Source organism: Pseudochaenichthys georgianus, chromosome 21, assembly GCF_902827115.2.
Source record: "Pseudochaenichthys georgianus chromosome 21, fPseGeo1.2, whole genome shotgun sequence".
NCBI lineage: Eukaryota > Metazoa > Chordata > Actinopteri > Perciformes > Channichthyidae > Pseudochaenichthys > Pseudochaenichthys georgianus.
The window spans coordinates 14,613,964-14,682,682 of NC_047523.1; the positions used below are offsets into that span (position 1 = coordinate 14,613,964).

The window sequence follows — 68,719 nt, forward strand, 5'->3', positions numbered from 1 at the left end:
TCACGTTTGTAGTTTTGTCTGTGTTGGTGTTTTTCTTGTCTTTGGGTTTCCTGTCTTATTGTGTTAAGTGTTTACCCCCATTTCCTGCCTGTCTGCTTTCTGTCTGTTTCCCTCCCTGATTACCCGATTGGGTTCACCTGTTGTCCTTGTGTTTCTCCTCCCCTGCCCGGCTGTTTCTCGTTGTCATGATTACCCCTTCTTGTATTTATAGAGTGTTCTGTTCGGTATTTGTCATTTATCCTTTATCCTTGGAATAAAGGGTTTCTCAAAAGTTATCTGCATTTGGGTCCTGCTTCCTTCACTCATCCGTGACAATACGGGAGTTTACCCAACAAAGCTTTATAGATAAACGTGTACCAATGACTGAGCCTCCGTACAGAGAGTGATGGTAAACCTGCCTTGGTATACAGTGTACAGTGATGTGTAAGCGCTTTACAATTTGTGACAAATCTCAGAGCACTGTGATACGCAGCATCCAATCTGCTCAAGTAATTGGCAGGTGCATTCATATACAACAAATCACCATAGTCCAGCACAGGTAAAAAGGTCACAGTGACTAGCCTTTTCCTGGCCTCAAGCGAGAAACAGGACTTGTTTCTGAAAAAGAAACCTAGCCTAACCCTCAGTTTTTTAAGCAGGTTATTGACATGAAGTTTAAAAGAGAGACAATCATCAAGCCAGATACCAAGGTATTTGTAACAGGCAACAACTTCAAGTTTTGTTCCTTGCGTAGTTACAATATCTAAAACAGGCTCTGGTGTCTTTTTAGCTTTTGAAAAGAGCATTACCTTGGTTTTATCCACATTTAAAAGAAGCTTTAATTCAGAGAGCTGAGTCTGAATAGTGTTAAAAACAGCTTGTAATTTAACAACAGCCTCTTTAATGGAGGGACCTGCACAGTACATCACAGTATCATCCGCATAAAAATGTAAAGTGGCTTCATCCACATTATCACCTACACTGTTAATATATATGGAGAATAAAAGTGGTCCTAAAACAGAACCTTGTGGTACACCATTAGAAATGTTTAACCATTCAGAAGACAGTCCATCAAAATGAACACATTGGGACCTTTCAGAGAGGTAGTTCACAAACCACCCCACTGCATTGCTGGATATGCCAATACTGAGTAGCCTCTGCTTTAAAATGCGATGATCAACGGTGTCAAATGCTTTGGAAAGGTCAATAAACAGAGCTGCACAACTCTGCTTATTATCTAAAATAGTAGTAATGTCGCAGCAGCTCGGGTCCTCACACACACAAAGCCCTGGCAGCACATCACTCCCACCCTCATCCACCTCCACTGGTTGCCGGTCAAGTTCCGCATAACTTACAAAGTCCTCCTCCTGACCTACAAGTCCCTCCATGCCCTTGCCCCCCAGTACCTATCGGACATCCTTCACCCGCATGCCCCACCCCGGAACCTGCGGTCTTCAGACTCTGGCCTGCTCACCACCCCCCGCACCAAACTGAGAACCTTCGAGGACAGAGCCTTCAGTGTGGCAGCCCCCACCCTCTGGAACGCTCTCCCTGCGGAGATTCGCAACATCCCCACACTGGACGCCTTCAAAGGGGCCCTCAAGTCCCATCTGTTCATCAAGGCTTTCGGCCCTTAAATCTATCTGTTGTTTTGTCTGTCTGACCTTTGTTTTGTTTGTGCTTGCCCTATTCCTGTAAAGCGACCTTGGGTCCCTTGAAAGGCGCTATAGAAATCCCAGTTATTATTATATTATTATTATTATTTACCACTTTCATTGTCGCAGTGATGGTGCTGTGTTTCTTTCTGATTCCTGACTGATGTTTAGACAGGATATTATTTATACATAAAAACTCCTTTACTTGTTCACTCACTAAGCGTTCGAGCACCTTAGCCAGAACTGACAATTTAGAGATTGGCCTATAGTTATTTAAAATAGTTGCCTCCCCTCCTTTCAGTAAAGACATAAGCAGACTTCCATACTTTTGGAATTGTGTTCGTGCTGAGGGAGAGGTTAAAAAGAGAAGTAAGAGGTGGAGCAATAAAATCTGCAGCTATCTTTAAAAAGAAAGGTTCTACATTGTCCGGGCCAGCCGGTTTCCTAGGATCTAACTTGGATAATGCTTCATGAACAATACCAATAGTTAAAGGAGTAAAACTGAAAGGGTTTTCCAGACCACATTGTTCAGAGTCAAGGATTGGAGCGTTCACAGGAGCCACACAGCCAAACAGAGAGCCACAAGACACAAAATGCTCATTAAAGCAATTTAGCATAGTAGCCCTGTCTGATATAGTGCCAGATGCTGTGGTGATGCACGGAGGTAGCTCATTTGGGATATCACCAGTGGAAATCGATTTTATGGCTTTCCAAAATTTCCTAGGATTATTCAGGTTTTCTGTGGTAACCGACAAATAGTACTTTGATTTAGCACTTTTTATTTGAGATGTGAAGCTATTTCTTAGCTGCCTAAGACGTAGCCATTCTACCTCTGAGCCTGATTTCCTAGCCTGAGCCCAAGCATTATTTCTCTCATGAAGGAGACTGAACAGCTCAGCAGAAAACCAGGGATTGTTTCGTCCCTTCACTCTAAATTTACGCAGAGGTGCATGTCTATCTATAATTTTCATAAAACTAAGATAAAAATAAGACCATGCAGTTTCTACATCAGCACACAAATTGATTTTACCCCAATCAAAATCAAACAGATCATGTAAAAAACCCTGCTCCACAAAGTGTTTTTTGTCTCTCTTTGTGATGACACGTGGTTTAACCTTTTGGACCTTAGTGTCCCTAATTGTGGCCACAACACAGTGGTCACTCACATCATTAGCAAATACTCCCACAGATGAGTATTTATGTGGAACATTTGTTAAAATTAGATCAATTAAGGAGGATTTATTTGGGGACTTAATATTAGGGCGAGTAGGACTGTCTATAATCTGGGTAAAATTCAATGAGGTACACAGGTTTTTAAAATCCTCTGACACAGAAGTTAACCAGTCCCAATTAAAATCACCAAGCAGCACTATTTCCTTGTAGGAAAGTTGTGATAACAGTTTTGCCAATGACGATAAAGAGTCCTTGACAGCCGAAGGGGCCCTGTAGCAGCCCACTATCATGACCTGCTGACCCTTTGTTACCTCAATATTCACGGCTAAAAATTCTAGCTGTTTACTAACAGATTTGGAAACCATATTGGTTACACAAAACTTATTTTTCACATAAATGGCAACGCCACCACCTTTTTTAGGCCGGTCAGTACAATATACACTGTAACCACTGTAGGCCAAAATGGATTTATCTAGCCACGTTTCTGACAATGACATCAGCATCAGTCGAACTCGCCCAAATACGGACAAAATCTAATTTAGGTAACAGACTACGCACATTTAAATGAATTAAACCTAGCCCAGATCTAGATATAAAATCAGCAGGAGTAGCTATTTGACTAATACTGCTCGGTGGACCTGGATTTGGCTGTACATTTCCTGATAGTAACAACAATACAAATACCAAGCACCTTTTCCTCTTAATCAACACACATACATTGTCAGCTGTTCTAGAGTCACCAGCAAACTTCGCGAAAGTGAGATTAGAGTTTAAAAAAAAATTCTGAAGGACCATCGTGGCAGGCATGTGAGAAAGACAAACATTTTCCGAAATGAATGTCCGCGACAGTGCAACCACCAATTGTTTGTGCAACACCTCCGAAACTGTACAGGGGATGTCCACTGCGGGCGGCAGAACATACCCGAATCCAGTAGATTTTTCAGGACGACTAGCGATCTTCTCCTTGTCCAGCACAGCCAAGAAAAGGCACAGCAGAAACACGACACCCGCCATTCTCCCAGTCCAGCACAACAGTATCCACGCTGTTCCCGGAGCAAGGTGGAACCAGGCCTCAGTTACAGCAGCACAGCAGAGTAGAGAAGGTAATCCCACCGTGTTACACCGGCTATTTAATCCACTTTACATCTCCGCCGGTAGCACAGGCGCGGAGAGGAGCGGCGATACGCGGTGTGAGGAGCGGCAAGAGGAGCGGCGATACGCTGTGTGAGGAGCAGCGAGAAGGGCGGCGAGAGGAGAGCCGGGACCACACTTCCGACTCTTTATCTCTGCAAGAGTTGCTCCCTCTCGTGCTAAATCCACTCGGCGGGCAAAAGTAGGATCCCAGAAGTGATTCGCCCAGTGTGGAGTGGCTCCTGAAACCCTTCCCGGCGTGCCTTTAGTGCAGGGGTGGGGAACCTTTTTCCTCTCAAGGGCCATTTCAATTTGTACAATATCCTCAGAGGGCCGTACAAGTTATTGACCTCTGCTTAAAAAAACTAAAATCACAGCCCATTCATTTCATTCTGTGCAAAGAAAAAGCAACCTCTTAATCCAGATATCTCACCATGACTCGCGTATGCATGCACGTGCAGGGTGTGGCGTGCTCCCCTGGGAAGATTTTTTTTAAATGTTGAAGTTAAAAGCATCAATCTGGTGCACTTTGAGAGCAACATTAGGAGATTTTTAGGAGGCCCGGAGGCCGGAGGTTCCCCACCCCTGCTTTAGTGGAACTCGGGTCCGCTGTGGTGGATGAGGTTGAACGTGGCTCTCATCCGGAACTCAGCAAAGGTGGATCACGTCTCAGCGCTGACGGCGTGTAACCTGTTCCTCAGGTGAGTTTTTGAGTTAACTTGAATACATCCATTTTGGACAAATGTATGCATATACCATATACCAGGGCCGTATTCACCATATACATTGGGGGGGACATATCCCAATATTCAGATACACTCAAAATGTCCCCCCCAATAAATAGTAAAAAAAAATTTTTTACATTTTTTTATTTAAATAAAATTGCTATTCTATGATTTCTTTATTTTGGTTATTTGTATACTTGAAAATCTATATTTTCTGATATTGTGAACTTCACCAAAATGATATTTCTTTTCATATGTAAATTGGTTCCTTATTTTGTACCCGTGGGTGTATTTCGCTGTTGCACGTCTGAGTCCACCTTCAGTTAGCTTGATGTTCCAAGCAGGTCAGTCATGTTTTAATTTGCCCTCCATCAGTTCTGGTATCTTTTCTAGTTAGCCCTAAAGTAATCTATATTATTTTATTTCGTAATGGTAATGTTAAAGGTGGGGTAGGTAATTTTCAGAAACCTGCTCGAGATACACTTTTTGTTATATTCCATGGAATGCTCTTAACATCCCGATAGCAATGAATATCTTAAGTGCTTTGACAAAAAATCCATAAAAAAATGTCATCTGTAGAAGCCGTAATACTGTAAAAAGTACAACCAATCCGTTTAGCTGGCCCGGCTAAACGGATTGGTTGTACTTTTTACAGTATTGGCCTACCTGCCTGTCAGTCTTCCATCGGGGCACAAACTTATCTCGTGCCCTCATTGGTCATGTGCGCGTTCGTGTGTGTTGGAGGAGGGGCTCTATAAGGAAGTGGCAGATTTTCTCCGGTTGTGTATTTTCAAATTCTAGCGATCTCGAGCCGGTTTCTCAAACTTACCTACCCCACCTTTAATGAACCCTCCGGTTTAACTTTTTTGTGTAAGTAACTTGTAGTTCTGATGTTAAAACCAAACTTTTCAGGAATAGTAGCTAACTAGCTGTGGGCTAGCTGGTTTCAGTTGTTTGCCAGGGTTTGGCAGGCTAGTGTCAGTATATAATATAGATATCAATATAGATGTTTTTAAAGTAAATTCAGATTGAACATAGTAAACAAATGTAAATGATAGTGTCCGTGCAAAAAATAAACCATTACGTATTGTGAAAACCACCCTTGAATGATGGGATAGTAGACTAAAAGCTTTAGGAATCCAAACTATAACATATAATAAGTATCCTGTATCAAGATTTATACAAAACAAGTATTTCCAAGGCACACCTTTATATGATCATTATAGTTATACAAAATAAGAGAATAACAGAATAACAGGTATGAAATCATTCCAACTCATACTACAGTTTAAAAAGGGAGTGATTTGTAAAATATGCATAAAGAAAAAAAAATAAATCTGTTCAGTTCTGTTTCACATGGGTGTTGTTGAGATGTATCCATAGATTTAGTCCCTAATGTTGCTCTCAAAGTGCACCAGATTGATGCTTTTAACTAAATCTTCCCCGGGGAGCATGCCCCCGGACCCCCCTAGAGGAGGTTAGGTCCCCCACCCGCCCACACCCCCCGTCAAATTGTCCCACCCACATTGAGGATGCTTCCTACACCCATGCCTGAGACACAGTTTTGTGACTATTGTTGTGTTTTGCCCCCACGGGCAGGGGCATGGGGTTGAACAGGTTTTAAAGTATCCAATATGTTAGTGATTTTTTATGTATTTTCCTTTAGAATGGCAGGAAATTAGTATTCAAATTTGTATTGAATTGTTGGTCCCCCCCAATGTTGACTCCATGAATACGGCCCTGCCATATACCATATATATACCATATACGCTGCTGTGTGGACGGGCCGTGATTCTCCGGCACGCGGCATCTGGTTTCAAACTTCAGAAATGTCTTGCAGAGAGGAGGGGGCGGGGCTCAGGGGCCGTTGAGAGCAAAGAGCATGCAAAGAGGGGCTGAGCGGGTAAAAAATGTAATGAAAGATAATTTGTATTTTTTTGGAAAAATAATTTTGTTTACATTTTTTTTTACGAGATCTATTTGTGGTGGACGATATTTAATTGTGGCGGCCCGCCACAAATAAATCGATATATGGGAAACACTGCATCAATTCAATGTTGTCATCAAATGCATGCATGATGAATGCTATAATTAAGGACTATAAGGGCCGAATGAACAGGAGCTGTGCAGAAAGGTAAATATCTTTATGATGGCTGGTCCAACTTGGTGTTAAGATTGAAAGATAATCAGATTTGACAAAAACTAGATTCTTAGACAAGGAGGTAACTACGCTGTACGAAAAGACCTCCAGCCATATCATGACCCAGCTAAAGAAAGAATGAAGTTATAACATGTGTCTGGACCTGAGAACCCTGCATGGTTTAGAAATACGCTGGTCTATTAAATGGTTCAATACTGCCCCCTGCTGCAGAAAGCCTCAACATCATCCTTTTTTTAAATGCTTTTTATTTATTCTAGTCTTGAATATGAATATAGAACATGTTTAGTCTACAGGCTCTTTTAGGCCTGGGAGCAGCATATACAACCACAATACAAGCCAGAATGCATACATTTATAGCCAGTGCAAGTACATATACACATATTAATGAATGAGAATCATACTGTATATGGATAGTGCAATTATTTTTGCTGTTTTAGCATCTAGCTTAATTAGCCACATTAATAGAATTTGGGTGAATGCCTCAGTAAGTAAAATATAAAATGAGTTCAAGTTTATCTACTATTGTATGATTGATTACAACAACACCCCTGTGGTGAGAAACACAACCATGAAGGAGCTCAACATCACCATAGCGACCCCAGAAAAAGCAGCACTAGGGATAGCGCCACTGTTAAAGGTCTTGTCGTGGACATATGTGATGATGGACAGCGCTCCTGCGTACGCCTCCTCGCAGGCCGGCTTGATCTGATCCTCTGGCAGCAAGTGGCTGAACTCACCTGGAGGGTCATTAAGAAACATGCAGAGTAGTACCAAGTAGAATACAGTGCATTATGTGTGGCTGATGATTATGTAAAACACACGTTGGTCAAGCCAAGCTCACCTTTGTCTCGCAGCTCAAAGGTGTAAGAGAAGGGGATGCCGACGAGACGAGCCCAGTCGCGGCTTGAGCCTGAGTTTGGATCTAAAGGTTAAAGTTAAAATTGTGATCAATTTATTCATGAGTTAATCCATCAGGAAGACTACTACACATTTTTCAGAATTGTCTACTCTTTTACACCACATCCTATAGTTTTACGCTTTCCTATCAAGTTAGAATACTCCCTTTTAGTTTGAATCATCCAGTCAATAAAGGTAGTTGTTTCCTTTCTTTTTCAACAAACTGAAATCCACACTTTCAATAATGTGTATTCATCTGTGTTGTTTCCCAATGTGGATGCTTTCCTTGGTACACTGCCTTGTGGTGCACAGTGAACATTTGCTCAGTGTGTGAATTTAGACCTGAGTGTTGACTCAAATAGCACATGGCTGCGTTGCTATCACAGGAAGTGACAGTCACCATTGTTAGCTAGCTAGTTAGCGTTATTGTTAGCAAATAACTACAGGATACTAAATTAATCCGATATATAACTAACAGTGGCTTATTTTTGAAAATAGAATAGTGCTACGTGTACTAAATATAGAAAACACGTACATGTCAACCCAGTCTCATGGCATTTCGTGTTCACCAACACGATTTTTAATCTATTGATTCGTGTTCACCATCACGATTTGCCCCTTTTTTTCGTGTTGCACAGGACGATTTTAAAAGCAATGTATTTCTACTGGTAACGTGTTTCGTGCCTGCAGGCTGCAGCACGTCTTTTTCTCCGGTCGGGTCTTGGAAGACCGGAAGCTGTGTGGTTCATAAAAACATGTTCTTACTCAATATCAAGCCACAATTATTGCTTTTATTTTAAATCGTATAATTTCGGACTTTTGTTGCTGTCTGTGAGGAAAATAAATGGGGCTCAGAGCCTCAGGATACTGAAATCTGTATTTTTAAATATTTTTTTCTTTCTAATTTGTTATTCTTTTCAAAATAACACACTGTTATTTACTCACCAATAACACACAATTATCCTTGCTTTTATTTATTGGTTTAATTCCATAATCTCGGGCTTTTTTGGTGTCCGTCAGGAACTGAATTTCAAAATAAAAATAACCGGAAACAGACGTAGGCCTATAAGGGACATTTCGAGCATCATTGTGATTGTCAACATTTCTGAGTTTAGGATGGCCGAAGACACTACACTACCCATAATCCCCAGCTATCGTTTAGGACTACAGTTCCCGTAAGGTTACGCAGAGCGTCAAACAGCTGTGTGAAATGGAACGAAACCACGCCAGACTATCCAAAACTGGAATCGAACACCCCTCCAGAACTACACATGCTGGCTATTGTGTTTCGCAAAATGTTCTATGGGACGTCTCTACTGAACGTTTTCGTTTTTCCCACAATTAGAAGTTGCCATTATTAAACACATTGGTGTTATCAAATGTAAAACATATAATTAATAAATGGGTGAAAATCACTTGTGTCCATAATGGGCAGCATTAATATATACCCACATGACAGCTCATTGTTACTTTGTAATTCTACTCCACTACAATTCAGAGGTTAACCTGGTATTTTTACTCCACTGCATTTATTTGAGTTACTTTGCAGATTCTGATTAATTATGTGAAATATAAACAACCCTTAAATCAGACTTTAGTTACACCTGAGTAAAATTCAGGTAAGGTGATTGTCAAGTGCCAACAATCAGGAGAGATATTTGATAGTTGGTGCTTGAGAAGAAGACTAAACATGTATCTGCAATTGACATGAATGGAAACAAGTAATAAAGTATATTCATTACTCGTTATTCTCTACTAATAGTTCATTAAAGACTGTATATTATGGCTATTTTGCACATCCCTTTCAAGATTTTCACAGGTTTATTGACATATCATACACAACTACGGTGTAGTTATGCAATGAATGAAAAACTTGGGTCACAGGTTCCTCAACAGTGCATTACAAGACATCTATCAATATGTGTGTACCTCCACCATAGCACATTTCTTATTCTATCTACAAACATAAGAGTATAATTAATGTGTATAATATCAGTTAAAATAAGTGCTTCAACATAGTTAACATTGCAGGAAAGCAATATATTAGACGTTAATTACTTTGTCAGGCTTAATATTTAATGTTTAAATAAAGGTTAATCCGTTTTTCTGTTTTGCACCTCCTCCTATTAATATCTGTGTACATCCTGCACTAAACTGTTTTATTGTAGAGATCACTTATAGTATCTTCTTGATTTTTTATATTCTATATTTCTATATTTATACTTTCCCCCTATGAAAGTATGTACTCTTAATATTTTTTTAATCAAATATAACACATAAAAACAATAATTCAATAACGTGCTTTAACCACTAGGAGGTGCACACAAGGTGCACACAGACATAATAACTTTGTATTATTAGTGTGTATGTACAACATCTGAAGATGTATAGTTTTATGCATGCTTTCACATCATTTTACAGCATATTGCTATACTATTTCAGACTCAGTATTTACATTCTTACATTCAAAGAAAATCAGTAATATCTTTGAAAACTACAGTCCTTTTCTATCAGCTGTGCACCGTTATGGTGTAAATATAACCTATCTATGAATTAGATCAAATGTAAAAGTCAGCCGAATTAGTGTTGATACTGCAAGGAGACGTATTGTGTGAAGAGAAATTGAAGATGTTGTTTAATTGTTGATATATTTATGATCCACGTCAAGTATTCAGTTTCGGCGCCATTTCTTCCAGTTTTTCCAAAGGTCTTCTCATCAGGGCTCTCTAAATAAAGAACTACGGCAGATCTGTAATATGTAATGCAGCCGAACCGTTTATTACAATGCCGTTATGTGATGAATTTCATAGAGAAAAGCAAGAGCACTCGGAATTAATTATTATTTTATACTTTTAAAATGTTTTCCGGATTTCATATAATATAAACACCAAATCCCAGCATGCATTGCGGCTAACACATCTAATCAGCGAGCTTAAAACCATAGCTGAGGATCTTGGGTAATCGCTCGAAATGCCTACGTCTGTTTCCGGTTATATTTATTTTGAAATTCAGTTCCTGACGGACGCCAAAAAAGCCAGAGATTATGGAATTAAACCAATAAATAAAAGCAAGGATAATTGTGTGTTATTGGTGAGTAAATAACAGTGTGTTATTTTGAAAAGAATAACAAATTAGAAGGAAAAAAAGATTTAAAAAATACAGATTTCAGTATCCTGAGGCTCTGAGCCCCATTTATTTTCCTCACAGACGACAACAAAAGTCAGAAATTATACGATTTAAAATAAAAGCAATAACTGTGGCTTGATATTGAGTAAGAACATGTTTTTATGAACCACACAGCTTCCGGTCTTCCACGACCCGACCGGAGAAAAATACGTGCTGCAGCCTGCAGGCACGAAACACATTACCAGTAGAAATACATTGCTTTTAAAATCGTGCTGTGCAACATGAAAAAAAGGGGCAAATCGTGTTGGTGAACACGAATCAATAGATTAAAAATCGTGTTGGTGAACACGAAATGCCGTGAGACTGGGTTGTACATGTATAACTTTTATTTGTATAATGCTGTGTTCACGGGAGCTGGATGCACCACTAACATTATGTAGTAAAAATTGCTAACTAATGGCTAAACAATTCTAACTATTCAATGCAAAGAATACATGATTCAATCCCACAGCATCTTAAGAAATTATGCATTATATCCCATTGATTCATATTGACAGCTAGGGTGATGTGAATTTTATCTCACATGTTCCTCTTTCTTTTTATATTTTGGCAAAGGATAAGTCAGAAAAACTTGTCAGAGCAAGCGCAGATCATGTGTTAAAAACAGCTATTCATGACAGGAGAGAAAGGGGATGGCATAAGAAGTCTTACAGAGGATTTGTGGAGATGTTCCTACAGTGTAGCCCATTCCATGTAGCTTCTTCATTTCTGCTGCTGCTGCCTTCCCCACTGACACCTGTACAACCCACAAAATATTATTTTTAGTAAACCAAGTACCCATAGTCTCTTTCCAATCAAATCTTAAAGGGTAAAATAGGTAAAAAGTGATCATAACAATCTAACACAAATCTATGGGAATTTTTGATCAGTGCAGTATGTCGCACGAAGACAAATTAAAGCGTTTTGTTCCATAAACCATTCACTTTTCTGGTTTTGAACGTTGTGTATATTTCATATAAAGGTTTACTGTTTAAATCTCTGTAATACAAAGTACACACTTACCAGTTCATCATAGTTGGGTGCAGAGATCTGAGGGTGGCCATATGGTAAGAGTATAAGTTGCCCCGCGGAGTGGATGGTGAGAAAACACAGAGTCTGTTTAACCATCTTACCTAGATACAGACAAAATGAACAAGTGATTAGAATCAAGATGGCATTAAGACATTGATTTATTAATGGTCCAAGTAAATGTTGAAAAGAGTGTAGCACAGCCTCAGTAATGATAGTCAAGTAATGCTTATTTTAAAATTTGAATGTATTAATGTTGTCGAGATTTCATGATAAGCTCAGGGACAATGACATTTCAATGATAGATGATTACCAACAAAGTCCATCACAGCTGTAGCCTCTGGCTCTGACCCGGCTTCTTTCCCACAGTATGTGTTTGCACAACTGTCAAATGACACACCAACCGCTGAGGAAAGATACAACATCAAGTACATCAACATTAACTTGTGATAATATATGGCAGACTATACAAAGCGCTGTCAGCTTTATGATTCAAACATACTTTATTATGTCAAAACAAAATTATAAAATGTGAGCTCCTAGGGAAACGCTTGTGAAAACCAACAATTAAATTGCATGAGCCATGTCACAACAATATTTCATTTAACTCTGTGGCCTTCTAATATCACATACAAATGTAGCTGTTCATGTCAGTAGTAATACATTTATCTGGGGGTGTTAATTTTTGGACACATTTTTGACTACAGTATAGATGTTTTGTTTCCACCACATCCTTTCTTTTTAGGTTTATGACATTTCGTATATGATTCAAATAAGTTATGCAAGTAATATTTGTTTCATTCCTGGAAGCTTTGAGTCACTATCAGCTTGAGGCAAATGAGGCATACTGTTGTAATTCTTGAAAGCATGCGACTCACTTCCCCAGTTGGCGTTAAAATTTCTGTTGAGGTCAACACCAAGGCAGCTATTGCCCGAAGGAGGGGCGGAACGAGACTTCCTCCAAATTCGAGTCTACAAAGAAACAACACACAGACGCAGTTGAAGACAGTTTTAAGTGGTTGTGATGAATGATGAAAAAAATAACAATCCTTGACTGTATTAAAATGGTGAACTCACGGTGGTATTGACCCAGGTGTACATGTATCCGTCCACATTGATCACAGGAGTAACGTAGACGTCCAGGTTCTGCAGCATCTGCTCCAGCTTCTTATTGGTTTTATACGAGTTCACAATCTGAACAAACGCTCACATGTCAGAATAAACCACCGTGAATATGTTCGTCTTTTAAATGATGTCTGAGTGTACAAACCTCTTTGACAAACCACTGGCAGAAGGCGGGGGCGATCCACTCCCGAGCGTGGATACCACAGTCCATCCATATTACCTTCTTCTCTTTGCCCTCTGGGTTTTGTAGTCCAAACTGGAGATGGACAACATGAGTCAATTTAAAAGTAAGAAGTGTGCTATATTTAGTAAGACAATTAGTTTAATATTTTTGGTTCAATACACATATTTACCACCTTATCACTTAGAAGGTTTTCTCAATCATAAAGAGTGAGATTGTGATGAATTGCAGCATTTTGCTTAAGATGCAAACATCGACTACCGTTGATATTCAGTTCAGACAAGTGGCGAGAGGCAAGTGAGGAAAAACATTTGGTGATCAAGCCTGATTTAACATGTTTTTCCTGTGTTTATAGTTAAGACATAGGTAAAAAATAGATGTTTTTCCAAAATAATCTTTTTTAAGTTTCTTTCCCACAAGAGGATGAGCTGCAACACTACCCTATGTTTGAAATAGGAGTAAAGGCATTCAGTTGTGAATGTCAGCCTCTTGTGTTCAATATAGGTATTACTACAACAGATCCCAGGTGAAAGTAAAAGTTTTGGTAGTCTTTTTTTTCCGTCTCATAAGTGAAAACTACTTAATCAAACTTAGAAAATGGCTCAGAAGAACTTTTTTCTTACACTTGCCTCTCAGGGCTTTCGTAAATTCAACATAGCATTATGTGAAAAATGAAGCAGATAATGTACAGTATGTTACAGTGAATGTGTTGTACCTTCAGCAGTGTGATATTTTTTCCTTCAAAAGTGCGACCGTAGACAGCAGAGGAGACCAGCTCTGGGTTCTCTCGCTCCACATCTTCCATCCACTTGTATATCTGTGTTACAATTTCATCCGTGTTATAATTCATTCTTGTAATGTACATATATTACACAAGCTCCCTTTGTTCAAATCCATCCGTAATCTACAATCTTTATAGTGTCTAATGGAAGAAACACAGCTGTGAGACAACAAAAGGAGGGAAGATGTATTACTAATAAAATATCATCTGGTTATAAAGGGCTATAAATGGATAGATAGACTCTGACCTCATCCATGGGGTGATATTTGGTGTAGTCATACATCCGTGTTGATTCCAAGCCCTCAACTAAACTGTGGATTAAAAACATGAATAGGGTTATATATACATCTTTATCTGCCTTGTGGCACAAACAAACAATGGTAAACAGGTGAACGGTGTGTATTACAAAACAAAACACTTCATCTAGCAGTTCATCACATTATTTCCCTGACAAAACTATTTTTTTAAAGCCGTTCTCAAGTCATAAAATCAGGAGAAATAACAATTTAGATCAGACTTAGAAAACAGTCAACAAAATATTTGATTCCCCTCACTTGTCTCTCTGGGACTTCCGTAGAAGTAGAACTTTTTGCGCCACATGTTTTAGGAATTCGTTGTGTCGCACTTTTGTACCATAAATATTTCACGAACTACACTGCTATACTGAAAAACCTTTTCTCACACTAACATGCTAAGTTTGAACACTTACAAAAACAGATTCCCTAAAACCAACACATAACAACACAACTCACCTGTTGGAAGTCTGTACAATGGTTAACACCAGCACGAAGAAACCAAGTGTGCTTTTCTCCATTTTCTTATTTGTTCTTACTCTTACTATCTGCTCATTAAGCTGTCATACTATCTGCTCCTGCAGCACTAACTAATGCTGCAGTTCCAGTAGCAGAGTTTCTTTACAGCCAGATGACCTTAGACCAGGTATATTGGTGAGAAAACATTTACATTTTATTACAGCAGAAGTAAATACATGTCACCTATGAGAAAAAAAATCATAAATAAGTGATCTATTAACCTGTATGAAGTGCCACTAAAATTATATAACAGCTGATAGACATTACTGCTCTCTTTTTGTTTGTTAATCCTAACTAAATACTCATTGTGCTTTTCTAGAAACACAAAACATGACCATATTAAATAACATATTAAAAAGCAGTCAGTACATTATACAGTACAGGTCGTGCAGTGAACCTGTGTTTTGTAGCGATAGAGCTAGAAAGCTATGCCTCTCCTGCTGCATTCTGCACCATCAGGAGTTGCTGAATAAATGCGCCATTCATCCCTGAACTGAACTGTGTGTGTGTGTGTGTGTGTGTGTGTGTGTGTGTGTGTGTGTGTGTGTGTGTGTGTGTGTGTGTGTGTGTGTGTGTGTGTGTGTGTGTGTGAGTGTCTGTTGTTTTGGTTGTCCCTTGTTTGGATTCACGTGGTTAATGTAATTGACAGCAGGCTCTCACTCAGGTCAGGATAGGCACAGTGAAAGGAGGATGGACACAGGAGAGTTAAGATCGCGCCTGGATTTGTAGTCGTCGACATTTGTAAATGTTTCAGGTTGGACATTGTTCAATTTGGTGAGAATTCAAGCGAAGGAGGTGTTTGTTGTGGGATTTTATCTATTGGAAAGGGCCAATGGGTGCCAAGTATACCATCTGTTGCTGTCAGTACTATCTGAAACACAACAGGGAGGAGAAGAATGCTATTTTGCGGTAAGACAAACACCTGATACACTTGATGACAACCCAAAACCCTCTAACCCTAACCCCTCTTTAAACCAGCTCTTTCCTCTAATTCTCCTTCTTTCTCACCAGTATGCGCACCACTACAGCTCCAAAACAACCAGTGCTGTTATCCAGTGACAGTGACACAGAAGAAGAGAGCCTTTTCGGGCCACGGCCTTCGAGAAGGAAGCCTGGGAAAAAGCAGCCGAGCCAGAGGAGCAGTGTGAACCCGTTAGCCGACACAAACAAACCCTGTGAGCCTCAAATCAGGAGAGGATCAGACCGAGAGCTGCAGGCTTTTATTAGCATGAGAGACCAGGCAGACACAGCTACAGAGGTGAGAGACAGCGTGTCGTTGCATATTAAATGTGCAATGTCAAAGGGAAATAACACACATAAACACATAGAAAAAAACAGCAGAATAACTGTCTCAATCTGTATCTAAATAAAGAGAAGAATCAGATATTTATGGGTTTTTTAAAACAGTGACAAATCCCAGAAAATATTAATTCGCCTTGGTATGCAACAAAGAACCATGGAGCAGGAGACACAATGTATTCACCACCACATGATTAATTGCTAAAAGATCTTGAGATAAAGTCTGGGGTTTATTATAAAAAATGTAAATATAATTATGAATAGGTAAAAGCTTAAAATATGAAAAAACACTTCACTATCAAAGATATAAAATATATGTACGTATCTGTTCAGTATCAAATTACATTCTTTGAAATAAAAATTACTGTTTTTGGGTGATATGGTTTTTAAATAAATGCTAAAAAGTTTTAATATTATATCTTTATTGAGCTTTTAAAATAACAGTTTAATAAATATATATATATATATATTTATAAAACGGACAAGTCAAATCAAGCAATTTTGATCCCTCCTCCCTTGGCCTCCCTGCCACTTAATTCAGGAGTTTACTTGAAAGACAGAAAGAGCGACCTCTCGCTTTCCAGTCTGTTAACCCAGAATGCAAAGCGATACAAAATCAGTCAAGTGCCGGGAAAACAAAAATTAAATTAAAGAGACAAACAAGAGACAAACAACAAAATGAGTGCGGGACCGAGCAAGAAGCTAAAAACATACCACTTCCACCCAGAATGGGAGGAAGAATATTTTGTTGTGATGTCACATTCAAAGGTTATTTGCCTTATTTGTAAAGCAAGCGTCGCTTTGCCAAATAAAGGTAACGTGAGGAGAGGCATTATCGAGTGTTCACAAGGCATATGACAGCGACTTCCCTCCGAGTAGCGAGTTGAGAAAGCGAAAGGTCATGTATTATTGCTACACAAACATTATCTCGCAGTCTTAGTGTCGCCAACTCGTTTCTAATATGCAAAAAGACAAACAAATGCGTATATGGTCGGTGTATTTTCGATCTTTTCGATCCAGACTAGATCTCTCTCCCCCGTCTGTGTGCGAGGGGGCGGGCAGTTTACACACACGCAGCTGCTCCATGCAGCAACACACGGCGGGGATGGCGGAGAGAAGCGCTCCAAGGTGTGGTTAAATGTTACCCGTCTTGAGGTGGACAATGCTCGTTGTCAAGAGTGTTTAGCATGTGAGGGCGGTAACACGAGCAATTTGTCTAAACATTTAGCAAAAGTGCACCACATTCAGACGGAGGAATGCACCGGGTTCGACTGTCTTTCTAGTAGCTCTGTAGCCCCATCCACGAGTAACGTTTCCACGTCAGGTGTTATGTATGCTAGCAGCAACACACGGAGTTAACACAATTATACAAACATGGGTTAATGATTAGAGGTAACTGAGTTACTCTTTATTTTGTTAAAGTTTCAGCTATTCTGTTTACAGTTCTGTCATCAGATTATTTAATATGATTTGTTAAAACATTGTTGTTTCTTTTGATGTGAAATTTAATAATATATGTATTTTTGAATCAAGTATTCATCTTTGTCTTCATTGCTAGTTTCCACATGCCTAAAACAACCTCAAGCTAAATCTAAAAGTTGATGGCTAAATAAGAGCGTTTGAGAAATTGTGCAAGGCATACAGTAACAGTCCGAATAGTCGATTAATCGTTTGATTAATCGATAGATTAATCGATTATCAAATTAGTCGTTTGTTGCAGCCCTATTGTAGTTATCCCATGTATAAATAAAACGTGTTATTCAGCAACCCTTGCAATTTGGGATTTTATTTTTGGTTGGTAGACCTCGGTGAGCTCGTCATTTCAAAAGTAGCTCACCAGCCAAAAAAGTGTGGGCACCCCTGCTCTAGGAGGAGATCATTCCCCACTCTCATCTTCTTTTTCCTTTTGGAGAAGTTGATTGAGGTCAACATGTAGAGCTTATCTTCCTCCACTTTGTACCCGATTCCCAGGGCTTTGTTGTCCTCTTCTCTCATCTGATTTGGGATGATGAGAGTTCTACCTTCAGCTGTTGCTTTTGCTCCTCCCAGGAGTGCTGTTGCAGTTTCTTGCCTCCCACGTTGACCAGACCGGACCCATGGCTTAAGGAAGAAGCCACCAGCTCTCAGGATTTCCTTCACTCCTTCTGTAATCCTCTCCAGTTGTTCTTGACTGTTATGGGAGATTTATTCCCCGTACAGTTTGTCCAGCTTGATAATGAGCCTTTCAAATTAATTCTTACAGACAAGGGAAACGAGAGCCGATCCCGTCACAATTACGGTGACGTTTGCGTTCTCTCCCCTGAATTGAACAAATAGCAGACCGCTGGCACTTTAGCTTATGGCCTCAGTCTGCTATTGAACCTCAGTTTTAAACGGCGACTCGATCTGAAATATCGAATTTCCAGGCTTTGTCGTGTAGGAATTTCACCTACCAACCCACGAACTGCACCGTTTCCACGCCACTCAGGAATAAACTACCTGAGATCCACGCCAAACCGCCTCATATCTCGTCACGCAGGACTCTCTGTCTACCTTGCGATCAACGTTCACGTGTTTTATATAACTTTCCTAACATAGTAAAAATATGCATTGTATATTCCATTTAAACTTCAAAAACACTGTGAAACGCCTACAGACAATCCTACAGTTTTGTTACCTTATATGTAGTGGCAGGGCTCTGCTTATTTGTCTGAGGTGTCTAAAAGCGTTTGTTCCCGACCCAGTCTGGTCGTCAGAATCCTTCCACAGCTCTGTTTATTTGGCACGTCAGGGTCACCATTTGATGGAGATATGAATGGACAACTAGTCCGCTTTTTCAAATCTCCGCGCGTCCCTAAACAAGCTGGTTATATTACGGGAAGGAGTCCAGAGCATACAATTAACCGTTAAACAATAATCCACTTTAATGGTAATATACAATGCAATACAATCAATACATTACCATACAAAACCATATCATATGTATAATGTCAGGAGTAGGCCCACTCCTGGCCCCTGCCCACAGACCGCCACGACCTTCCAGTCCGAGCGGCGCGAGAAGAGAGAGAGAGCAAAAGGCTGAATAGGCTTTCATCCCAACAGAAACAGGAAGGGGTGGAGTTTAACTGGTCATCTTTTCCGGTCATCTCAAACAAACACCTCTGACATTTCACTGTCTCCTATGTCTGCAGCCTCCACACATGCACACATCCCCCCACATTCCAGAGACCACAGTGGGGTCTTGCTCCACCTCCCCCACAGAGTAATAAAACCCTTAACAGTCCTTTGTCTACCGCCATTTTAGTCCTCACATTTATGAAAGGATGAAACAGATAAATCAATATAAAACACAAACACAGGTATTGTTTGAACAGTATTCACTTAACTGCTACTATTTGATAATTACCAGAGGAACTCAAAGGACCTCTTTTAATATCTGGAAATTGCAACAAGACTTTCTGCCATTTTCAAATGTAACACACTTCTTAAATATCAGATGCTGCAGGTCTGCAAGGGCTTTTTCCACATGCTGTATCAGCTCAATCACCTTTCTTGGCTGGTTTCCTTTCACATTAGGGATTCTCTCCAGTTCTTCTAAGATTTCTATGGCAATAGTTGACTTATTTCCATACCATTATCCTGAACATGTCTTCAGCAGTGTTGTAGGTTGAGAGTCTTAGTTCCTTTGAAATCTTGTCATCCACACTGTCTAGAAGATGAATTTTCTTAGCTTCAGAAGATCCAGATGGCTCCCCCTGTCTTTGCAGGCTTTCCCAGTCTTTCCTCCATCGGTGGTATTCTCTTCTGCAGCCATAGAAGATGGGAAGACTTGTGGGCTTAATCCTCACTACTGGTATTGCTGGTGATGGCAGTCCTCCCCTTCTACCTGGCGCTTCTGCTTCCAGTTCCTTCGCTCCAATCCTGCGTGAGTTGACAAATTCAACTTGCCTCATCTCAAGTCTATTCCTTATTGCTTTGAGGTCCTTGACTCTGCCAGCGCCATCATGGGTATCCAGCACTCCCAAGCTGCCATCACTCTGGTGGCCTCCTTCATCCGCCTCTCTAGAATGGTCAGGAGCACCCCATAGCCTTCCAGGTTGGTTCCTTCCACAGGCACATTTCCAGCTTGTTCACTGGCTTCTTCTGCTTCCTCAATTGCAGTGATGAGCTCATATCGGCCATATCTGGACCACAGGTTATCTTAAATAAGGCCTCTCACCTCTTCCATTCTGGCTTCAGCCTCCTCTGCAGTCCTTTCAACGTCGGCCTCTTCCAGCTTTGCAAGAGCTTCTTCTTCCTTTCCTTCGGCCTTTTGAGCATCTGCCTGCAACCCAGCCATGCAGTCATCATTTGCTTCAAGAACCTTTTTAATCCCTCTTTCTGCTTGGTGAATTCCTCCCTTAGCTCTGCCTCGACCATTCTACCTGCTTCTCTGTTGAGATAGTTGGCCTGCTTGGTGAAGTTGCTTTTTGCACTTGTTCTTGCTTTCTTGAGCTCTATAACCATCTTCCCCAGGATTTCTTCTGCCATTTTGAGCTAATGGAAATCCACAGCTTCCCTTCTCTGCGTCAACAGCTTTCTCTGGACGTCTGAAGCGTTTTATCCTCTGGCCCAGGCTGCTCCGCTTGGTTTTCAACTGTCTTGACTGACAACTGACTTGAGAGGCTGGAGGGCAACAGAGGATGCTTGGACAACTCGAATGTTGTTCTTTTTGTCTTTATTTATTTAAGACAGCTCCAAGAATTCATCAGGTTGAAAACCTTCAAAACACAACTTACAAACAAATGTTAGCTCACATGCAAACAAAAATTACAAACATTTTGCAGGCCTCACTGCATTCTCAATAATAATAATAATAACACAAACCATGTTTTAATTAAAAGGATAACTTGTTATTTTTAAAACCACATCATTAACTTAAATGAATTAATAAGAGTGTTTATCTCTCATCGAAGACAAGCACCAGAGAAAACCTCATCTGAACACCTGCGCTGTCTAAATTACACAGCAAACAAACGGAGCACAGGCAGACCGTGCTGCGTAAAAAGCAGTCGATTGCGCAACAGCACTCGCGCAAAGTGAGGCAACAGATCAAGTACATAAACCACAATAAACACCGAAGAAACATACCAACGGCGTCTCCGGAGCCTCACACACACTGTCGTCTGGTTCTCCCTCCGTGGCTTTGAGAACAAGAGACCGGCCATCACAAACTACGCCCCTTATGTTGCCGTGTTACCGGAAGCGGCATTCATATTTTTTCAATACAGCTCACTTATGAAAGGTAACCTTGGTCTAAAATAAAACGAATACCCTCTCTTGGTATTGAACAATATAATAATAATAATAATAATAATAATAATAATAATACTCTAAACGAAAACACATAATTATTTCTCAGATATTATTACATATTGACTTTCGTCTCGACAATGGTGTAGCTGTATTAAAGTCAGAGTGGAAACAGTCGTGAGTAAATCTGATTTTGTCAGAAATCGGGAGAAATGTGGGAGAAATGTGACCCCGGGAGGAAACCGGGAGAGGGCTATGAAATCGGGAGTCTCCCGCGAAGATCGGGAGGGTTGGAAAGTATGCTGCTCTCCCGTCTCCGGTCCCAAGGTCCGTCATCGTAAAGGGTCCCCGGGGGAACAGCGGATCCTTTTTATCGTTCCGGATGGGGTTAGAGGAGCAGGTTGGAGGCAGGGGTGATTTGTTATCATGTACATTTGGCTTGTTAGTTTATAACGGTTTTTCTTTTCATACAGTAATTAAATATAATGTAAGTAAAGGAGGTTTGTCATTCTCCACTAAATGTTTATTGTGAATAACTACGGTCCTTATCTGAGCTGACCATCTCTGCACATGCCACCCCTTTTGGATGGTATGGTCCAATTGGTGGGGCTATAAAGGGTGGCATGTTGGGCTCATTGGGAGAGGGAATAGTGTGGGAGACAGTCATTGGGGGATATTGATGTGGTCAACCATGTGCGAAAGATGAATAAATCCCCACACCGGGTTGTATCAAGACGTTCTGCCTCTGTCTCCTTACTTGGTCGGGCCGCTCACTTGTCAGCCACACAAGTGGTGTCAGAAGTGGGATTTACCAAGTAAGGAGTTGGAAATGCCGAGAGGAGAAAAAAAACGACCAAATGGAGGAGCCCGATGACGGGGTGGCTAGGCATGGAGCTGACCAGGGGGCCACGGCTGGTGAACCAAGGGACAGGTTTGAGGAACTGTCTGAGATGATGAAAGCACTCAAGCAGTCTCAGAAGCAGTAGGAGACGAACTGGCAAAGGCTTCAAGCCCAGTTATCTGAGATGAGAGCGGGGCCGCCAACAGAGCAAGACAGTGATGAGGAGCGGCCCAGAAGAAGAGGGGACTTCGGTGATGATCTGGAGCAGACGTCTTCCTCCGGGCGAATGTCGCCAAGACGTCAGAGAGAACAACCGCTTCACCGCGAGCGAAAGTTGTGGCCACTGGGGCCAGATGACGACATTGAACAGTTCCTCACCACCTTCGAACGCATGGCACAGGTCTGTCGTTGGGACCAAGAAGAGTGGGCTGTCTGATTGGTTCCCCTGCTGACTGGTAAAGCACACAGTGCGTATGTGCTAATGGACATTAGAGACTCTGAGGACTACGAGCAAGTCAAAGCAGCAATCCTCGCCAAATACGAGATCACCGCTGACACCTTTAGACGGAGGTTTCGTGCCCTCGACATCCAACAGGACGAGACCCCACGTGAGCTGTACGTCCGACTGAAGGACCTCTTCTGCAAGTGGGTTATATTTGAGACGTCCAGCATCAAAGACATTTGTAAGATACTCATCCAACAGTTCCTCTGCATGGTAAACCCAGAGATGGAAGTTTGGATCCGGGAACATGATCCTAAGTCTGCGGAGGAAGCGTCCCGCCGCGCTGAAGTATTTCATTCAGCAAGGAAAGAAAGCAAAGGTTTTGCGAACTGCCAGAACCGATACCCGTCGGGCAAAAGTAATGCTTATGGGGGTGAAAAGGGTAGTGCTTACACCTATGGTAGCAATAGCAGTGGCAAGCAAACCACGCCAAGTCGAATTGTTTGTTTGTAGCCTTTATTTAACCAGATGAAGCCCCTTGAGATCAAAAGATCTCTTTTTCAAGGGTGACCTGCAGGACATTAGTTACACATGTAACATAAAAACAACAGAACAACAATAAGGATGACATACAACATAATGTACAGGGTACAGTTTACACAACTCTATTTACAGTGACAGGTACCATGAGTATCAAAATGAATGAATAACCTATGCTAAGAGGCATGTTCAGCAAGAAGTAAGGTGCTACCATTGTAATGAGTTTGGCCACACACGACCCACATGCCCAGTGGCTAGGCAGAGTAAGCCCTCTCTTCTTTGCACTGTTCCCAGACCCACCAGGCAACCAGTAGTTAGGCAGGAAAAAGCACGTATAGTTCCGGTACTCATCAATGGTCAGCGTGAGGAAGCACTTGTGGATAGTGGCAGTTTCCAGACAGTTGTGAGGTCAAGTCTTGTTGGCAAGGATCAGTGGGCCCCTGATAAAGCTACCATCAGTTGCATCCACAGAGATGAAAAGCCTTACCCCACAGCCGAGGTCTTTTTGACTGTCGGGGGGCAGACTTTCCTTCTTCCTGTGGCACTAGCACCCAAGCTTCCTTATTCAGTCATTTTAGCCATCACCAAGTGCCCTATCAGTTCCTCCACCAGTCATTCCCTTAGATCCCCAGAGTGTAGAAGTGCCCGGGAAGCCCGATCCCTTCGATGGGGAGGCCTTGGAGCGGTATTGCTGCAGGAAGTGGATGGGGAGCTGAAACCGGTGGTTTTCCTCAGTCGGAAGCTGTTGGACAGGGAGACAAGGTACTCGACCATTGAAAAGGAGTGCCTGGCGATGAAGTGGGCCATCGAATCCCTGAGGTACTACCTTCTCGGACGGCAGTTCATACTGGAGACAGACCATCGTGCACTTCAATGGCTTCACAAGATGAAGGACGCAAACATGCATATTGCGGGGTGGTACCTTGCCTTGCAGCCGTATAACTTTACGGTCAGATACCGGCCGGGGAAGTCAAACCTGGTAGCTGACTGGTTGTCCCGAAGCCAAAACGGTTAGGACACTGTGCTTCCTGGGGAGAGGGGGAAGGAAATGTGACGAAGGTAACTTCGTCACTATGGACTGACGGCTTCGGGCCGGGTAATCTTGCACATGTGGGTTTGCACAGGACAAATGTCACGCAGCACTTTAGTGAACAGTTTGCACTTTATTAGCGGGATATGCACAGTACAGTTAAACATTGCATATTTGCACATTTTATACTATTTATTGATGTAGTGTGTATTAAATGATTCAACCGTATTAAATTGTGATGTCGTCTGGCAGACGCTGGTCGGGCTCTCTGCTCCACCTGGAAAGAAAGGGGAGTTATAGCGAGAGCGCCGAAAGTGTTGGTTTGTGTAGATTGACAGCCGTTGAGATTATGTGCAAAGGATATGTTTAGCGTGTAAAGGTCATGATATAAGGTGCATTAATGGTACAAGTTACTCCTATAACAGTCAACATCATAACACTCATCATCATAACACTCACTTTTCATACAGTAATTAAATATAATGTAAGTAAAGGAGGTTTGTCATTCTCCACTAAAGTTTATTGTGAATAACTACGGTCCTTATCTGAGCTGACCATCTCTGCACATGCCACCCCTTTTGGATGGTACGGTCCAATTGGTGGGGCTATAAAGGGTGGCATGTTGGGCTCATTGGGAGAGGGAATAGTGTGGGAGACAGTCATTGGGGGATATTGATGTGGTCAACCATGTGCGAAAGATGAATAAATCCCCACACCGGGTTGTATCAAGACGTTCTGCCTCTGTCTCCTTACTTGGTCGGGCCGCTCACTTGTCAGCCTCACAGTTCTTAGCCGTGATATACTGAGCGTATACCACGGGTAGAATTGTAGTTACTTTTCACAAGAAGTCAGTATCCCTCCGCGTCTGAGAAAAACTGTATACAGTTGGGCTGAAAAGCAAACTGCCTGGGGGCCAAACCACGCCCCTTAGCTGTGATATACTGAGCATATACCACGGCCTGTTGTGAGCTATTGCTTACATATATATATATATATATATATGTTCACATACTGTACACAAACTCGAATGTACATAACAGTGGAATGCTGTAAATATTAGCAGAAATTGTAAAATGTTTGTATCAGTTCAATTGTTTGTGTCTAATATCATATTGGCAACACAAATGACATAGAACTGTAAAGACCTTGTAGCTATATCTAAAATATGTATATAATATATAAGGCCTTTAAAACTGTAGTCCTTAAAATAAGTTTTAAAATAATCAGACAAATACTACCAAACACTTCTGTGATCATTTTTTGACTGGGATTTAGTAGATCCGTACATCTATTTTTCCATCCACTGATCATTGGATTATAAGTGTTTATCTGGATAAAGATGTACTGTTCTTTCTTGGCTAAATGCTTCTAAAAACTCCACACATGTACTATTACCAGGAGGTACTACAGTAATGTGTTAATTCGGTCAACATCTTCTTATCTGTTTTACTGTTCCAGCTCTCTAATGTAATTAAACAATAAGGGGAGAAGAGACAAGGCTTTCAAAGAAACCTTTTAGACTCACTTCTATGAACTCAAGCTAGATTCCTAAATAACTTAATGTTCAGAATATCAAGGAAGAAATTAACTTGATGTTCCCAGTACCAGGAGGGGAAAGAAAGTGTACTGCACACTGTCACACAGTTCCCAAAATAGAGACATAATACTTTATTCACTCATTCAATCAGTGACCCAAGACTTCTTACATAGGCACTAAATGTAGGTTGTTTACAGGGATGGGAATGTTACTTAAAGGGGCCCTATTATGCTCATATTCAGGTTCATATTTGTATTCTGTGCCTCTACTGTGACATGTTATCATGCTTTAATGCTCAAAAAGGTCTTCATTTGTTCATACTGCCTGTGCTGCAGCACCTCTTTCCACCCTCTGTCTGAAACAAGAGCACAGTCTGTTGTGATTGGTTAACTGGCTAAATCTTTTGGTCATTGTTCAACCGCTAAGAGATGTCCCGCCCCTTAGCCTATCGCATAAAATGTGTTGGATGGCTAGCCAGTACAATCCTGTTACATGTATTTGGATACTCCCCCAGCCTGGTTGTTTATTACAGAGTGAATGGGTTAAACACACAGTGACTTTGTATGTGTGTGTGTGCAATAAGTTCTCCACAGGATAAGGGTTAGGACAGGGTTATGGTTAAGTCAGGGTTAAGGTTAGGTCTACAGTAAACCTTCGTGACTGCAGTCTCTGAGCAGGCAGTTTGAATTTGATGAACATGTGACCGTCAGACTTCATGTAGAGAATGGGCCGGCTGCGGGACACATTGGGCACATTGTGTGTGTTTAATAAATGAAATTCCTTAATGGAGATGTGGGCCAACAGCTTGGCAGTCAATTCAAAGAGAATATTCACTGAACCATTACAATTATGTCTGCAGATTGTTTTTAAAATGAGGACAAACAAACTGAGAATCGGGCCAGTTGCATTAAAGGGAATTCAGCAATAGGGGAAAATAAAGCCCTGTCAATAAAGTGGAACATGCTGCTCTGTAAACTCCTTGCTTTGTGTGATATAAAATAATTATGCAAGTTATTCCTTCTTACATTTACATTTATACATATACAATAATTTCTCATCTTCAATCACCTCTCTTCATTCTCATAGTTTTCCAAAAAAGTGTTTCTGTACATCCTTTTAACTCTTTAACTAGAGGTAGAGCACATTTTGTGTCTTGATGTCTTGCTGAAAAAAATAAAAAATAAAGTTGAACTCCATCTGATTCAGCCAGCTCTACCCTTTGGTTGACATGTTATGCACAAAACAACCTCTAGATGTCACTGTGGTTCAAACAGAAAGCCCTTCAGCTAGCTTCAAAAGAGAAAGTTGGCAATGCTAAAAATCACTGCTGAAGAAATCACTCTTTTTGGTCAACTTTTGTAAGGTAACCATATCCTTTTTGACATATTTTAGTGTCAGGTGACTGACTGAACATAATTAGATAACTTGATGCACAAAAAAAGTTTTAACAAGGGTGTAATTATTTTTTTGAAAATATGCTCAACCAATCGGTCGAATTGGCCTTTTATGGTAAGCTAGCAATATGACTTTTTCAGAGTTTCAGAGATGTTTTCCAATAAAATATGGTAAATAAACGGCTAGATTCATGGTAATATTACTAAATCTAGTACTGCCTTATGAGTCTCAGAGTTGAAAGAGTGATAATCATTTATATCGCACCTTTCATGCATGGCATTCAGCCCAAAGTTGCACACAGATGAGCAAGTTAGGCCAACACAGGATATAGACATTTGCTGTTAGGCCAGTGGTTTCCTGTTAGGCCAATTCAGTATATACAGTAAGATGAGCAAGTATTTTTTTTATCATGAAAAACACTTTACATTACTTTTTTCCATTTTTATTTTACAATTATAATTTATTATCTTTTATGAATATATCTGGTTGTATATATTGCTCATGTTCCATAAAAGAAACAAATGTATTTGAGTTTGTGTTTTATTTGAGTTTGATGTATACAAATACTGTACTGTATATGATGATTGTTGAAAATGTACTTTTACCATAGAAGGCCAGCTCGACCAGTTGGTAGAGGGTAGAGGCTCATAAAAACAAAACTGTGTGGTCAGTCAAAAAAAATAATTGTTTGTGCTTATTTGTGGCCCATTTGATAAGAAAATGCCAAAAAATAATTTGTCCATAGCTTTTTTCTTGGTCCGGCAGTTACTGAATTATGCTTGTGCTTTGTTTTAACTCCTGCTCCAAACCATTCCATAAAATCACCCCACAGATTGTTATACTCATACTTCTCAGAGTTGTTCTGACCTTGAGTTGTTTAAAATGTAGATTTCCTCTCAAATTATACCCACCCTCTCTGTCTATGAACAGTGTTTTTAAGTAGATTATGTCTTGCTCTGTACATGATTTGTGCCGTTTTAAACTTAACCAGATCAATGAACTTCAATATGTGTGACTTCAAAAATAATACATTAGTGTGTTCAAGATATCCAACATTATTGATAACTCTTATAGCCCTTTTTTGTAATGTGCATAACGGCTGTAGGTTGGTTTTGTACGTTTTTCCCCAAATCTCCACACAGTAAATCAGATATGGCAATATTAGTGTGTATTTAGTTTGTTTGTTTCAAGTGTGCAGTTTCTAATGCCATACATTTTCACAGTAGATTTCTTGACATGCCATAGTCAGAAAAGCACAGGTGCTTTTCACATTAATAAATGCTCTGCTCTATTCAAGTGTCCAAAATTGAGTGACAGTTAGATAGCATGCACATTACCAGGACCTTAAAAATAAAACTGCTAAATAGAATTCAGCCCGTCGTTTATTATTAACACCTGTCATTTTCCGACTGTGACATGTAAAAATGTTTCCTGTGAAAAAAGGCCTTGAGTCTTAAATTGACAAAGTTGTATTAATTTGATACTTAAAAGGGCCTTATTATGCTCATTTACAGATTCATATTTGTATGTTGTGCCTCTACTGGACATGTTTCCATGCTTTAATGTTCAAAAAGCTCTTTATATTTCTCATACTGCCTGTGCTGCAGCACCTCTTTTCACCCTCGGTTTGAAACCAGAGCCCAGTCTGCTCCGATTGGTTAACTGGCCGGCTCTGTCTTGATTGGTCAACGCTTAGAGACGTCCCGCCCCCTACCCTATCACGTTCAATGTGTTAGATCGCTAGCCAATATGAGTGCAAGTGTTATATATTGATGTCACACTGTGCAATGGAAGTAAACGAAGGAGTCCAATGGAGGCTTTTAAGCAAGGGGAATGTGTGGGAGAGAAACTTCCTCCGGAAGGAACTTTGGGATTTTAGCCTTCGCATAACATTTACATGCACACAAACCTATATAACAGACTAGAGGAAAGGGTAAACCTCTAACAGAAAAATAGGGCCCCTGTAAAGGTCAAACAAACCAACAGCAGGGTCAGATTGAGGCAGTCTAATCCAGGAGATCTCCTAAGGCAACATAAGTGAAAACACCTGTGTAAGTGTACTGTATGACTTAAGCAGCAGGTAACCATCAGTTATACACACAATGATTCAACATCATCATTGCTCTATCCACCCAATTTCCAGATAAGATAACAAATAATGTATCATATGCTTTTGTGTGTGTGTTTAGGAATGGGAGAAGCTGAATTATGACATACACAGTTTACGCTATACCAGACGAGAAGTAAGATCACGGTGGAAGAAAATCCTGCTATTGCTAGGTGAGAAACTATTTTCTTTGGTTCATTTGTGCTATAGTTAATTCTACTCACCTTATTTTGTTGTCCTCGGTTGTATCTCCTCTTCATCTTCCCTCAGGTTATCAGTGCGAGGTGGACGCCTTGCTGTGTGTGAACAAACAGAACCGCTTCAGTCGAGATCAGGAGCATCTCAACAAAACCACAGAAATGCTGAAACAGCTGCTGGACCACACCTCCCTGTTTCCTCCTGAAACTGAACACCAGAACACATACCTCTGTATCATGGTAAACACACAAACATACACACTCATTCTCTCTTCCTCACCTATTTTTTTATGATTACGCTCCTCCATCTTTTCCTTCAGGACCGCCTGGTGTCGCTAGACAGCGCAGAGGACTTTGTCAGACTGGCCAAAGAGAAATATCCCAAGAAATTATAAGAGAAAGTGTGAGAAAAAAGAAGACACAAAGGCTGGAAGAGAGGGTAAAAAAAAATATTCGAATGTTTAATTCTGTACAATTAAAGAAATTTGACCCGAATCTAACATTCATTTCATTTTAGAGCAAACTGTAATTCTAAAGGGCACATTTAACACTGTTTGACATGTCCTGTTAACTTAATAAATGTTATTCCTCTGTGTTTGTACATTTCAAATTATTTTTTTTGTTCCACTGGTAAATGCTGCTTGGACTATAAAACAATATTCTTTCAGATTATGAAGTCATACATTCGTGTGAAAATTCTCAGAGATTGATATTACGATTTCCAAGAATCACATCACTTCACTTTGAAAGGTTTGATCCACCTCATAGTGTAACACAGGCTGCTTCCCACCGTTTGTTATGCCTGCAGTGGATGAACTGATCAAATTATATACTTCCCAATCACATTTTGCCATAAGGTAATACTCGTGATTTTAGGCCCGAATTGCCATATCTCAGAAGAATACAGACTTAGAAGAGACATTATTCAGAAGAAAACAACTGATCAGGTCAGGATGATTTGATTGCTTTTGTATACCAGGAACTACATAACAATGGACATCGCCATGTTCCCTATTGCACCTCCTCACTGTGGCACTTCCTGTTTACTGGTGGTGTGGTTTGATGAGGTTGATCCAGCCTTGCAAAGTAATTTCTCGTGAACAGATTTTCTTTAAATACACTTTTTTAAAACTATGACCCTCATACCCCATCCTCCAAAGTGGTATTACATACCAGACAATTTATATTTCGTTAAACATCTTTAACACATGCTAATAACTGGCAATACTGATGATATCACTGTATTTTCTGGGTTGTTTTTTGCTCACCATGTCACTAATAAAGTATATTTGTCCAGTTAAAACAATTAGTAGTCTTATTCAATCTCAATGTTTTTGGTTGAGTAACACTGTGTTAGCCGCTTTCTCCAACAGGTGGCAGCATATACTCTCTTCATGCTTCAGTGGGTCAAAATGGATGAGAGAAAAAAAGAATTGACTTAGCTGGAAACTTCTGTATCACAGATGGGGTGTAGCTTGATCAAATGATTTAACTTGTGAAGTTGTTTATTTTCTTCTTTCAGTGAGGAATATGGTCCAGTTACTCCTAAAAAAGACAAAAAACTATGCAGCCTACTAACTGGAATACTAAACGTCTTAATTTCCTGAAATGTTTACCGGATGCAGATAATAATGTCTGGTTCTATCTTTTGCAAAATAGTTTGATACTCTTCAGTCTTCAGTATCTTCAGTTTCTTTTGTCTTCTTCATGTAGTTTATGATTGTGGTATGCTGTACACACATTAAGGCTTGCACACACACACATGGACAGAGAAAGAGAGAGTTCACGTCTGACCCAGATATTGTTCTCTCCAAGGCTCCTTCGCCAAGTTAGGGAAACAGATGTGGAACTGAAAGAGGGGTGCGTTGGGGGAGGGGAGAACTTTGGGAAGAGGACCAATGATCTGGGACCACTGAACGGCATTGTGCAGCCTGCACCTTTTTCTCATTATACCGTTGTGTGTCTGTGTGTGTGTGTGATTTCAAAAATCGAGTAATGCTGACATCATTCTTCTGACTTTCGGAATTTTCTAAATTCTGTTGGATTTCCAAAAGAAAGTAGGCGAGACAGATCAGGGTTCTAACTTTAGTTTGAGATAAATATGAAGGAAGAAAGAAGGGAATTATTAAGAGGGTGATTATGTATGAAGTTGGAATACAAAAGTTAATGAAAAGCAAACTTGATTGTCAAATTTTGTCATGTGTATTTGTGTTCAAGGGTCAACATGTTATCATGGAAATCACTGCTCATCCCCCTGTGTGTGTGGATGTGTGTGGATGTGTCTGTGCAACATACTTCCAAAGGCTAGTCAGTGGTCCGGGCGTACAGTGCTTTATGGTTTCACACACTCATGGAGACTATGCTCATTCAGACTGTGGCTTCTTCTGCTTATGGTCATTTATTATATCATTCACGCATGCACACCCACAACTGCACAAACACACACATGCATACAGGAGTGAGCCATGGTTTTCTCTTCATAGCTTTGGGAATTCACATAACTTTATGTATGAATAAACCATAAGTCAATATTGTATTTATTCTCTCTTCCCATTTAGATGTAGTTAAACATTTTGGAAATAAAGTAATTCTGCTTTCTTGCTGAGATAGGAAGCTCGAAGCCAATGTCATAACTGTTTGTTAATGTGACACTAAAGCCAGGAGACGGTTAGCTAGCTTAGCATAACAACTGGAAACGGGGAAAGAGCAACCCTGAATATATTGCTTAAACCCTCTTAAACTAAACCTTTAAACCATTGTTGAAATCTCACATCTCAGGCAGTTTATAATGTAGACCAAGTCCAGGGCTTCATGTTTATGTCCGAACACAAAACACTTTACCGCACTGACTAATGGTTTACTTGGTTAAATATCAAAGTCTGAGGCCACCGATTGGATTAACACATTTCCGATAAACATAGGTCATGATGGTGACTAAATACTTCTATCCACTCATCCCCGTAGAGACTAAACATGGTAATAATCATACTCATTACTTCCAATGACGTTTCTTGAGTTTGCACAAACAACTCCTCATTATGCACCCATTGATGTCCTGACACACTAGATTAGCCAATCAGTTTAAGACATGTGTTTTACTGTTGAGACATAACAATTATACAGTTTACAACTCTATAACTCAACATTTGAGCATAACACGTCTTTGGGCCTGCTAGCAGTGTGGCTCAATGAATTGCCATGTTGGTTGGTTGGTGCATCATGCTGGTCCAGACTAAAATAGCTTGAGAATGAAGATGTTGCTTTGTTTAGAACCAGGGTTTATGACCAAATACTTGCAGAACAAATGGAAATACCATTAGCATTAGCTGTGCTTTGTATGTAGTCCTTATAAAGAGATGCTAGGACATAAGAGAGTATGCTATCATTAGCATGTTGCTCAAAGTGTTGCTGTGCCTGCTGAAATAAGCTGCTAGCATGGCTGTAGACTCTAATACTGTAGTATTGTGTCAGGAATGGCTTAAGTCAAAACACTGATAATATTTTGAGTTGTTTTGGTTTTATCAAATGCAAAATTAAAACTAGAACAGCACTTGGAGAATGCAGAGCTCCAGAAGGCATGCCCTAACTCGCTAACAAAAGTGAATAATAACCCGTGTCTTTCTTGATCTGGACCCGTATTGAAATGTTTTAGATTACTCCTTGGCCCAAGCTACACCCTTCCAGAATCCTGTTGACAGGCAAATAAACCACTCTGAAGACGTATCCTCTATGTCAATAGCATTAACAAATCATGTACATTTACATGTTTACCCATGAAATCAATATAGTTAAGGTATACTGATGAAGGATGTCATACTTAGTTTTACTTATAGTCAGACAAAATGCTTTTGCGGAAGCCTTTTTTTTTAAACCTTTTTTCTGAAAACCAACACTGTTTATCCAATAGTTATTTATGATTAGACAGTGTTGACAGCAGTGTTACACCCATACACACAAACATTAACACACATGTAAATACATGCACACCATAGCGCTCACACACTCAGTATCATTTGCAACGGATGTTTAGAATACTAGGAAAACAAACCAGGCATGGTGTGCTGACCTCTGTGACTCCCAACGGAGGGTCAGAGGTCAAGAGTCTGCTCAGGAAAGGTATGATTACTATGTTGCTTTCAAGTCAAACCCTACTAACCGCAGTTGTAATATTGTTTGCTGTAAGAACAGATTTAAAGATACAGTTTAAAACATTGTAATGGCATAACTATAAAGTAAACATAATGGAAAGCTAATTTTACAAATGTCTTTGCAATGACAGTAAATTATAATTGAAATGAATTAACTTTTCTTAAGGCTGCTTTTATCTTTTTCTACATTGTTTTAGCAGTTTCACTCATAACACGGAAAGTCATGGAAAGCATGCGGTTCACAACATCACTTTCATTCTTAGCTTCATAGCTCAAGCAGATTTAATAAAGAACCCACACATCTGCTCACACACACACACACACACACACACACACACACACACACACCACACACACACACACACACACACACACACACACACACACACACACACACACACACACACACACACACACACACACACACACACACACACACACACACACACACACACACCCACCATAGATGGCTTGAGCAAGCCTTTGGGCAGGGCAGGGTGTGTTCTACAGCATGGCTGTGGTCATCGTTGGTGGATCAGTAATTACACAAATACACTGATGCTCTTGAAATATCTTGATTTATTTCCCTTAAATCAAACATGATTAAAGGAGTCTCCTCAATGTAACAGTGCATGAACACATATTGTCACTGTAATTGTTATTCTTAAAACCAATTGGTCTTTGGCCCCATCAAACAAAAGGAAAATAACTGCATCGTGTGTCAGCTTCTGAAAATAGCACATTGTAGGTATTGTATATTTTGGTTTTACTTCTATAAAACTGAGCTGAATATACAACACTTCTCACTCCCAACCCAGCAGATATGGCAGCTGGCCCTGTGCTTCAAACTAAAGCTTTACATACCCAAATAGCATCAGTTTATGCACGTCATTTACCGCTTGTTACATTCACACAGCGTCTTTTCAAAATAAACGTTATTCTTCACGAACAACTTGGTTAGGTAATGCATCAAAAGTTCTTGTAAGGATTGTGGTTTGGGTTATGGAGTTAAGTCAAGAACGTACGTCACACTTAGGTGCTGTTTACACGAGAACTAAACGGGTTGTATCCGCTACTTTTCTCTCGCGTATAGCCCGTTCATTCTCACAAGGCCGTAACGGAAACGGACCCGCAAACAATAACGGGTCCCAAGGTGGATAGATCTGCAAACGGAACACTCTGGGGGGCCAAACGGCTCAGTGTGTACGCCCTGTACGATCATTTTCCTGATAACGATGACACCATAGCCCCACCTCTCCCCACTTCAGCTGCTCACTGCTGTAGCATGGACAGTAGCTACTGTCAGTGCTACTGCTACTTACCATGCTACAGATGTTAGTGTAAAATCTACAGCTCCTCTACCACAACCATCAGCAACAAGTGGACATGGAGAACTACATGAACTACATGTTGCTAAATCCATAAAATAAACAGAAGGGCAGCCAGGCAACCATGGCAACCATGCTGGGGGGTCTTCTTCGCTGCTTTTGGTGTATTGTGTGTCGGAAGTACAGCGCCACTTACAGGCCCGGCATATGTACTACTACAGCGTCTCCAGCGGGTCGAGCGGTCTTGTGTGAAGGGACACGTTTATTGAGCCGTATCCGTGTGAACAGAATACTTTTTTGATAATGAATTTGGTTCGTTTGCGTTCTCATGTAAATGGGGTCTTAATGTGACACGTTGGGCACACAAAGATCAATGTGAATTTCAGTAGGTTGCGTAATTGAACTGACGTACGTAACTTAAAAATAATAAGTCAACGTTGCTTTTTACACAGGACACAAACGCAAGTCTCCTGGGTGACAGTCATCTGACTTCCTCCTTTACTCTGTGACATATTTGATGACTTAGGAGTACGCCCTTGGGTTTATTAAAAAGGCACTTTCTACATTTAAAGGTCACCTATTATGCAAAACCCACTTTTTCATGTCTTATATACATAAACATGTGTCCCCTCTGTGTAAAGAGATTCTGAAAGTTTCAGGGGAAAATATTTGCTCACTTTTTGTCCAGAGCCATTTAAATAAAAACTTGACTGAAAATGAGCTGATCAGATTTTTTCCACTTTATGATGTCATAACGTACAGTGTACGCGCCACAGTTAATACAATTCTCAAGTGGTGGCTCACACAACAACCCCAGAGCCACCACTTGAGCCAGGGAAACAAGGTATGTAAATGTCAGTAAACTTCCAAGTTATGCAAACATGTAAGCAAAGCATAAATTACAGCGACGTTGACGTTACTTTGCATTGCGGGGGTAAGCTAAACCGTTAGTAAGTAGCTATAGCCAGCCAGATATATTAAATAAACACTTTGTCATAAAATCTAAATGTAATGTTTTTTAGCGTTACCTGCCTGGTGATTTAAAAGAAAGCTCTCTGGGAAATGTTGACTTACTGTTCCACATGAAGCTCGAAGCTACCTTACAGTACACAGTTGATCCTGAGTCCTGTCAGTTAAAGTGTTTCATAGTTAGCTTAGCTAAGCATCAACCTAGCACTGAAATATATGGATGTTATGTGACAGTATTTCTGAGAAAAAGTCAGCTGACATGGTGGCATAGTTGCCACCGCTTTACGTGTCGACAGCATGTTTGAATGTATTTGCAGCAGTACATGTGGCTGTTTGGCCACTGACGTTGCCATAACAACACCTGCATTTAAATGTACAACCTCTTTTTGAGACAGATTTGTGCATGAAATTATAATTCTTCTGAATGATATTCCCCCACTCATAAAAAATAGCGCTTTACCCCTGCTTACACCTATATGCCCTGAGCTGATTAGCGAGCCTTCATTGTAAGAGTCGTGGGTGTACTGTGTGTGCGTGTGGGGAGTGTTGCAGAAAATTCCACTGTAGCGCCGCGGCCGCCGCCACTGTGGGCTCAGCCCCGAATGTTTCCAGGTCCAGGCGATGCCCTACCCCCCCCCCCCCTTATCACCTGAATCTCCTCCTAGAGCACCATTGTGTTATTTTTTACCAAATATCTCTCAGAGGGGCGTGGGGAGGGGCTCCTTATTTTCATCTAAAGTAACAGACAGAGAATCAGCACATAATAGCGGACCTTTAAGTTATCATTTGTAATATTAATATTATTACGAAGTCAATTGACTATAAGAACACATCTTATTCACAAGGCTAGACAGCTCTTAGTTTAAACCAATAATCAGCATTACAATATAAGTAAAGGATACATCTAGATGCGGCGTATGTATACATGTGTTTCAGTTCTCACTCATGTGGTTTTTGATGTTTTAGATGTCTCACACAGCTGTTGAGCCCCACCTGGCAAAAACTCCCTTCCATATGTACGTATATATTTGAATGCTTCCAGTTCCAAATGCTGTTACTAAATAAAAGCATAGATTTAATGTGTCTGTTAAAAAAGTGATTGTGGATATCAAGTCATATGGCAGCAAAGATAACATGGATTATGGATTAAAGTTGCTTAAAAAAAATCATCCTATATGAGGATAGTTTGGGGAGGACACTCTTTTCCTAAGACCATGTTATAGAGCTGACAAAAAGGAAGTATTCTATGCAACCAAATCTAAATGTTAACACAATACAATTCCAAAAAAAAGAAAGGAAAAAGAAAGACAGCAGGAGAGACAAAAAGAAAGGAAAGTGTTGGAGAAACATCCTTAGTAAGTGTTGACGTCAAAAATGGTAGGGCGAGCAAAGATAAAGCTAAACAGGTCAAGCTCAGAAAACAATTGGATAAAAAAAAAGATTTGAGTAAAGAAGAAAGATGAAAATGGGTAAAGATTCTTTTCATCTTCCTCATCTCCCCCTGAGTGCTCTTTCTAGGGTAAAGTCAGACAGTGATTCACTTTTCAATATAATCACCTGGCTGGGTTTTCTCATCCAATCACTCAAACTACCTGACCTGCAGCCGTAACAACACTCAACCCCAATCATGTCCCCCGTTCCTGTGACATGAGTCAGAGGCTGAATCGGCACCTTTTAATGACGACATAAACACTGCATCTATACTAACACACGAAGAGAAGAGGCTCCTTTTGATGCTTCAGACTCCCTAACTCCGGATGATGTCATGTAATGATGGTGTGTAGATGGAAGAGTGGCTCTGCTTTTAATATACAAAGAAAGAAAAAAACTGAAACACACACGCACGCACACATGCACACACACACACACACACACACACACACACACACACACACACACACACACACACACACACACACACACACACACACACACACACACACACACACACACACACACACACACACACACACACGCACACACAGCATAAACATCTGGTGTTCAAACCTTGAAATAGTCAGTCCAGTGTTTAAGACATCAGGCCTTCGTGTGTGTGTGTGTGTGTGTGTGTGTGTGTGTGTGTGTGTGTGTGTGTGTGTGTGTGTGTGTGTGTGTGTGTGTGTGTGTGTGTGTGTGTGTGTGTGTGTGTGTGTGTGTGTGTGTGTGTGTGTGTGTGTGTGTGTGTGTGTGTGTGTGTGTGTGTGTGTGTGTGTGTGTTACTACAGCTGGGAGGTCAATCGTAGAAAGCAAAGAGAGTCCACTCATAGAAATAGAAACTGTTCTGGAATACCAATAGAATTCTAATTCTGAATCCATGATTCGATCGGTCAGACCAGAACAGTGACTTCATATTCTAGGTCTGTCTCTTTAGCTTGGTTTCCATCAAGCAATTATTTTCTAATGATGATGTGACGATTTAAAGAACTTAAATTACGCCGAGGAAAGTACAGTTATGTAAAAACAATTTGTACTGGGTTTAGATTCCGAAGCAACTTTATACGACTTGCTTTGATGAAATGATCAAATTCAACACTTGGTTAAAGACTTTCTAGGCAGTGAATCCTAAGAGAAAAACGTTACCAGCAAATGAGTTCATCTGTCAGTGTATTCTGCAGGCACTACTTTATCTTTGGCACAGGGGCCTGATCCCATGTGATCCCTCCAAAGTCCTAAATCTTATAAGGTTGGCATGGAAGAATTTGATAGCCTACAGACATGTAACGTTGGCGGCTAGCTAATAAAAACGTTTTGCATCTAGAAGAGTTCAAGAGTCCTAACTCTGTGTTGTGTCTTCTACATGGACAAGTAGACAACTGTTTGCCAATGCATTTTTATAGTTAAGTCCCTTTCGGATGTCTAAAAATGTTTTCCTGACCCAATCTCGTCATCATGCTTCATTCACAAATTTACGGATAACAATTTTAACGATTATATTTGTTTTAATCGTTTAATACGTTTGTAAAAAGCTCCCAGACACACATACCTTGTTCTTCTGTTTAGGCTCACACATTCTCATGATAGACATTACCCAAGAACATCACCAAAATAACCAATCTGACTTTCCAACTGTTTGTCCAGTCGCAGTGTCTGCGGTCATCACTAATAGCAATTATGTAATCCGTTTAGAAAAAAACTAAAGACACATATTGCTACTCTGAATTTTCTACAACTTGCTAGGCCTTCAGTCATTTTTAATATCCATAAACTGTATCTATGCTACAAACTATTTACTGGCACTTGACGAAACCTTTCTGCTGGCTGGCAAAGGTGAAGTCTCAACTTGATTTATTTAGATGAATATCTTTGGTGAACCTCAATGCTCATAATGTCTGCTGTTAAAAGCTGCCAGACATCTCAAATGATTCATCAACCATGTCTGATCAAAGGCCCAATCACCTTTCTATCCATCCATCATTTATTTGATGTCATCGGGCAAGATACAGCTACAATACAATGACAAATAAATGTACCTTCAAAGAAAAAATATTTTGTTATCGTTAGTCAATATTTTGCAGAGGCTTTCATCTTTTATAACATGCAGGTATTTCAGTAGTTCATAAAATCAATCATTATTTTAAGTTATTTCAAAAGTATTTTAAGCACATATGGTTGCCTACAGTCCTGAGAAACTTGTATTTTGGAGCATAGAACAAGTAATAACTGGGCAAACAGTGTTCTGACAGTTGTATCTGCAAATATAGTAAGTGGAACATGTCTACACCTGTAGATACTGTTGAAGTATATCCCCAATTTGAGCATTTTGGCAAACAGCCACAGACCAAATGATGGACGTCTGGTGCGGAGGTGATTTCAAAATCTGTGTGTGTGTAGAGGTAGGGGTTGTATTTTTGCTTTGGGACACTGGGATATGTATCTACCTGAGTCTGCAATCTCCACTTTCTGTGACTCAATGCCCAGAAATCCTAGATCTACACACACACACACACACACACACACACACACACACACACACACACACACACACACACACACACACACACACACACACACACACACACACACACACACACACACACACACACACACACACACACACACACACACACACACACACACACACACACACACACACACACACACACACACACACAGGCAGAAATGACAAATACTGGGCTTCCACCAACATGAGCTCATTGAAAAACAGCTGCCTTTCGCTCACGAAAGGTCAGGTGAGGGGGAAGCCTTGTATGTTAAACTGCCTGCCTGTCCCCTTATCTGACTTTTTTGTTTACGTCTATGCAGCCTGTCTGTATCTCAGACTCAATCCCTTTTTCTGTCTGTCTATCTGACTTTAGTTATAGAATAATTAAGATTCACATTGAGATCTTACCTTTGTAGTTTTTTCTTTTGTGGACTCTGTGCAGTGTTGCTGCATTCACATCATTTTGCAATTACCCTGGCAAGTACACTGTTATTATTATATGGAAAGGATGGCAACACAATTAAAAGATGATTGTATATTAAAGGATTATAATATACAATCTCAACACCATATGGCTGTCAGACCAAGTTTATTGACTAGCCGGTGAACAGAGTGAAGCATTTGCAGCCCGATAGTCCTTTAATGAGTAAGTGTACACCAAAGTAGAACTAAAGTAGTGACCTTCTAGCAGTGTCTCACACCGATTGTGACACGAAACTGCCCAGGTTCCTAACCCTAATCAGTCGCCATTGCTTTGACCACGCCTTCTTCAAACTCGATTTCATGGTGTTCTTAACTACATACCTGTATCGTTTTTGAACGTATCTTTAACAGATAGAAATTGATACACTTGTCAAAGTACCTAAAACCTCATATGTTGGTATAGTACAGTAGGTGTCACGTGGGAACAATACCAGCGTCACGGCTGTTAAAGAGAGAAACAAGATTCCAAGTTGCTGCTAATGGTCGCTCCATCTATGCTGCATCAGTAAATAAGCATCTGTCTGTTGCAACATATCAACTTTATGAAGTGATACTATGTCAGTATTGTGTTAGCAGCTTGTTGTAATGGCCCCAAAAGGCAATACAATCAACTAAGGTACGTTTAAGAGCCTTCTTCTGAAAAATACCTAAAGGCTATAGATATAATCTGAGCCAATATTGAATATTCATTAAGAAGCAAGATATTACTTTGTGTTCTTTTCTTTTTTTTAACGATACAACCACTTGCTTTGCCATTTTCAAAACACACTGTGACTGACTAATGTGCTGAATTTGCTCCAACAGGTATAAATACGGTTTGGATACAGCTCAAGGGTACTGGCCACAAGTGAGTCAGTATCATTTTTTACTTTAAAAATACTATTGCAAGAATCAGTTTATGTGCATGCCTGTGTGTGTGTTTACATGTTCCTATGTAAGCATCCTGGCTCAAAACGTTGCTCCGTCCTTCCCTCTGGGAGGGACACATTAGACACACATACTGTACACATATAGAGGTAGACCCATCAAAAAGGAGGCTTTTCTCATTGTGGTATGGTTAAATGATAGAGTGCTATGCAGTGGTGGTTAAGCAGAGGAGCGAGGGCAAGGAGGAAAGTACAGTCAGCTGCTTCGACATGAAGGCAAAGAGGCAGCAATACTAAAACCACTCCTCGCAGACCATGAGGAGAACAAGTGATGAATAGATGCAGATGGTAAATAAGTTCTGAGGGGCTTTTATGAACTTCAGATTTATCTGAAAAAACTGCTGCTATCATGTGAACATCCAACATCTCATGACTGCTAATTTTAGTGCTCAAAATCCAAAGTTTTCCTGAATCTGAAAGTTGAGGTCATTTATTTTGTGCAGAATGACAATTTAGTATGTAAGCCAGATGTGCGATTTCCAAAGGATAGATTCATTGAAGTGTTATTTATTTAAATTCTTGAAAATCTGACCTTTTGTCCACAATTTTCTGATACCATTGCTGTGTCTTATTTCTCGTTCTTCTGTACATGTTTTTTTTGTTTGTTCACAAGGAAAAGTAAGGCAACATGCAACACACTTTGAGTACCCTGATGGTGCGCTTACACTAAAAAAGGTGAGCATTACATAATGTACGAAACGGGGCCAGTCACAAATGTTGTTGCTCCTGTGAACACAGCACTATGAAATAAGAAATTAAATATTATAAACGATTTTATCTAATCCCTGTGCTATTTATATCGGAAATAAGCCACCAGAAATGTTCTTTTTAATTGAACAGTCTGAAATGTGGTAATGATAAAGTTGCTAGCTAGCTTACTTGCTAGCTAACGGCAGCTATCGTGACTTAAAGTAAGGGCACAGCAGCCTTGTTACCTTTAAGCTATCCATTCAAAATTCAAATACTGTTCACATTGAAATACATGGCATTGTCAAAAGGGAAGAATCGAAAATGAAACAATGAACAATGCTGGAGGCGTGGATGTGTGTGTGTGTGTGGGGGAGAAGCGAGTCATCTAAAATACCCTCTCAATTGTGAACGAACCCATCTTTTTCATAAATTATTTTTATTCCAGCACTGCACTCCCCTTCTATACCTAACTCCTTCTTCTGTCCACTCTGTGTGAACTCATCAGTGTTGATACAGGGCTTACGTATGTGAAACCCCCCTTTAATGACCCACATGGGATCTCAGGGAGTCTTCGGTTTGTTTTTTCTGGCTATGATTCATAAAGCCTTTAGCATCACAAGTGAACCACGACTGGCTCTGAGTCTCTCAAAAGACCCTCACATTCTCACTGACATCATGTTGGGGAGATTTAGTTTACACATGTAACTGTAAGTGGATTAACAGACTGGTACAGTATATCACTGAGATAATAAAAAAAGGTAGTTCAAGGTATTCAAAACTTTACTGCCAGTTTGACCAATGTGTTTCTCTTCATCTCTTCGTTGCAGCTTCTTTATTTGTTATATGATCAAAGTGGTTTTATCTCAGCCATGATTATCAGTGTCACAGGAGCCTTCGGGCAGGTTTTCCTTTGTACAAGATTGTGTGTTTTATTTTGTCCAAACAGCCTGTAGTTTTTAGATTTTGACAACTCTAAGGAAAGTAGGCAATGCTTAAAAGTGATACCAAAATAAAAACTGTTCTCTGAAAAACAGAGCATTTGTGAACACAATGAAAGCTTGCAGACCTCTCTTAACAGACTCCATATCTCTGTCCAAAGGACTGATATGAAGGAGGAGGAAGGGACAGGGGCAGGAAGGCGGACGATGAAATTAGAGAAGAAATGGAGGAGGAGGAGGTGAGTGCAGAGGAAGTGGCCGAGGATAAGGAGAGCTATCTGCCAGGAGGTGAAGGACGAGTTACTGGGGGAAGAAGGAGGACTACGATATACAGATTGTGGATTGAAGGCTAGTCCTTCCTTCCCTGTGACAAGGGGAGAAAGCCAAGCTTGGTCTCATGATCTTTTCTGTTCCCACTCAATCAGAAAGGTTGCTAGGTTCAACTGTACTTAAATGTTGCAACTATTTTCTTTTGCTCCCCTGGTATTCATCTGTATTTTTTCTGTATCTGCGTCATCTGAAAACAGAGTCTCGTGACATAATCATTTTAGGTCAGTGCAATTATACTCATTATGGGCGGTTACACTTCCATCTACTGTCTGTGCATGAGCCTGCATATGTTATCTGCTGGGTACAAATCTCTAATAGTGAAGACTTGTTGGCTTTTCCTAAAAACAACATTATATTAACATAACATGTAGACACATGCTGCAATGGCCATGACTAATGATGTGAATTCCCAGAAAACAGATTCAAACTAGAAAAGTGCACTCAGTTAAAGGCAGATTCCAACAAAGGAAAAGATGAACCCAATTCCACTCTATCCCATTTTCCTTCCTGGATCCATTACAGTCAAAATGGCGGCAAAAGAAGACAAAAACAAAGCTATATTTATCTTGTATCAAGTCTAGCTTTAGTATAATTAATCTGCAGAAGCTTGAGTTAATGAGACCAAACGTTTCTTTGGTTTTCACTTTTCAAAGCCACGAAATTAACGAAAATGTGTTTTGCAACTTTTGAGAACCTTTAGATGCTACATAATAAATATTGGACTCTGGTTATTAGAATATTCCTATGTGGTGAGCATCATGTACTTCTTGTTATCATATTTCATTGACATGAGAGCCCTGCAACTGTCCTTATTTAAACCAAACAGTATATCTACCTGGAATAAAAATAAATAAAAGTAAATCTGTGAATGAAATGTATCCATTAACCTGAATGTGTTTCAGATAACAGGGGATGTTGCTTTTTAGATTCGGCTAAACATAAATGTTGTGAAGCGGAAGCGGTTTGTCTTTGTTTGTTTACCGAGGACAGGATGAAGCAACAAAGGGAAACAGGGGAAAGGGTTGGTGAGGGAAAGAGAAATGAAGAGCTAAGGGGAGGAGACGAGTAGATTATAAGGGAGACAGAAGATGAAACGTGACAAATGAGTGCAGCATCTGTTTCTCTTTGATGTGCGGAAACTCTCACATCTATTCTCTGCCGAGCAACCATTAGAAGGCTAATTAAGTCTTTCTCTCATTGGCTTACAGTATGGCCAACTCGCAAAGGTATGGCACACACACTAAGACACACTTTCTGGAACTCCATTATGACCTTCAATTATTTAGTTATTATCAACTGGGTGTGGCACACAAAGTTACAGAAGACACACATTCAAAAGCACATACCCATGCACACATACTGTACAGACATCCATACTGAACATATTTCGACTGCAGGGCAGATAGTGATTAGAGGTTTGTACTTTATGATGAATAAAAACATGGCGGTTCTAAGATCATCTCGGTTCATCCAGACAGGGAGGATGAAACTGATGACAGACAAGCAGAGGAAGAGACAATGGATAAAGGACAAGTGGGTGTGGCCAGTGATTGAGAAACCCAAAGAGAAGCGTGAAAGAACTTCACAAAGGCCATAAACGAGCAAGAAGAAGGACTTTACAGTAGAACGCAGAAGAGAAAAACAGATGCTTGAGAGAGGAGACATAGAAAGAAAAAGGACAAACTCCCTATCCAGACGACTTGGACATACTTCCAGTTTTTTTACTACTAAAATGTCACTGCAATCCTCGTGTGAGGCTGTATGGATGATTGTAAACGTGTGTAGTGTTGTGGTTGGCAGTGGTGGCAGTTGCTTTTAAATGTGAGCACAGAGGCAAAATTGGACAAGTTGAAACACATATCAGGGGCTGAGAAACCAGATGTGCATCTCTACTTATAAAACACTATAAGTATACATTATAACATCATAATAAGTAATATCAGAGCCAAACCGGATTGAAATGTTTCTGAAAGCCTATTACTTTTTGTAATACCTACATTTATATTGTAACCTCATTGGATTTCTCCGGCTTTATGAGACGCATGTTATAACTCAATTTAGATACGAAAGCGGTTGGGAAATAAAAATGACGTATACCAAATATTATTGAACATATCAGATGATATGTAAGAATAAAAATATGAGCTTAATAGAGTAAAATCTCTTTTATGAACATCGTGAAGAGGCCCAAGAATGGAAAAAGATAGAATCCGGATGTATGATAGAAAGTTCTTCCGTAAATACCAGTGCGTATTATATAATGAATAGCTGTTACTGCATGCCTTCATCTAGTCTGAGGAAGTGTGTCTACTGCGTGTCTATTCGACTCCGTCCTCTTACCTTCATCATGGCATACAGTCACAGCCTGTCTCTCCCATGTTCTCTACCTCTTGTGGTTCCCACACATTATCTACTGGTGTGATCGATATGGACAATGACACGTTGGCCTGGCTCGCCTCAACAGAGCTGCAGGTCTAAAGGAAAATAATTCAAATCAAGTTTTATTTATAAAGCACATTTAAAAGCCATTTTTGGTCGAGCCAAAGTGCTGTACAGTACATGTAATAAAAACACATTACTACAATCACAATAAAAAACAATAAATTACAACAGATATAAAAAACACAGGGAAAAGTCAGGAGTCGTGCTCCGCTCTGACTAGAAGGCCAGGGAGAAGAAGTGTGTCTTAAGAGTAGATTTAGAAACCCCTAGGGTCTGGGCCGACCCCACATGGAGGGGCAGAGTGTTCCAGAGCCTAGGGCCAGCTGCTGCGAAGGCTCGGTGCCCTCGGGTTTTGAGCCTGATCTTGGGCACTATCAACAGCAGCTGATCAGCAGACCTTAAAGCTCTGGCTGGGGTGTTACAGCGCTGGAGGAGTTCGACTATATAGGCCGGAGCCAGCCCATTTAGTGCTTTAAAAACAAATAAAAGGATTTTAAAATCAATTCAGAACCGAACTGGAAGCCAGTGCAGTGAGGCCAGAATTGGGGTGATGTGGTCACGTTTTTTGTGGCCAGTCAGAAGACGTGCAGCTGCGTTCTGCACTAGCTGCAGGCGTTTAATTGAGGCCTGGTCCATACCCACATACAGAGCATTGCAGTAATCCAGTCTCGAGGTAACAAAGGCATTAATAACCCTTTCTAAGTCTTTAAAAGATAAATACGACTTGGTTTTGGCCAATAGTTTCATTTTAAAAAAGCAGGATTTGACTACGGTGCTGACCTGCTTGAAGGTCACTCCAAGGTTCATGACAGAAGGGAGGATGTTTTTATTGAGAGTGCTCAGAATATCAACCGGAGAGGCTGGAGGTTGGGGTCCAAAAAAGATGACCTCAGTCTTGCTCTTGTTGAGGTTGAGAACGTTTTTGCTCAGCCAGGATTTTATCTCTGAACTGCTGTAGCGAGTGTTTGAAGGAAAATAATCTACTTGTTAGTAGACCATTCCTGTTAGATTTAATATACTTTTTCTGTGAACGTGTGTGCATGTGGGCAAAGAGCTGGGCGATACCTGTAGTATAGGGGGTGTTTTCTGCTAGTGTAACTGCACTACAGAAGACAACGTGTCAGGCGGAGATGTGATGTAGGGCGACGTTTTTGAACTCCAAAAATGGTGGTCAAACCATTGGTGCACCTATTTAACGCACCGGGTACCTCTTTGTCAATTTGCAGGATAGACTTCAATACTGTGTTGACCTTACGGCGTACGGCGAGAGTTAAGTATATGATGTAAGTGAAGAATGTTGCGTTACCACTTAGTTATGTTTAGGAAAAATCACGATTTGGGTTCAGATTATATTGTTTTTACTTAAACATCATATAAGTAGTATGTGACATACGTTTACGTACGCAGGTTAGCATTAAGTCGTCAACATTGACATCAATAGGTGTCTCCTGGGTAAAAGTCCTTTGGTTTGACTCGTCCATCCACCCTGAACTCCTACTTAAGCAGACGTTGTCACCTCCTTTACTACAGCCACTAGGGTAAGTCTTTCACGTGAAAAACTGACGCTACAGTTGTACGTGGAGCATCACAATTTGCTGCTAAGAGCCACTGACAAAACTTCTGTAATTGGCGAAGTTTGCCAGGGCCTTGACATAAGTGTTACAGGATTCATGGTGTCATGTGGGCCAAGTATATCAGCATAAAATCAATTCTAACAGCCGCCTGCACCAACACTGAATAAGCAACCATGCATGCCAAACTGTTTGTACTGCCACTCTATTTTAAGCCCATACAATTACACATCCGAGTAGATCATGTTTCGATAATCCCCTAGTATTCAAGGGTTACTTGAGACATAAAATATATATATATATTGACCAATGCAGAGGTTGAGTGTGTTCGGTTTTCTTTTTTGTTGGTGAAATTATTTGGATATACGGCAGTGTCATTTTAAACTGTGTCAAATGAACTGTGTTGTTTCAAAAAACAAAGATATAATGTTGCAATGTCCAAGGCGCACACACACGGAGCAGCATTCTACGTCCATCTATGGTAGGGAAAGTATTCCAGACACAGAATGTGCAAAAAAGTGGTGAATCATTGTTATTTCCTTAAACTTAATATAAGAACTTAAACAATTGTTCTCTTTGTTGAATCCAAAATGGTGTCAGTTGTTAAGCTTCTCTTACTTTGGAATATACAAATGAGCTAATTTCTTGTCCTTATTGATCTCATCTGTTCTTGTGTATCTATCTTTGAGGTGATACAAAAGGTACTAGTTGGGTCTCATATGTATTTGGAAGCAAAAGACAATACAGCATAACTTTGTTTTGCATGGCCAAACCACTAAGAATGTGACACAAGATGGACGCAACAGGAAAATGAGTCAAAATAATCAGTTTTTGTTGCTCAAGAGGGGACTTCTGGAGTCCTACAAAACATCAGGAAACATATTTACAGATTTTTACTTGTCGGGGAACAATTGATCTGTAATTTTATGTAAAGGTAGGAAAATGCTAAGGCTGATCAAACAATGTTGTGTCAAAACAAATCTAAATGGTAGACCCATGACTCTTGATTTGGCTAAAAACTGTTATTTCTAGCTTCACATGGTCATTTAAGCTGAGTCATCCATAATGTGGCATTCGTCCCTTCTCATTGTCCTGTCTCTCTGCACCACACAGTATATCATCAGAACGATTAATAAAGAGTTTCAGTAGCGTGGGCTGCCTGCCCTAAGTCAAACAGTCGCTCTTCTGTTCTGATAGCAGAGCAGATATTTGGGGGCGGGTCACTGCCCAACATCAAAAGAACTGACCTGATTTATCTGTCCTGCTTCAGTGGACAGGTAGCCAAGGAACGGAGGCTCTTGTAATAATGTACCCTCTCTAGGGACATGAAAGGAGCCCAAATCCTCTCTTCTATGTACATGCACACACACATATCCTTTTTAACTTTCACGGTGTAGGTTCAAATCCCTTTTCCTAAACAAAGATCTAAGCACATGGGAATACACACTGTTAAATCCTGCTTAAGCTCAATGAGGATGAAACCAGTTGTGATATGTATACGTACACATCCTAGTCAAATATAAACTGATTTAAAGGGAACTAAAGACTTAAAACCATTGGTGATTTTTTAAGATAAAATCAATACAAAATAAAACCTCACACATATGCATTAATATATGAAGTAACACATAACCACACACACTCTCTCTACCCCATCCCTCCTTCTCCAGTGCCCCTGTCTAACAGACCAGTTGATGTCTTTCCAATGCCACAGCATGAGAGTCTCGTTCAGTAATACAAAGCCATCTGGAAGTGTATGAATTCCCCAGTCTGTTTCCATTCATAGGTTTCCACTCAGACAGGTTATGATGTGACATCAAATCCAGAAAGAGGTAGAAGGGAAATAAAGCTGCAATTTCATTTTATACTCCTTTTATACAAAAGCCTCAGGTGTGCCATAGGGTGTTGAACCAATACCATCATTCCAGACCATGATTTTTAATATGATTTAAGGATCAGTTCAATCCTATATTTTCTAACTTAATGTACCTGTATTTAAGTTTAAAGGCATCCATTTCTGAGATTTCTGTCTCTGAGCAAATAAAATATGTGAATGAAGTTACTGTACATTTAAATAAATGCTGTTGACTTTTATTTTATAAGGACTCTCTTATAAACAACTTTCTTCGACACAACATAGATCCCTAACCACATGGTACATGCAATTTCATGTACAAAAGTGAAAATATTATGCATTTTCTCACAGATTACCTTTTTTGACAGATCTAAAATACATTTCTAATTGAAGTCTGGTTAAATCCTTAGGGTGTTGGCGGTCGTTCGAACGAACATAGGACTCTCACCAAGGAGTCTGGTGTATGTGTCTCATGTAAAGCAAAAAGTCAAAGTTAACTTATTTTAACCTATGCTTTAAACATTTTAAACTTTCATTAAATAAGTTATTATTTTTAGGTCAGTCATTTTAAGACAAACAAACACAGGATTTTCCCCTATGAGGGCACCGTTGACGTATATACGCAAGTTACGTTAGCATCAAATGTAACTATTTTAAACCAAACCAAGATATTTTCCCCAAACCAGTCATTTTGTTGTGTTTTTGTGATTCAATTCACAGCATTAAACATCTGTTTAAAACTGCAACTGTAATACATTAGAATATAAGCTTTATTTGAATCATTTTGAGAATGCAGTTTCGTTTTTTTAGGAGACAGGTTTGTTTAGATAGGAAGATCATTCGCAACCTCCGATCCCACATCACATTGTTCTCCAAACGATGTAGTGATGATACTTAACTCTGCCATAAAAGCACACGTGCAGAAAGGTTGCCACACACACGCACACGCACACACACACACAGACACACACACACACACACACCCACACACACACACACACACACACACACACACACACACACACACACACACACACACACACACACACACACACACACACACACACACACACACACACACACACACACACACACACACACACACACACACACACACACAGTTCTTCCCAAACATCTCCATCTGTAGCTATGTACCTCTAATTAGAACCTGACTATGTATGACTCAGACGTTTGAGGGAAGTCATCATTTCCCAGCTCTCCCGGCGACTTTCCATGCCCTCTGCGCTCACTTACTGTTTTTCTAGGATATAATAATGACTCAACCAAACACATTAATGCATGATGTCGCTGGAGCTCTGCTTCTATGATTCAGTATGAGTTTACCCCCTCCTTCCTTCTTTGAGCGTTCTATTCTGCGATCCAGTTATGACTCTGGAATTCCTCACCAGTGTTATGGGGTAGCCATGGAAACCCCCATCTGATTCTCCCTTAGATTTCAGGAAAACAGTTAATACTGGCAACTGGGAAATCCACTTTATTCAAATTTAAATGACTTACATCTTACAATTTGTATGTTATTTGATAACCTGTAAGCATAGAACTATTTCAAGAAATACTTTGACAAGAATCACTATTCTCTTCCTGTTTTAGCAACATACACAATGAGGATGTTTAACGTTTCCGGGCCTGAGCGGGGACAACGGGGTCAGATGGGTCACTGTCTGGACTCATACATCTTTCTTAAGTAGACCAAAGAGCACTTTGTCCATTCAACCATGAATACTGGTAACATCTTTCAATCTGCCAAAAGGTTTACAAGAAAAGCCCTTCTTTCATCAATGTCATAAATAATATATCATTGTCATACAAATATATTTAGCATTTTGTGGAAATGGACACTTGATCTGGGAACCAACAGTAAAACATAAACCAGATGTTGGTTTGTGTTCCCAAACCAGGACTCAGATTTCACACGGACCAGACTTATGAAAACAAGAACTTCTGCCATATATAGTGGTGACGCTTCAGTGAGCCCTTTTACTCATTTCCAGCCTGCGCACACAAGTTAGGAAAATGTTTTTCCAGAGTCTAGGTCTGAACTTAAGTTGGGTCATCCGCAAGATTACAATTGGACCCCCAAGTTACTTCTTGAAACGGTAATTTTACATATTGTTTCCAAAATAAGTGAGTGATAGGAATGGTTTTTGGTGGTTTATGCACGCTAAGGAAAATGTTTGCCAAGTCATGCTATGTCACTTAAACCCTGTCATACTGACAAAACAGCTGACTAAAGAGGAATAAATATTGCAACAAAACGAAACATTTCCATGAAACCATTGACTGTGAATCATCAGTCTGGGAAATAGACAGTAAATTGCGAGGTAATATGGAAAAATATTCTAACTTGCACTAATTCAATCGCTGCCACGATGCCAACCCTCATTCCCTACATTATGCACTTTAATAAAAAATAACAATGTGTTATTGCTAAAAACAGATAGATCAAGAGAGGCACATGTTAATAAGGGCTAATACACAACACTTTTTGATCAAAGAAAAAACACTTATAATCACAATCCTCTCACAACAAACGTAAATATTGACTTATGCAAAGAATCTTGCTCAATAGCAAACTTTTATCAGAATGTTAATGTATTCCAAGTGTGACTCAATACTCACGACTCCATTATGTAGACGTTTTTTGGAACCCTGTTATTGTTTCGCCTATTCATTCAGGTGGAATTAAAGCGATTTCAATGCAGGAGACAATATCAACAGTTGTTCTTCTGTGCAATAAATTCTCTAAAGCTCAGCCAACGCTCAAAGCCTACAGCGCTCTGACTTATGAGCGTTCAGACCAAAATAACAAAACAATTGATCTACAGGGCTTAAACAGACTGCTTTTAGTAGTGGTACACCAAATGAATACGATAAAAAGAGCCACATGTCAGTAATATAATTGTGAAGATGAAGGTTTCTCAGATGCCAAAACACTAGAAAGAGTTTATAAAGGGATACAAGACCGGGATTTTTTTTTCTAAAACTACCATTTAACTCATTTTAGAAAGTGATCTCTTTGTGCCCAACAACAAGATTAAACCGTTTCAATGTCACTTGGAAAGGGAACATTGTATTAAGACTGTCAAAATGGGGACTTATCCTTTCATAGGGAGAGAAACCCACTGTGCCAAATGCATACTATAAACTAAAACTACATAAAGCTGTACTCATTTCATCAATGCTTCAGTGTGAAAGTGATTTAGAAAATGAAGTTATAAATGAATGAAGTGAAACAAAAAGAAAAACCCCAAACCACAGTGGCCATCCAATGTTAACCATTTGCAGCCCACACATTCTTAAAAGGTCTTCACAATTACCAATCGTTCTTTAAAGAAAAGTGTTCCAACATTTTACCCTACTCCAGCACAAACGTTTGCAAACAGCTGCTCTTAGGGGCAGTGTTGTAAATCCATTTGATCATTATGACATGCTTTAGGTGTCCTAATGGTCTTTACGGAGGGCTGCCGGGAAAAAGGGTGGAGAATAATACATTTACGGTGCTGTTAGATTCAGCGCAATTCGCATCTGTCTGTGAGATCTGTTGACTGCAACACACGCACACACACACACACACACACACACACACACACACACACACACACACACACACACACACACACACACACACACACACACACACACACACACACACACACACACACACACACACACACACACACACACACACACACACACACACACACACACACACACACACACACACTCACTCACACACACAAACACTCACACTCACACTCACACACTCACACACACACACACACACACACACACACACACACACACACACACACACACACACACACACACACACACACACACACACACACACACACACATAGATCCTTCTAACTTCCTCCCTGTGGGGGTCGACAGCCCAGTGCATTATGGTCTGTCACCAGGAGATAAACCAAATGCTGCAGTGATGACATCATCTGTCTGTTTGTTTACGGGAGGTGATGGGGGAGACGGAGATATCGGACAAGGAGGAAGAGGGAGGGATCGGGGACATTTGAGGAAAGTGGGGTGTTGAGAAAGACGGAGAAGGAGGGATCCAGTCTGAAGCTGAATTAAACCGGATGCATTCATAAACCCTGAATAAGCAAATGTAACCCACTTTAGTTTGTTTAGCCCGCAGTATGTTTCCTGAATAATCAAACACTTGCAGTTGGCTCTGATTGGCTGTTTGCTTTCAGAACACGGCTGCTTAGTCTATGGAAGAGCTTTCAATTAAGAGCAGCTTCCATCTGTGTATTATTCTTTAAAGTTAACAGAGAGTTAGTTTGTTTCGTAATTCTCAGAAAAAACACATTCATTCGGGATCTACTGATGTATTCTCTTCTGTTTTATGGTCTCATTCCGACTTGGGCTTTTAACCATCAATAGCCGCTCTCCCACCAAATACTTTGCCGTACTTAGTTCCCAGTAGCCGACATAGTCTCGCCGAACTCTTTAGTCCCGGAACTGTCAAAGTAAATTGCGTTCACACCGGAATAAGGCCCTGAGGGAGGATTACGCAAATGAAGCCGCTGACGTCACTTCTTCTTCTTCTGCTTTGGGTTTACTGGCAGGCCGCAAACAACTTCACGGCGTATACTGCCACCCGAAGTCCCGGAGTCCCCCGGAGTTGGGGACTGACTTCAGTAGAAGCTGCTGGTTAGCGTCTTCCGAGTAAATTGGCAGAAGCACCGACACCTCCTCATCACTCCACCGCTCCCATGTTTTGTTGTGTTGCCATAAGTTAGACTCTCTCCGTTGGCGCGTTGGGCTAATGCTAATAATGCTAATGCGAGCAAATAAAATGGCGGCTTCACAAAACTTTTCAGAGTTTTACAGGGCGTGGTTTGCAATTTGCCCAGCCAATCAGAAATTGGAACCTTTTACCCCCCAGGAAAGTACCACCAGAATGTTTCAGGATCAGGTCATGTTTCAGAGTTATGTAATTTGCTTAGAATCTATATTACAAGTAACTACATTGCACAGGTACAGTAATATAAAACACCCCTTCCTTCACACAATCAAATAGTGAAGGACACTTTATATTTTTGTAGAGTACAGACCTATTTATCATTTAATTTGCAGAAATGCTGATAAAGATATAGATGTATGCAAGCAAAACAAGAAATGTACCAAATATCGATTTACATTTAAGAATACTACTAATCTTCAGCATGAACATGGCAGGCTTCTGATGCAATCGTCGATGCATATATTCCATTAAACAGGGGTTTTGACAAACAGTGCAGAAATGTTATTGAGAAAAACAAAGGCACGTCAAATTAATTTGAGGTCAACATGAGCATTATATTTCAGTACTAAGGTAAACTGACATATAAATAGGCCTTTAGGAAGACCCGCAGTTTTCAAAATACATTAGCGACAACACGAACAACAACATACAGTATGTGTAGCTTAATGATAATATGATAAATATAGTATCTGCTACTGTGAACCAGAGATACAGATATTAATCCTTGGAGACTTGGAGAGCTCCAATGATACATTGGCGGATAACAACATCCTTAGCGTCATACTTTTCACAGGGTTGAAAAACAAACAAACACAATCCCAATTCCCATGAAAATAACAGAGGAAATGGTCCATGAGTTCGACATGACACACTTGGAAGTTTTCCGTAATAATTCAATGGCTAGCGATCTGAATCACTCATGTTTGTGGTGTACTATGGCTAATGGTTGTGGAGGTGGTTAGGGGCCATGATGCTCTCACGCTCCCTGGGCTCTGTTGTGATTTTCCTCCCTGTGGGGGTAGGCAGTCTCCCAAGAAAATGGCTGAGTAAGGTCAAACGGGAGATATCAAAAACTCTTTATGACAGTTGAAAGTATCAAATATGAATACATTGCATCATAAATGCCGCTAACAAATTCTACACACTATGAACTTCAGTATAATATGCATATTTAAAGGCAGAAATCCACACGTGCATTGTCTCTTAGTATATTGTAGTAATGTGTTTTCATTCAGGACAACTAGCCACTACTGAGCAATTACATTTTTAAATGTTTAAAGACTCTGCTAATGTAACATCTGTGATACTGAGGGACAGATGTTGGCAGTAGCTGCTACTGAATGGATGGAGGATAACAGGACGATAAGTAAGTCTACGAGGATGTATGCCACATTTCAAACCAGGTAATACGTCTCCCTTGAAAAAGAGATCAATGATCTCAATGGGATTTATCTGTATAAATAAAGGTTTGAATACCAGTTCTAAATACTGAGAAGTTTCTGAAGATATCCAGAACTAATCTAAGTGTGGAGTCTGAACTCCTAATCACTCTTTCATCAGACTGTGACCTCATCTCCCTGGAGGAGTAGGAGGGAGGCCGGAGAACGAGAGCATATCAGGGGGGAGGGAAACAGAAGAGATGTTGGCCAAGATTATTTGGTTCCTTTTGAATGAGAAAAGTTTTAATAAGACAATAAAGAAAGTAAGAAATCAGTGTGCAAGATATACAGATTTAACTCCAGCACGAGCAGACCCAGATGCACAACTATTGTGCAAGGATAAACATGAATGCATGACTAAACATACACATTAGTTATATGGATAACTCGTGTTAGCCAGCCCCTCTTTACAAATGCTTCAGGATCCGTGCCTTCTCTCTCCCCTTTTCTCCCTCCAAATGATCCACAGAGGATTAACATAGCATCATGGTGGGTTCCCAACCCTTTCCCTACAGAAACAAAACTTATTTTGCACTCAAGGTTTTTCTCATCAACTCATAAAGACTGTTATTTTTACTGCCAGGAAGAAGTTGCCTTTGAACTGAGGAGAATGTTGTAAATCCCGCAGGGAAGTTCCGTAGGACAAGTTTACACTTGAATTTATTTTATTTTTAAATATATAAACTTGATGGACAACTCGAAGCCATTGTCAAAAAAAAGCACATGCTAAGGTATACATTGTCATAGTGTGCTCCATCATTCACCAGTAGTTTTCCATTCACCTGTCTCACCTGTTTTCCACACCCACTCGTTAACTCACTCTCTTTCTCTTCTGCACCCATTAGCTTCTGCCAGTATTTAAACTCGCACCTGACACACACTCTTTGCCAGATTGTACTTTGCCTCATGCTTGTCTCTCCCGCGTTCAAAACTAGATTGCCTACCCGGTTCCGACCCTGCCTGTCCCCGACCTGCCTGCTCTGCCTGTTTCCTGATCCTGCCTGGCCCTCGACTATCCTGTCTGGCCTGTTATCCGACCCTGCCTGTATCCACGCTGACCGCCTCGCTTACTCCCTGACCCTCTGCCTGTCCCTGACTCACCTTCTGCCCGCTGTCCTCCGGTGCGTTATACTGCCCGGTTGGTATTCCTCCGATCCAGTGGAATCTCCAATAAAGTATATTACCAATTCTCCTTGGTTTCTCGAGTGCTGCATTTGGGTTCTCCTTAAGATTGTGACAGAACAATCTGGCCAGAACATGGACCCAGCGCACTCCTCTTCACCAAGAGACCGTTTCGAGAGAGTTGAGGACGCTCTCCAGAGGCAGGAAGCCTCGATAGCCATCCTGGCCACCGAGGCTCATCATGCTACATCTTCACAGGACCAGACGCTAACCTATTTAGCTGCGCAGCTACAGCAGCTAACGGCTATGGTGCAGCAGCTAGTGGCAGGAGTGGCCACTCCAGCGCCTCTTCCTATGCCGTCGACACCCGCTTCTGCATCACCTCTGATGGGATTTACCCCGGAGCCTCGGGTGGGAACTCCGGAGCGCTACGCCGGGGAACCAGAGGGCTGCAACCCATTTCTTACGAACTGTTCTATCCTGTTTGCACTGCAGCCACACACTTTCGCTTCTGAAGCTGCTCGTGTGGCGTTCACGGTCAATCATTTGACTGGGAAAGCCCGACTGTGGGGCACAGCGGAATGGGAGCAACAAACACCCGCCTGCTCTTCGTTCCCCGCTTTTTCTGCGGAGCTGCGCAAGGTGTTTGGACCCGTGTCTGTGGGTCCAGACGCTGCAGGAGGACTATTGAACCTGAGCCAGGGTAATGGATCTATAGTGGATTATGCCATTGAGTTTCGCACCCGGAGTCGCCTCAGCAACTGGAATTCTGCAGCCCAGTGTGACGCCTATCTGCGTGGGTTGGCGGATTACATTAAAGACGAGCTGGTGTCGTTTGATCTGCCCAATTCACTGGATGGATTGATTGAACTGACTTCCCGCATGGATCGGCGCATCCAGACATGGAGACGGGAGCGACGATCGGCGGAAGTTCAACATGCCTGGGCGCCCCGACGTCCGAGTTTGGCTGCGACTCCTCACCTCACTCCAGAGCCGCAACCAGGGGGGGATGAGCCCATGCAAGTGGGTCGCACCAACCTCACTTTGGAGGAACGTGAGCATCGCAGACGTCGTAACCTGTGTCTCTACTGCGGCCGGGCCGGCCATTTTGTTTCTCACTGCCCGGTAAAAGGCAAGGCTCAGCAGTAATGGGGAACATACTGGTGAGCCAAACCCTGGATTTGTTCCCACTCAGAGACCATTGAGCCACGCCAGGTTGCTATTACCGGATAGCTCTCAGGCTGGTTCGGACTCGAGTATTATGGATGAAGAGCTTATGCTGCAGTTGGGAATAGACCGGGTTCCCTTATCTCGCCCAGTTCCAGCCAACGCCTTAGACGGTCACCTGCTGGGGACAGTGACTCATCAGACTGTACCCGTTCACATGCTCCTGTCTGGGAGTCACGAGACTATTCAGTTTCATGTTCTCCGGTCTCCACATATCCCGCTTATCCTGGGTTACCCATGGCTCCGCCGCCACAACCCTAACATTGACTGGGAGACGGGAGCCATTTTGGGATGGAGCCCCTCTTGTCATCAGATCTGTCTGAAACAGGCTGCCGCGCCTCAACGCTCGGGGAACCCCAGCCAAGTTCTGGATGTTACAGGAGTTCCACCGGAATATCTGGACTTCAAGGATGTATTCAGCAAGTCGAGGGCTACCACCACACCGGCCCTACGACTGTGCCATCGACCTGCATCCCGTCTGCTCCGGAAAGAGTTTCCATGGAGACTTATATCAATGACGCTCTGGCGGCTGGGATTATTCGCCCGTCCTCATCACCTGCTGGCGCAGGGTTCTTCTTTGTAGAGAAGAAAGACAAGACCCTAAGGCCCTGTATCGACTTTCGGGGTCTTAATGACATTACAATCAAGAATCGATACCCACTGCCTCTTATCTCTTCTGCATTTGAGTTGTTGCAGGGAGCAACCATATTCACTAAGCTGGACTTGCGTAACGCGTACCACTTGGTACGTATTCGCGAGGGGGATGAGTGGAAGACAGCCTTCAACACCACCTCGGGGCACTACGAGTACCTAGTCATGCCTTTTGGGCTTACCAACGCCCCTGCAGTATTCCAGGCGTTGGTAAATGATGTGCTCCGAGACATGTTGGACACGTGTTTGTTTACTTGGATGACATCCTGATCTTTTCCAAGACACTGAAAGAACACGTGCACCACGTCCAGGCGGTTCTCAGGAGATTACTCGAGAACTCGCTGTTTGTTCAAACGGAGAAGTGCGAGTTTCACACATCCTCTGTCTCTTTTCTGGGATACATCGTGGGACAAGGGAGCATCGAGATGGATCCTTCCAAGGTTGATGCAGTCACTTCCTGGCCGGTTCCAGATTCCCGGAAGCGGCTACAACAGTTCCTCGGGTTCGCCAACTTCTACCGGAGGTTCATTCGTGGATACAGTACCTTGGCCGCTCCTCTCACAGCCCTGACCTCCTCTAAGGTCATGTTCCAGTGGTCCTCCTCGGCTGAGGAGGCATTCCAGATCCTTAAGGCGAGGTTCACCTCCGCCCCCATCCTCCGCCCCCATCCTCCGAGTACCCGATCCTGTAAGACAGTTTGTTTTGGAGGTGGATGCTTCTGATATGGGGGTGGGAGCCATCCTGTCTCAGCGAGCAATGGACAGCCAAAAACTCCATCCCTGTGCTTTCTTTTCAAAGCGTTTGACTCCAGCGGAAAGGAATTATGATGTGGGAAACCGGGAGCTGCTAGCAGTGAAGTTGGCTCTGGAGGAGTGGCGTCACTGGCTCGAGGGGACCAGTCAACCTTTCCTGGTTGGACCGACCACAAGAATTTGGAGTACATCCGGTCGGCCCGCAGACTGAATTCCCGACAGGCTAGATGGGCCCTTTTCTTCACTCGGTTCAATTTCTCCCTCTCCTACCGACCTGGTTCTCGGAACATTAAGGCTGACGCTCTTTCTCGTCAGTTTGGAGAGGGAGGTAACATTCCCAGGGGCTTGGACACCATCCTTCCGACTTCTCAGCTCGTCGCCGCCCTCATCTGGGAGGTGGAGGAGAGGGTCAAGGCCGCCCAGCAGGACCAGCCGGGACCCAGTGCCTGTCCTCCGAACCGCCTGTTCGTTCCGCAGACGTTGAGGTCTGATATTCTCCAGTTGGCTCATAACTCCAGACTCACCTGCCATCCTGGGATCCAACGCACATGGGAGGTAGTCCAGCAAAGGTTCTGGTGGGCAACACTTAAGGAGGACACCAGGGAATTTGTTAATGCCTGCCCCGTTTGCAATCAGAACAAGTCTTCTCACCAAGCTCCTGCTGGTCTCCTACGACCTCTGCCTATCCCTCATCGCCCCTGGTCTCACATTTCTTTGGACTTTGTTACTGGTCTGCCACCGTCCAACGGACACACTGCCATCTTGACGGTGGTAGACCGATTCAGTAAGATGGCTCATTTTGTGCCGATACCCAAGCTCCCCTCAGCTAAAGAGACGGCGGAGCTGGTCCTGCTCCATGTGTTCCGGCTCCATGGGCTGCCTACTGATGTGGTTTCCGATCGTGGTCCTCAATTTACCTCGGTGTTCTGGAGGGAATTCTGCACGCTCCTTGGGGCCACGGTCAGTCTGTCATCCGGTTTCCATCCGCAATCCAACGGTCAGACAGAAATAAAGAACCAGGAGATGGAGACAACCTTACGATGTATAGTCTCCAAGAACCAAGCGGCCTAGGCTAAACAGCTGCTCTGGGTCGAGTACGCCCACAACACTCTGGTCAGTTCGGCCACCAAGCTGTCCCCATTTCAGTGTGCTTACGGGCTTCAACCCCCTCTGTTTCCGGCCCTGGAGAGGGAGGTTACCTGTCCGTCCGTCCAGGCTTTCATCCGTCGTTGTCGACGGACCTGGAATCAAGCCCGGAGAACTCTCGTCTGTTCGGCCAACCGGTACGCCTCCTCTGCCAACCGCCGACGTTCCGAAGCACCTGTCTACCAGGTGGGCCAAAAGGTATGGCTTTCCTCCCGGGATATTCCTTTACGGGTGGATTCAAAGAAACTTGCACCTAAATTCATTGGACCGTTTGAGATTGTCAGGATAATCAATCCCGCAGCAGTAAGGCTAAGACTGCCTCGGACTCTGCGGATCCATCCCACCTTCCACGTTTCCAGGATCAAACCTGTCCGAGAGAGTGCCTTGGTTCCTGCGATCCCTCCCCCACCACCCCCCCGGATGATTGACGGCGGGCCTACGTACACTCTCCGACGACTTCTTCGTTCCCGTCGCAGAGGAAGAGGAGTCCAGTACCTGGTGGACTGGAAGGGTTACGGCCCTGAGGAGAGGTCTCGGGTTCCAGCTCGTCATGTGTTGGACCCCCGGCTCATCAGGGAGTTCCATCGGCGTAATCCCGAGCAACCGTCTAAGACCGTCACGTAGACGGGCAGAGACACAGGGAGAGTGTCTCCTCTTACCGTCAGCTCGTCAGAGGAGGACAGCGAGGGGCAGGCTTCTGATGAGGATGCAGATTCCCACAGGGGGCAGGAGAGGGAGGCGGAAAGAACTTTTTCAGATGAGTATTAATCCCACCTCCCACCTTCATCTGTAGATTAGCATTTAGGGACGTCAGGAGCCGTCCATTAAGGGGGGGGTTCTGTCATAGTCTGCTCCATCATTCACCAGGGCTGAAGTCGAATAGTCCATTTAGCTTAGGAACCTTCCTAAAGGAGTGAAATGACCCGGAAGTCCCTCAATGGCAGCCATGATAAGTGCCGTTCGAATTCTCTAGAATGATGAGAATGATAGGAAAGGAGGTTTCAAACTTCCTTTATAACCTCCTTTAGCTTAGGAACCACTGGACCTCCCTAACCGACAGGAGAAGCGAAAATGCTGCCCCACAATGCCTTGCAGCCGCAGCATTTGCCGTCACTCAACAGTCGGACGTTCACGGAAACAACCGATTATGACCGAGAAATTATATCATGAAAGTTACGGTGCTTATTAAGCATTTTAAAACATAGGTGGTAAGTTGCCAAAGTGCTTTGTTTTGAACGTTCATCAGTATTATAATCAAAAAGAGAAATATGAACGTTAGTTTTCACTGAAATTATCAAATAAAGTCAACATTTCACAGTCTTTACTGAGCTGTGTGGGGTTTGTTCAACTTTTAAAAGATGTTTGAATGGTGATATACACAGTGATAGATGGTAAGGACTAACGTTTATAATAAATACATTTGTATTGATTTTAAAATCTTTAGTTCATACAATCATACGTAGGCCTATTGGGATCATTTGTATTAATGTGGACCGGAGGGAGAGGGGGACGAGCAGAAGTTTCACTTTCCTTTTGTATTTCAATTCCAACTTTGGTCATGAAGAATATGTTTCTCTGTTGTCCACGTTCATAAAGCAAAGCAGCAGCATCAGAGCACGGTGCAGAGTCTCTAGATGAGTTTACAGTAGTCCCTCATTCTTATTAAACATCTATGTTGTAGTCCGCTGTATAGAAAACTGTGGTTTCCATGGTTTCCCCACAGCAGCAGACGCACACAATGACGTCCGCTGGCGCATCATAAACACGTCGGATAGTGAAAGTGCATTCGGATTTTCTAAAGTACCGCAGTCTCTTCTCCTAAGTCCTTTTGAATTCTCCTATCCACTATCCCTTAACCCCGTGACGTTTCACTCAGAGGTCAAGGAATAGACGATAGGGTTAGAACTTAGGAGCTGATTTTTAAACTATCCGACTGCAGCCCAGTAGTTTTCCATTCACCTGTCTCACCTGTTTTCCACACCCACTCGTTAACTCACTCTCTTTCTCTTCTGCACCCATTAGCTTCTGCCAGTATTTAAACCCGCACCTGACACACACTCTTTGCCAGATTGTACTTTGCCTCATGCTTGTCTCTCCCGCGTTCAAAACTAGATTGCCTACCCGGTTCCGACCCTGCCTGTCCCCGACCTGCCTGCTCTGCCTGTTTCCTGATCCTGCCTGGCCCTCGACTATCCTGCCTGGCCTGTTATCCGACCCTGCCTGTATCCACGCTGACCGCCTCGCTTACTCCCTGACCCTCTGCCTGTCCCTGACTCACCTTCTGCCCGCTGTCCTCCGGTGCGTTATACTGCCCGGTTGGTATTCCTCCGATCCAGTGGAATCTCCAATAAAGTATATTACCAATTCTCCTTGGTTTCTCGAGTGCTGCATTTGGGTTCTCCTTAAGATTGTGACATACATAAAACATCTGTTATTAAGCAACAAGAACAACATGTGGTATTGTTGCAGTTTTGAGGAGTTGTCCAGACTCAAATAACTCAACAACCATTGGATCTTAAAGGTCTGATGAGACCTTCATGGAGCCCAGATAATCATTTGCTTTTTCATTGGTGATCTCCACATTTGAGGCTTTGAGTAAAATATAGCCTATGAATAAACGTGTTATAGGCTACTCAATGTGAACATATCATCTTCAATGCCACATTTTGTAAATACTTTCATTGGCAAACGGAGGAATGTCTGAACCTCATCAATTGTGTCCATTGTAGTTTTGTAGGCTGCCTTTAAAAAAATGGCGATTTGAACATATTCCCACATCGCATAGGCAACGTTTCTCTCTGACCAATCAATAGTCAACCACATTTTAAATCCTGCTTGAAATCAAAGAAGGGGAGGTACCATTAAAAAAAGGCCCCAGATATTTTTGAAAACTTTTGTTAATCTAAAAATAGAGCATATTGAGTTGAATGTAGCATTAGCATTGTTTAAAATCGATTTAAGGATTCTTCTTTGGTCAAATGTATAGGATCTATTGACACTAAGAATATATATTTCATGAGACTAAATCAAGTCAACATCATCTGGAACATAAAGTTGAAGATAAATGAAGGCTAGAGGAATGGACACAAACAAAGGGTAAGGCACAGAGTTAATTAAACATGGAGAAACATCAGAACAACAATTACACAGATAGTGGGTTGTATGGAGGAATGCAAGATATTAAAATAAGTGGAACAATGTATGAAAGGAAAGCTGAAAAAGAATAGTGTAAAACGAGAAGAGCGAGCAAGGGGAGATTGCTCTGGGATGTTGCAATAATATGTGAGGAATGACCAATTATTCAATACAAGGACACTTCATGTTGATAAACCCCAGTGAGACCCAGAAGAGGGGGAACAAATGAAGGGAATGACCAGACTGCTCCTAAAGAGTAACATTTTAAGAAGATTTGGAGAAGAGAAGTGCTTAGAAAGTAAAAGTTGGAGACATGTGCAGCAGATGTATGGGGACTTTGCAGCTGTGACCTCTTTCCTCATCCATGTCCTGTTTCCCAGGACGATCATTCTGAGTGGGTTGTGTAATGCAATCACAAAGTTACAGTTGCATTTCCACACATCATCATAAAACTTCACTTGCTCTGCCCAAATTTCTCAATTCACTCGCATCATGTCTTCTCTTGTTCATGCACTACTTATTATTCATGTCATGTACACTTGAACTCAGACTGACACTTCGAAAATGTCCACAGTTCACTTATTTTACTTTCAACTTTGACTTTCAGCTTGACAACAAAAGGTCTTTCTTTTCCTGATTTACTTTAAAGGTCACCTTTTATGCAAAATCCACTTTTTCATGTCCCTCTGTGTAAAGAGATTGTGAACGTTTCAGGAAAAAAGATTCGCTCTCTTTGTGTCCTGATCCATATATATAAAAAGCTGTCTGAAAATGAGCTGACTTTGTGATGTCATAATGTTTTTTTGGGTTGTGTAACCATTAGAATTGGGAGGGATGAAACCCTCTTAAATGGTCACACATGCAGAGCACATAGCACACACAGTGAAATGTTGCCTCTGCATTTAACCCATCCTAGTACCAGGAGCAGTGGGCAGCTATTGTACAGCGCCCGGGGGAGCAGTGAGAGTAAGGGTGGAAGGGGGGTGTACGGTGCCTTGCTCAAGGGCACCACGGCAGGGCAGCATGTGAACTGGGACCTCTCCAAGTTGCAGTCCACACTCCATATTTTAGGTCTGGTCGGGGACTTGACCCGGCAACCCTACGGCTCACAGTCCAAGCCCCTACTGACTGAGCCACTGCCTGGACATTAGCCAATAACCAACCAAGGTAATACCTGTCACATTCTCACCTGAATCTCCTCCTAGAGCACCATTAGGCGCTTTCACACCAAGTACTTTTCCCAGGAATAGTTCCCGGAACTTTTCCTCTGAACTTTTATTTCCTGAAATTATCTAGTAAATCGCGTTCACACCGGAATAAGTCCCTGAGGGAGCCACTGACGTCACTTCTTCTTCTGCTTTGGGTTTACTGGCAGGCCGCAAACAACTTCACAGCGTATACTGCCACCCAAAGTTGCCGGCTGGAAGTCCCCGGAGTCACTCCACCGCTCCCATGTTTTCTTTTGTGTTGCCATAAGTTAGTCTCTCTCCGTTGGTGCGCTGGGCTAATGCTAATGCTAATAATGCTTATGCGAGCAAATAAAATGGCGGCTTCACAAAAACTGTTCAGAGTTTTACGGGCCGTGGTTTGCAATTCGCCCAGCCAATCGCATTTACAACATCTACATGAAACTTTTCGCAGTGTAAGTTTCAATGAAGATCAGCTCGGTGAAGTATCAAGTATAATTTAGTTTAGTCCTTGTCAACAATGGAACCATTAAGTTGCATACTGGAAATGATTGTCACAGTTTTCATTGTGACCATCCTGTGTGATTCACTTTTAACAGCACATTACCACTTGAAACCGCTCTCTTTAACCATAAGAACGTTTGAATATTTATATGTGAAGCCACAGCGCGTGGTTAGCTTGCATAATAATAACCAGAAAATGGCTGTAAACTGGGATTTCCGGCTTCATCAACATTCATTCGAGCAGTAGCAGAAGTGGTTTAGCTTTAGTAACCACAGGGAAATGGTTTCAATTAGGGTTTAAAGGTACTCAACCATTTTCATGGACAAACTTACAATGTTAAAGTATGAAATTCTCATAGTTGCAAGAATCCACAAAGACCTAAAAGTAGCCACCACCCAGTGAAGTATTAAATCTAGTGGTTAGTTGGTTTCGGCGCATTTTAATGTAACATAATTATCTCATTTCATAATATTAATATAACTAGGATTACAGTATTATTACAGCATGATGTAATGCTATTGTTTGCCTCTCCTCTGCTCTGAGGCCCGAAACTGATGGCCCCTCGGTGGGGCAAATTTAGCAATTTTCGGGCACTCGGTTTCAGTTCACCGCAGAAACAAAACATTGTCAATGTCTCCACAGATAATGAGAAAGGCCCCCAAAGCGTAAAATTGGGGTTAGCATTATATCAGCTGACCTGTTCACCCCTTCACCTTGAAGTGACTTCCCCATCCAACAAATATGTCCATATATAGATGACTGTGTTCTTTAAGGGGAGATGGATGGTAAGAAATACCTCAAAGTGAAGTTTACTATCAAAAAATGATTCCTTGTAAATGGAGCCGTGATAGACAAACAGATAGTATTTACTCTGTTAGTCTATAACTGAAAACAGATGTGTTTTTTCCTCACTTTTGGAGCGGATCACATTGTAAAACATATACCCTCATGAAACGTGAACACAGTGCTCCAGTCAGAGTGACCTGCATGAACATTCTTCTATATAAAATGACTCAGAGCTTAATTCAATAGGAATACAGTTGTTGAGTCTTTCACTTATCAATCATCTTGTTTAAAAAAAAGAAACACCCAGATAGTCTATGTTACAGTATGTCTACATGGCATGCCAGCCAACCGATTTCCCATGCATGGGACAAAATGCAACAGATGAGTCCTACAGTATAGCGTATCCAAAAAAGTCCCCCCATGACCGATCATCGCAGATGTCACAGTAGAGCCAAATGATGCCAACATGAAATTGCTATAACACCTTGGAAATGTGTCTAAACCCAGTAGATTTCCTGACACACATAAAATAATCCACATGGTCTCAGTTGGAGAGCCCACACTCCCCTTTTCAACACTGCTTGATAGGCTTGATTTGCCAGCTGAATAACTATTAATCTGTTTTACTGCTGTAACAGTTGAACTCATGACATGGCAGAGGAAGTAATGACACCCACTGTGCTTCGGGTGGCGATTTACTGCCACCCAAAGTCCCGAACTCCGGGGGGCTCCGGGACTTCGGGTGGCAGTATACGCCATGAAGTTGTTTGCGGACTGCCAGTATACCCAAAGCAGAAGAAGAAGAAGTGACGTCAGCGGCTTCATTTGCGTAATCCTCCCTCAGGGACTTATTCCGGTGTGAACGCGATCTACTAGATAGTTCCGGGGAAATAAAAGTTCCGGGGAAATAAAAGTTCCGGGGAAATAAAAGTTCCGGGGACTATTCCTGGGAAAAGTACTTGGTATTAAAGCGCCTAAAGCTATCCAGAAGTGACATGGCAGGACGTCTGCATGGAGAGGAAAAAACAAATGAGTAATTTAGGCAATTTCACCTACACTATAGCCTCAGTCTTACTATTCCAACTGCCAAACAACATTAACATGAAGCCCGAACTGACTTCAAATGGGCTGTTCTAAAAGTGTGTAAGCCTTTGATGTACCCAATGCTACTACAACTAAGAAAGTACTGAACAAATCAGTCGCAAATAAGCAACATCAAGATCCGATGAAGAGCTCTCCTCTTGCTTTTTAAGGAGTTCAAGACTTAAATTGGACAAAAAGTGAGCCAACAACAATACACCACGTAAAGGCGAAACATAATTAACTGATTCCAACTGATAAGAAAGGACTGAGAGCCAGCCAGAGAGAGGAGATGGGGTAAGAGTAAAACGGAAAGTTGATCTCTTGACTTGCACATTACAGTAGTTGGCTCGCACCGCAGAGAAATCATTTCAATAAACCTTCTGGACATATAAACACTTTCCAGACATTGAAACTTTAGGCTAGTGGAGACTTTCCAGAGACTGACGTCATTGACCTAATTCCTGCATATCACCAGGACTTTGTAAAACCTATAGGCATAAACACTTCAATGCATCAACATCCTGTTGCAAGGTTGTGCTGCTTGAATAACTTGAACCAGTAATAAGGCCACAATCAATGACAATATAGCAACAAGAGAAGGGCCCTTAGATTTTTGTTGGTAGGTATGAGTTTGTGCAAATCGAAGCCGCAGAAGCTTCCCATTTAGTAGAAGAAAAACGAATGTTGCTTTACCTGGTTTCAAAATGGTGGAACGTGCTCTCCATTGATAACAGCAGAAATTTCACACAACTTTCGTCGTAGACTGAAAAAACCCATTTCCATTGCTTCTTTGCAAATATAATCTATTCTCATTTTTGTTTGTAGCACTTACAAGCGTTTAGCTCATTTGAAGCTAATGTAGTAGCAATATTTGTGCTCTTCTGAATGTACATCCTCATGATTTATTGTACTTATTGTATGTTCTTTGGTGTGAAGGGACAGCGGGATGGTGAAGTGTGTTCTCAAAGCTTAAAACCTGTTAAGCCCCGAGTCTGTTTTTCAGGTCTCAGGCTCGAAAATGACATTCCCAGAACAAATGACCATATCTTCCCTTCTAAAAGGGTTAAATTAATAATGCTTTTTCTCAAAGCAAGGTTACATCTGTGAGTTGGATGTAGAAGTGTCAGAATCAATATAGATGTTTTTATTTTAAAGAAAATTCAGATTGAACACAGTAAACAAATTTAAATTATTGTGTCCGTCCAAAAATAAAAAATTACTTATAGTGAAAACCACCCTTGAATGATGGGATGGTAGACTAAAAGCTTTAGGAATCCAAACTACAACATATAATAAGTACCCTGTATCAAGATTGATGCAAAACAAGTGAAATGTGACCTTTTTAGAGAGATTTAGCAACAAAAAAAACAGTTCTGGGGTCATTTGGGTGGATTTTCCATATCTCTGGCCCCCCTTGCTCGATGTTGCTGATTGACATCTCTTTCTAACCGTCAGAGCCAATGGAATCGAGGGACTGACGCATAGCCAAAACCAGAAGCTGCGATAACTCTGGTGGCTACCATTAGCAGCTAACTTTTACTCTCCGATTTTTACAGAAAAATTGAATTATGGATAATAAATAATTTTTTCAAATCGACAGAAACATTATCAACCTATGGATTAACCGATTCAGCCGCGTTTTTTCTCGTTTTAATGCCATTGAACACGTCTTTTGATCAGATTGACAGCTACGGTGAGACAATCTCCCGTAAAAGCTCCGTAAAGGTATAGTGTTGTGATGTCTGTGTTTGCTTCCCGCGAGTTTGGATCGCTCAGTGATGATACTATACCTATATAATCT

At 41.4% G+C, this 68,719-nt stretch overlaps 2 protein-coding genes and 1 long non-coding RNA gene across 4 annotated transcripts; 1 reads left to right on the forward strand and 2 right to left on the reverse strand.

The window, feature by feature from the left end:
• Positions 1-7,141: 7,141 nt before the first annotated feature.
• cpo (carboxypeptidase O) lies at positions 7,142-14,816 on the reverse strand. Its single transcript, XM_034110685.2, has 11 exons — positions 14,755-14,816; positions 14,250-14,313; positions 13,937-14,038; positions 13,186-13,296; positions 12,993-13,109; positions 12,794-12,887; positions 12,229-12,321; positions 11,910-12,019; positions 11,559-11,643; positions 7,666-7,746; positions 7,142-7,561 (listed from the first exon to the last, which is right to left on the reverse strand). The coding sequence occupies exons 1-11, from the start codon at positions 14,814-14,816 to the stop codon at positions 7,359-7,361; spliced, it is 1,122 nt and encodes a 373-aa protein (XP_033966576.1). The 3' UTR covers positions 7,142-7,358.
• Positions 14,817-15,353: 537 nt separating this feature from the next.
• On the forward strand, positions 15,354-30,639 carry LOC117467042 (melanoregulin-like). Its single transcript, XM_034110607.2, has 5 exons — positions 15,354-15,723; positions 15,826-16,072; positions 29,359-29,449; positions 29,547-29,713; positions 29,794-30,639. The coding sequence occupies exons 1-5, from the start codon at positions 15,647-15,649 to the stop codon at positions 29,866-29,868; spliced, it is 657 nt and encodes a 218-aa protein (XP_033966498.1). The 5' UTR covers positions 15,354-15,646; the 3' UTR covers positions 29,869-30,639.
• LOC117467043 (uncharacterized) lies at positions 24,377-56,652 on the reverse strand. 2 transcript variants are annotated; one of them, XR_011645171.1, is made up of 4 exons: positions 56,426-56,652; positions 29,754-29,900; positions 29,501-29,572; positions 24,377-24,514 (listed from the first exon to the last, which is right to left on the reverse strand). It is a non-coding gene; the product is annotated as an uncharacterized lncRNA (long non-coding RNA). The 2 variants fall into 2 exon arrangements; XR_004554330.2 differs by lacking the exon at positions 56,426-56,652 and adding an exon at positions 45,569-45,694.
• Between the last annotated feature and the right edge of the window lie 12,067 nt (positions 56,653-68,719).

Excerpts from the sequence above, each read along its gene's own strand:
- cpo (XM_034110685.2), bottom strand. The coding sequence starts at position 14,816 with ATGGAGAAAAGCACACTTGGTTTCTTCGTGCTGGTGTTAACCATTGTA. Across the intron at positions 12,888-12,992 it reads ACACCTGGGTCAATACCACC|ACTCGAATTTGGAGGAAGTC; the intron begins GTGAGTTCACCA and ends GTTTCTTTGTAG. Across the intron at positions 7,562-7,665 it reads CTTTGAGCTGCGAGACAAAG|GTGAGTTCAGCCACTTGCTG; the intron begins GTGAGCTTGGCT and ends ATGACCCTCCAG.
- LOC117467042 (XM_034110607.2), top strand. The coding sequence starts at position 15,647 with ATGGGTGCCAAGTATACCATCTGTTGCTGTCAGTACTATCTGAAACAC. Across the intron at positions 15,724-15,825 it reads GAGAAGAATGCTATTTTGCG|TATGCGCACCACTACAGCTC; the intron begins GTAAGACAAACA and ends CTTTCTCACCAG. Across the intron at positions 29,714-29,793 it reads ACACATACCTCTGTATCATG|GACCGCCTGGTGTCGCTAGA; the intron begins GTAAACACACAA and ends CTTTTCCTTCAG.